The following is a 72,089-nucleotide window of genomic DNA, read 5'->3' as shown; positions in this document are numbered from 1 at the left end:
GTCAGTTGTGGTTGCAGTGCTGGTTATCTAATTTTATAACAAAGCCATTAATAAACATTACATATGCACTCCTATCGCATAGGTCGGCAAGCTCACTCATGAGCCGACTCACTCAGACTCATCCGAACTCAGATCGGGCCATGAGTGTGAGTCTGAGTGAGTCCGGGGGAGAAACATTTTGATGAGTTTGAGTCCGAGTGAGTCCAGCTGAGAAAAAGTTTACTGATTCTGAGTCCGAGTGAATACGGTTGAGAAAAATTTTCGTGAGTCTGAGTCCGAGTGAGCCCTAAGTGCAAGATATATTTTTTGAGTGAGTCTGAGTGAGCTCCACATCTTTTGCCGACCTATATGGTCCTATCTAATGAAGTTCGGCATTACTATCAGCCTTATGTCGGCTCACGGTTATACTCACGTGTACTCACACATACTTCATCGAACTAGCGTCCATACGCCAGCTCAATATTTATTGATCAGATGTATGATTTACGATGGGAGGGGGGAGGGAGGTGCCTTGTTTTCTGCGCACAAACCCTTGCACGGGGAATCCTTCATAAAAATATCTCATGTGAGTTATCTCGTTCAATTAAAATGTCTTTACTGGACGACCACTGGTAACTCGTAAATTGAAGGTACGAGATCAAGAGCTGCCAAGTAGAGCACTGATATTGGTGTTATTTTGGAGATATTGGTGTTAAAGAGCGTTTGCACCATAGTTAATAAAGCTAATTATACGCTAACGGACTCATGAATCAACTCAGCCTCACTAAGATTCCGCCTTGAGTCTGAGTTAGTAATATTTTGGTGAGTCTGAGTCCAAGTGAGCCCGAAGTGCAAAGTATACTGTTTTTTTACTGCGATAGCAATTATATGGGCACTCTCGGCTGATTTTTGCCGTCGCCGTCATGCCTCGGATATATATATATATATATATATATATATATATATGAAGAAAAGGCGCAAAGAAAAGTAAAGCAGAAGAAAAAAATTCCGAAGCACCCGACCGGGGATTCGAACCATCGACCCCTCGCTCCCCAGCCCGCTGTATTAGACAACTAAACCACGCCCCACGCATTCGCCGTCGAAATAAAACGGCGAGCTATTTACATACACCATTTACCACTCGTGGTAAGCAAATCTCGGAGGAGCTTGAACGTGTTTTCTGTCATGCAAAGCTCCTAATTTTCTTTCAATTTGAAAACTGCCCTTGAGACGCGCACGACAAAATGGCCCTTTTCTGTACCCACTCGTGATGTGGAAGAAAAAGAAAACACAGAACACCGGGCGCACCTTGAGTTACTGTATATGCTACCTTTAGGTAGCAGAGTTGCGCATCTGTCTTCCAAACGCCGCTAGCAACCATGCATTGGGGAGAAGCTGACGCTCGGGCCAATTTTTGTATTTTTCGACGCCGCCGCTGCAGTGATCTGAATTAACACTAGACATCGATAATCAATATTGATCACCGGTCTTCGACTCACCATACATGTTAATTGGCGACACGGTAGGCATGTCGCCTGCACAAACGAAGTGCGGCTTCACCGCGTAGCTGTGGTTGCTAGCCAGACCTATGCGCAACTCTGCTACCTAAACGTAGCCTATACAGTAACTCTAGGCGCACCTTGCATCAGACGCCCCCGAGTGGGAGGAAACGCAGGGGGTCACTCCACGCGCAGCAGTTTAAAAGAAAAAGAAATATCTAAGAGCATCTGATTCTCCATTGTCGACACTTGCAGCGCATTGATCAAGCACAAAGACCACTTGGACCGTGGCAAAGACGTAACAGCTGCGACAGTTGTTAGTTCACGCGTGCCTTGTGCATGCTGTGCGTTCTTTTCGGGCGTCCTTCTTTGTGCTTCAGCGGCGCGCTGCAAGTATCGAGCTCCTTCTCGTTCTTCGTGTGACATTCCAGTTTCTTGCTATCGCATTCATTGCTTCGCTCTTGCGGTGAAACTGTGACTTTTTTTTCAGACAATACAGATTTTTATAAAATTTCCATGACAGTCAGGCTCCTGTCGTTTTCGCGCATGAACTCTATGTCATTCATATTGTTTATTCAATCAATCATCAATCAGTTACAGAGTACAGTGTACTGTACATTGATCGCACATGTACGATAAGGAGCAGGGTTGGCAAAAAGGCAATTTATTGCCTGACAAAGTGCTGTAACCCATCTCCGTCAATAAAGCGCACAAGGACCAGTGATGTATACATGCATGTTAAAAGATCAGAAACGAACAAGCAGCCCCAGTTACACAATTTTTGATAACAGTACATAAAACATCGCTAGAAGAACGTTCATACTTCGAGACCTGTTTGCAGGACTCAGTTTATAACAATAGCGTATCATAATATATATATATATTTTTTTGATAGAGCCAATGCAAGGAATATCTGCAAATACCCAGACTTTTTGAATACAAAACCATGCTATTACTATTCACTAAATGAAAATGTGACAGATTCACGTCAATTTTAACAACTTGAGAGATGCCATCTAGAAAAAAAATCGCTTTTGAAGCATTAGTAGATACGTGTGTATTTTCTTTTTAAACGCAATTACTGAGCGGCTCTTTTGCACGATGGTGGTAACTGTGGGATGTGCATTCAGTAGTTGAGGGATCATATGCGTTAGCTGTTGTGTACCGTAGTTTGTCCGTACTCTTTCACTACAGTACGTTATGCGTCTAAAGCTGTATGTATGATGCCTTCGAGAATATGCATCTTGAAATGCCACCTCGTTAGATTTTAATTTATCATATATAATTGCCGCTATTTTTTTTTTATAAGATGTTCTCAAACGTTAATATCTTGTGCTTGTGAAAGAGCTGAGTAGAATGCGTTCTAGGTCGAACACCTTCGATTATCCGCACTATTCTGTTCTGTAGTTTTTAAATGCTTTCTTTGTTTGTTTTAGTAGTCGCTCCCCATATTAATAAACAGTAATGAATACGCGAGTATACTAAAGAATAATACAGGGTGTGTCCAGATAAGATCGAACACGAGGTCCCGGTCACGCTTCCCGATTTTGATGTAATTTGCTGTAGGTCTAGGCATTACACCCAGAACAATGGTTTTGTTCAAAAAAATTTGTTCGCCTGAAAAAAAAAATATGCAAATTTTGGCTGCAAGAAACACTTTTTCGCCGATTTCGCAATTCCTGTATTTTGAGCGCACCTAGGGAAAAAACGGTGCGCTTCTCGGTCGCAATATTTATTCCCCTCAAAGAACAAGTTAAATACAATCTTATGAGTCTATTATTTTCTTGCTTGTCGAAGCACTTTTGAAGAAAAAAATCACAAACTTGGCAAATCACACAAAATACCTGTATTTGAGGAATTTATTGCTACAAACGAGTTAAAGCGAGGATAACAAATATCAATACATATTAACTTTGATACTTTCGCTCTCTTTTACAATAATTTTCTTGGTTTTATCACGCTCCATTTTACTCGATAATTGGGCTGAAACATAAGTAATTTACCGAAAACGCCGAAATTTGAAAATAGTTTTCTCAAAAGGGCCATTTTTAAATTTTTTTAACAATCGCTCTGATTGAAGTCAAGGACGTCTTATATCATTCTGCCTAAAAAAACGTTGCATTATTTTGGTTGCTAACAAGTTATACTGCGTCAAATGTGACCAAGCGAGCCTAGCGGTCGCGTCGTTCTTTATGTGCTGAAACTCGGACATAAGGTGTTCAAAATACTTATACGTGACATAATAACAAATAAGTAGCTCCACAACAACAAATGCGCAGCCAGGTGTCGTGGTTCAGCAAGCTTTGTCTTGCGATCAGCCGCTTGACAAACCCGCAGGAGCGGCCGCTTGATGCTGTGAGCGCTCATATTACATGAGTGCCGCTTCGACTGCGGATGAGCACCGCTTGCGCATGAAACTACGCTCAGAGGACGAACGAGAGAAGGAATGCATCGCTATGAAAGTTAAAGGCTGCTAATTGCTAACAAATGTCATAATATGCAACGAAAACTCTGCCGGCAATTTCGTAGTGCGCGCCTTTAATACAACATGCATATATTTGTTTCCCTCCTGTTATGCCCGCAGCCGCAAAATATCGTGAATAACGCTCGGCTTGCGTTGAATATTATATCTGCGGATGCGCAAGAATACAGTATTACAAAAGCGGTGCTTTAATGAAGCAAAGGACTTGCACTCACTTCTTTTCACCAGCCGGCTGACACAAGCGTTCTGCCACGAGATATAGAGAACAACTGCAATTTGAGTTGTTCGACCATCGGAAGCAAGTATCAGACATTTGTTTAGATGTCAATGGTTTGCTTTTGTGTCATATATCGCTGATTGAGTGAAACTAATTATCTTGAGGCCATCAGAAGTGATAGAGCGACACATGGAGGCTCACTACTTGAGGCGCTCACTGCGAAATTGCCGGCAGAGTTTTCGTTGCATATTATGATATTTGTTAGCAATTAACAGCCTTTAACTTTCATAGCGATGCATTTCTTCTCTTGTTCGTCCTCTGAGCGTAGTTTCGTGCGCAAGCGGTGCTCATCCGCAGTCGAAGCGGCACTCATGTAATATGAGCGCTCGCAGCATCGAGCGGCCGCTGCTGCGGGTTTGCCAAGCGGCTGATCGCAAGACAAAGCTTGCTGAACCACGACACCTGGCTGCGCATTTGTTGGTGTGGAGATAGTTATTTGTTATTATGTCACGTATAAGTATTTTGAACACCTCATGTCCGAGTTTCAGCACATAAAGAACGACGCGGCCGCTAGGCTCGCTTGGTCACATTTGACGCAGTATAACTTGTTAGCAACCAAAATAATGCAACATTTTTTAAAGCAGAATGATAGGTGACGTCCTTGACTTCAATCAGAGGGATTTTTAAAAAAATTAAAAATGGCCTTTTTGAGAAAACTATTTTCAAATTTCGGCGTTTTCGGTAAATTACTTATGTTTCAGCCCAATTATCGAGTAAAATGGAGCGTGATAAAACCAAGAAAATTATTGTAAAAGAGAGCGAAAGTATCAAAGTTAATATGTATTGATATTTGTTATCCTCGCTTTAACTTGTTTGCAGCAATATATTCCTCAAATACAGGTATTTTGTGCGATTTGCCAAGTTTGTGATTTTTTTCTTCAAAAGTGCTTCGACAAGCAAGGAAAATAATAGACTCATAAGATTGTATTTAACTTGTTCTTTGAGGGGAATAAATATTGCGACCGAGAAGCGCACCGTTTCTTCCCTAGGTGCGCTCAAAATACAGAAATCGCGAAATTGGCGAAAAAGTGTTTCTTGCGGCCAAAATTTGTATATTTTTTTTCAGGCGAACAAAATTTTTTTTCGCAAAACTAACTTCGAAATCATTGTTCTGGGTGTAATGCCTAGACCTACAGCAAATTTCATCAAAATCGGGTAGGGTGACCGGGACCTCGTGTTCGATCTCATCTGGACACACCCTACAGTTGCTTTGCTACCCAAATTGGCAAAAACATCTGATTTTCCCGATTACTCGAATTGAGCGCGAAAGATCGGTGCGAGCTTTGTTTATGTGATATGTCCAATCGAGTGTTTCATGGAATATAATACCAAGAAACTTTTCGCATGTGACCCATTCAATCAAATCTCTTCGATGATTTTACTTGAATGTCATGGGGTATCCTTTTATTTTTTGGCCGAAAAATAACATGTTTTGTTTTTGTTTTTTTGGTGTTTAGTTCAAGCTTATTTGCAATTAACCATTTTATAAGTGCTTAAGCTTTTTGTTTGCTTGCTTTTCTAAACTATCCATATCTTTTCCAGAAAAAAAAAAAACGTTTGTATCATCAGCGTATAAAACCATGTCTGGAGTTAGTCGTATATTAATAATATCGTTTATATATAGTAGGAACAGCAGCTGACCTAATATAGATTCCTGAGGGACGCCGTATTTAATTTTATCCATTTTTGATATTGCATGCTGCTTGTCGCAATACTGAAATCGATTTGTTAGAAAACTGCCTATTAACTTGAGGGAAACACCTCTTATGCCATATTGATTTAATTTCACCAGGAGAATTTCATATTTGATCGAATCGAAAGCCTTTTTGAAAACAAGGAATGTTTCAAGCGTGTAAGATCTCTGCTCAAAATTATCTATTATTTTATCTTTGATAGACAGTAAAGCCTGTTCTGTACTTTTGTTCTCCTGAAAACCGTATTGCTCTTTTGTTATTTTATTTTCTTGGCTACAAAAATTTTAGACTCGAACGTGTAAGACTCGTTCCATAACTTTTGAAAATATGGACAAGACAAGTATAGGTCTATAATTATTTAAACCATTTTCATTGCCACCTTTGTGAATGATTGAGACCGTAGCTATCTTTAGCTTATCAGGAAATATTCCGGTGCTTAAAATCACGTTACATATGCGTGAGAGCGGCAGACTGATATACTGTGAGACTGCTTTTAATGGCTCTGCTTTTATACCATCAACACCTGCCGCAGAATTGTTAGGTAAATTCATAATGAAAGAATGTATTTCGGACTCACCAGTGAGAGCCAAAAAAATCGATCTTGTAATATTTTTTGGTAATGTATGGTTCACAGCCTGTGTCGGTACTAGCGGATATTTCACAAGCCCCAGACTTCAAAAAATGGTTGTTGTGGTTGTTGAACATATCAGCAAGTAATGTACCAGAGCAAGACTTTCCTTCTATGGTAAGCTCGGTGATGGTCTTTTTATTTGATGAAAATAAAAGATCGTTCATGGTATTCCAAACTGCCTTCTGGTCATTCATAAATAATAGCTGCAAACCCATGTTCATAGTATTGTATGCGTGCCCGCTTTATATCAGAGCCTAATTTATTTCTGAATTGCTTAAACTGCCGCAAGTAGTCGATTTGCTTTGTTTTAATAAATGTGCTAAATAGGTTATCCCTTTCTTTTATTCTCTTTAGAAGTGACTCATCTATCCATGGCTTTCTAGCTTTCTTGTTCGTCTTGAGCAGTACAAGAGGGAAGGCCTGGTCATAGAGCTGTGTTATTTTCAACATAAGTGTGTAGTGAGCATGTGCAGGTTCAGTTATTTGTAACATTTCACTCCAATCTGCCGCAATAACTAACCCTTGAAAAGTTTGAATTTTCTCAGTAGCAACCTTTCTGTAATAACTAGGGTTGATTTTCTTCCGCTCTGTTTTATCTGACTTAATGGATGCGAAAATTGGAGAATGGTGACTAACACCAGGTATAACAACTCCAGCACATGTTTCATTTTTATAGTTTGTGAAGCACAAGTCAAGAAGGGTTTCAGACATTTCTGTCAGCCGAGTAGGCACATGAATTTGGTTCTCATAGCCGAACCACAGCATATAGTGTCAAGGAGGTTTTGTTTATTGACAGAGGTGGACAGCATATTGCCACGCCCACGCCTTGTTTCATTTTGATGTATTCGGGTTTCACCAGCAATGACAGTTAGCAACGTTCGGCGCTGACCGCGTGGCAGTGTTCGAGAAGCTTCGCGATGGTAGTAGATCACCTTGTTAAGATTGCGTGCAAGCCGCGAACAGCCTAGATTATTCCAGAGCTTGGCGACCACCAGTGATAAGACTGGAAAGTTCGATGCGTGTTGTAAAAAGACGGCGCGTCACAGCCATGATCAGTTTTTTATCGACGGCCGACGCCCAGGTCGCCGCTATCAGTGTACAGCGCGTATTGCTGTATTTTGAGTTTTCTTTTCCCGGCCACAAGTTCGGTCAAATAAACAGTTTCATCTTGAACACGCCGGCTGTTGTCTTCGTCGACGTCACGTCCACGTGACATCTGGTGGAAGTGCTGCTTCGTCCATGTTCCGGACGCCCCCGCAAGACCGTGATCCAAATCCACGTCGTCAACAAGACCCGAAAGACATCCCGGATCGTCAAGCTTTTGGATCCTTATCGGACAAGCCAAAGGCCACGGCAACGAAGACAACAGAAACGATGACTGCCGCAGTGTCCCCTACAGCGATCGTAATGCAGGCACCCAGGGAGCCGCCGACTTTCCGTGGTTCGCCACGTGAAGACCGCGAGACTTGGCTCGAGACCTTCGAAAGGGTCTCAACATTTAATAACTGGAACTCCGAGGACAAGCTGCGCCACGTATACTTTTACCTGGAAGAAGCAGCAAGAACATGGCTCGAGAATCGGGAATCGACACTTCGAACCTGGGACCTCTTTCGCAGCACTTTCTTGGAGCAGCGCCTCCTCTGCTTGGAGACGTTCGCGAGCGTCGTCCGAAAGAAAAGGGCCGCGACCTTGCTGGAGACACGGGCACAACTGCCGAACGAGAACATGAACATCTTCGCGGAAGAAATGACTCGACCGTTCCGCCACGCTGACCCCGGCATGCCCGAGGAGAAGAAAGTCCCTTTCCTCATGCGAGGAGTCAAGCAAGAACTCTTCGCTGGGCTGATGCGGAACCCACCCAAAACCGTCCAGGAATTCCTGTCGGAGGCAACAACCATCGAGAAGACGCTCGAGATGCGCACCCGGCAGTACAATCACCGCGCATTTCAAGACAGCGCAGCTGTTCATGCGCTCGGCTCCGACGACTTGCGCGAAACGATCCGAGCCATCGGGCGAGAGGAGCTGCGAAAGCTCGCACCTTTTGCACAGCCGGAAGTGACGTCGATTGCTGACGTTGTACGCGAGGAAATCCAACAGCCACTGGGTGTTCCTCAACCAGCACCGCCGCAGGTGCAAGCAATGAGCTATGCTGCTGCAGCCAGACGTTATGCTGAGCTGTCGAACCATTCAGTGAGGTAGGAGCGAGGCGTCGTAGTACGCTGAAGATTATTTCTTTACGTGGCCTTGGTTGCGCAATCAATGCCAAATGTAGGGTGACTTTGCAAATGAGCTCTGCGGAATCCCGCAAGGTGCCGGAAGCGTTATGAAAGGAATAATTGACAACCACCCGTTTGTAGCACGAAGCCACAAGGAATTCCATACGGATTACCAACACTGGAAAGGCGTTGGCCCACGGTTCGATCTCTGGACCAGGACGAATTTTTCAACTCTTTATGAGAAATTAGCATGGATTTCATTGTGACTTCGTGCTAGGGTGACCTTAGGATCGGTTTACAACCCAATAAATATATGCTCCGCCCACAGTCATCGGCGTCTCACGCAAAGAGAGTTTGCGTAGATGCTCCAACCAATTATGATTGCTCATTTTGGTTACGCCAAACAATGCCGCGTCTTGAAGATAGCCAGATTTTTACACACAGAAAACGTACCCGCATTCTCCTCTACCTCTTTTTACTCACTGTTCACTGCCATATAAAAAAATGTTTAAAAACCGCGCCAGTAGATCTTGATTTTTTTAAATTTATTTTGATTTTTCGCCTGCGCGGTAATTGACTACCGTAAAATCCCGAGCGAGCGGTCCCCCCCCCCCCCTACGGTGACAGATAATTGGACCAGATTTGGAGGGGGGGTTGTGCCTGCTCAGTCACGTATCAAAATTCAAGATGGCTACTCAAGTTACTTTACGTGGCTTCCAAAGGGAGCCTCATGTCATAATAGCGAGAATTTTCTTCCGGAGGAGGGTGGTCAACCATCATGTATGTTCGTGCGTGTTTGTATGTGTGCGTATATATGTATATGTATATATATATATATATATATATATATATATATATATATATATATATATATATATATATATATATATATATATATACAAAATTTACAAATGTTGCCCCCAAATTGTTTCCGAAATACCTCTCTGCGTCCCATTAGTATCCTGAATAGATTCTTGGGCACAGAGGCGTACCATCAGCAGCATTACTTACAAACGACACCAGCGCTGTAGCCGTTCCCATAGGCGTGCGCAGGGTTCCCCATCAGGGGGAAGGCGAAGGTTCATCGCAGCGTCCCCCCCCTACTTAGTCAATGTACGAGGCATGCAGGTTTTGCGCCCCCCCTCTTAGGTGACTAGGGGGGTCAATGTATGGGGCAGATTTTGCGCCCCCTTAGGAGAGTGGGGGGCGTCCTCCCCCCCCCCCCTGTGCGCACGCCTGTGGCCGTTTCCCTCTCCACGTGCAGGATAGCAAAATGGACGAAATGAAGTTAACCTCCGTGTCTTTCCTTAATTCCTTCATTCCATATCTCTCTATGTTCCTGTGCGGACGTGCAAGCAGGAGAAAGAAAAATGCCGAGCTTGCAATACCGACACCAGGCAAAGGATCTTTCAGGCTACGCGTGACAACCGCTGCCAGACAGGACGGGAAATGTGGCACGATATGGTTTCTGCGCAATCGATCCGGATCGTCTCCCGTTCGTTTCATGCAGCTCGTGTATACCTATACACATGCGCGACTTCCGCATTCCGTCACCGTTTCAGCGACGGCAGTTCACGTCTTTCTCGTCTAGCGAGAGAACGTCGTGAACACGACCGGGCACCGACTACAATGACGCTCACCGAACTCTCCACTGGTTCTCCTGGTCGCGACTATGTGGCAGCTCAGCATCCAAGAAACGGCTAAGGAAGGCTCCTCCATTGGCGGTTCCAAAACGAAGGCCGAGCCCATGTCCGGAGGCATCACTCTGCCCGACCTCTACCTGTGGAGGGACTCCGGGCTCGTAAAAGACCTGTCCATGGAAGACGCGCCTCACGCCCTGCTGGACATCAAATACGGCGACCTGCTCATCTCGGAACTCAACCAGACGTACACGCCCGCGCAGACCGCAATCTCCCCGACGGTCAAGCTGAGGGGCTTCTTGAGGTGCGTTAGCACTTAGGTGCAGTTTACTCGAGCTAAACTCTGCCAATGAGAGGACGCAAATCTCTACCCCATCCTCTTGGGCTGCCCTCAAACGCAGCAACTTAATAATCCCCAGGTTGTGCACGTCGCTAATCCTCAGCAGTGGGAGACCCCGCTGCTCAGCTCCGACCCGGAAAACACAAGTCTGGCTCACGGAGCGGGCAGAGGCAGCCGCCAGGGCCCAAGGCCACCTGGCCGCCTCACCAATGGTGGACTCTCGCACGCTGAACTTCAACTCATGTATATGGTGCTAGAGAGAGAGAAAGAGATAGAAACAAGTCCGCATTCACGGCAAAACGAGGTCGTTAGAGTTAGCTTGCCGGTGACTCGAAGGGTGGTGGCCAGTAGCTAGCCACGACCGTTTTGGCCCAGTTAATCACTTAGAAGTGATTAAGGCAGAACTGCCCTAATAAGCCTAGTCAGTTACCGACGAGGAAGCTGGCAGTATAGTCCTTGGAGGTGGGTTTCCCTCGCATTCCCAAAGAATGTGATTCTGGGTAGCCGTCATGCAGTTGCAACGTTGACAGTTTGGTTGAATTTCCTCTGGGTAAATTTTTGATAGCCAACGAGGGCTGGGAAGAGAATTCGTTGGAAGCCTGTTCCCCTGTCAACATAACCCTCCCCCCCCCCCCCCCCCGTAGAGAGTTATGGTGCTAAATAAATGTTCCTCCTCCTCCTTAGGTGTGGCCCTCCCTTCTCGCTGCTCATGATCGACGCGGACGCGCCCAGCAGGCAGCAGCCGTCGAAGCTCCACTGGATGGTGCTCAACGGGAACAACGACGACAGGTTTCATGACGGCGACGAGGCCCTGTCGTACAAGGGTCCGAACCCTCCCAAAGGGTCGGGAGCCCACCGCTACGTGTTCCTGGTCTACTGTCAGGACGGCCAGACGCTGAACAAGGACGACATGGTGCCCAAGGACAGGTCCATCAGCTACAACGTCTCCGCATTCGGAACGAAACTGAAAACGAAACTCGCGGTGGCGGGCGCATTCTTTCGCGCCGAGAACCCCTGAGGTGAAAAATCTGGTGTCGCGGGTCATCTTCCATCGCGGCAAGCCGCGCCGGCGCGCTCGCAGAGATATTTGATCAACCAGACTGAACAGCAGCTGACGTTGTGGTGATCAAGTACGGGTGGACACTGTACGTTTAAAACACTGTTGACTGCATTTGGAGTTGGAATAAGACAGCTCGTGTCCCCCATTTCCTTTCATTTGTTTCTTTCCCAAAAACTATGACAGTTAATTGTATGCGACTTTGCAGATCGGGGTCCGAATCCACATTTTTTTACGATACCACGGCGTATGCGCCCTTCGCCTAGCGGAAGTTCCGAAACGCCACTAGACCTCGGAGGCTTTTCTGGCAATACCCGTTGTCCCGACTCGTGGCCTCCGCGATTAGCTCGGGCAGCGCGCCGGGCTGCCGGAGCGAATCGCGGAGGCCACGCGTGGCCCTTACAAAATGGCAGAGTGCAGCACAGTAAAATGAAATATGCGGATTCACAAAGCTTCTCTTTCGCAAGTGCGTTGTTCCATTGTTGAACAAGATTCGCTAATGATATTGCCGCATGGTTGTGTGAGCACCAACGGGTAGAAGAGGACAAAGAAGTTCGCTCTGAGCCGCTTCTTGGCCTAACCAGCCCAACGTGCAGAACAACACAAGGTCCTCGTCATAAGTGTGACAAGATTGGTGGAGGAGCTGGGTACGACGACTCACGACTCACCCCATGCACAAGACCCCGCCCGGTAGCCGGAACACAAGCCCTGTGCCCGTGAACACTCCAGTTCACAGAGCAAGCCGCCGCCAACGAGGCTTACCACCGGAGGCACCGGAACAGCCTACTGACACAGTGACTATGACTTCACCTCAAGCCGCCATGGAGTTCCTACGTCTTCTACGCCGATCTACTGCACCGTTCAGAATCCGCTGATGCCTAGTCCCTTTCACGGAGAGCTGTTTGAAGATGTGGATGACTGGCTGAGTGAGTTTGAACGTGTCGCAGCAATCAATTACTGGGATGACGCCGCAAAGCTCCGCAACGTCTATTCCTGCTTAAAGGACGGCGCCCGAACATGGTTCTTGAACAGAGATGATGTCTTGACATCCTGGCGCGAGTTCCAGCATCGCCTCTTGGAGACCTACAGGAGCCCCGACCGCCGCGAACGTGCTGAACGTGCACTGCAAGCACGCATTCAGATGCCAAACGAGACCGTCACGATGTATGTGGAGGACATGACACGGCTTTTCAAGCGAGCGGATCCTGCAATGCCAGAAGAAAAAAAGCTGCGCTATCTTATGCGAGGTGTGAAGGAGCAGCTTTTTCCTGGTCTGGTGCGGAGTCCTCCAAAGAGCGTAGCCGAGTTTCTGACTGAAGCCGCAACGATGGAGAAAGTACTTCATCAGCGGTCTGCCCTATTCGACCGGCAAGTGAATACCGCATCGTCTTCCGGATTTTCGCGCCACCCTTGGGAGCAACAGCATTGAATGGATTCGCGAAATCGTTCGCTCTGTCGTCCGCGAAGAAATTCAGAAGCTGTACGGGCCGAGACAACCAGAGGTAGGCTCCATCGCCAGTGTTATCCGGGACGAGGTCCAGCAGGTGCTGCACAACCGGCGCTATCAACCGAGGCCTACCAATGTGGAACCGGCTCCTGTGTCCACTGATATTCGGAGCCGTACGTATGCCGAAGCCTTGCGCATGCCGGTCTCTTCCTTGTCGGTCGCTAGCCCCGCAGTCCCGATTCAGATGATGCCGCCGGTTGCGATTCAATCAGCACACGCTGGTTTGGACATCGACGGTCGCCGTGCACCAACGCGGAAGTCTGATCTCTGGCGTACGTCGGACAGAAGACCTCTCTGCTACCATTGCGGTGAGGCCGGTCACATCTACCGCGAATGCCCGTACCGACAGCTGGGACTGCGCGGTTTCGCCATTAATTCGCCTCGTCCCCAAGTTGGTCAGAGGCCAAGGGAAATTGAAGAATACCTCGCCCAGCAACGTGTACCATTCGCACGACGTCAATCACGGTCACCATCTCCACGGCGACCCGCAGCCATTGGGCCACGTTTCGGGGCGATGGCACGGGGACGCTCCCCAAGCCCTCGTCGGGAAAACTGAAGGCAGCGACCTTCGGGGGCGAGGTCGCTGGGACTCAAAGTGCGGAAGACCTCCCATCGACGCTTGCGCGAAACGCCGAGGACCCGTTTGAGTGCAGTGCCAGAGAAACGCCGGAATCTACATCTGAACACAGTGACCGAGTCTCGCTCGACATTCCTGTGCTGATAGACGGTCTTCAGGTCAGCGCATTGGTGGATACGGGTGCAGACTATTCTATTATTAGCGGAAAACTGGCCACTAGTCTTAAGAAAGTTATGACGCCTTGGAATGGAACGCGTATTCGCACAGCTGGAGGACATGTTGTTACACCATTGGGTCGCTGTACCGCAAGAGTGAAAATCCGTGCGTCAACATTTGTGGTGACCTGCCTCGTCCTCCGCGACTGTTCTCGTCAGCTCATCCTGGGCATGGACTTCCTTCGCGAGAACGGCGCGATTATAAATCTCCGCGAACGAATGGTAACCTTCTCGACGCAACGCGCAACAGAACGAGACGCCGATAGCTGTTGTAGACCTGCGCTGCGTGTTGCTGACGAAAGCGTGACGCTGCCACCACAAGCGACTGCTTTTATAGAGGTCACTTGTGAAGATCTCCGAGACGGTGACGCGGTCGCCGAGAGCAACCTATCACTCTTGCTGCTTCAAGGTGTGTGTGCAGCCCGAAGTCTTGTGCGTGTTCGTGACGGACGGTCACAGGTACTTTTGACGAATTTCAACTTCGAGCACCGGCATCTTTTCCGCGGCACCACCGTGGCCTATGGAGACCCTGTAGCTGACGTCACGGAGTGCTTCGCGTCCGAGGAAATGAATGATGGTGACAGGTTTCTGAACCACATCGACGTCAATTCGAAGCTTTCGGACGAGAGGAAGGCCGCACTTCACAACCTTTTGAAGGAATTTCAATCTTGCTTCGCCTCTTCGTCTCGAGTCGGTCAAACGCCCCTCACGAAGCACCGAATTATTACCCACGATGACGTTCGCCCAATCAGACAGCAACCTTACCGTGTTTCTGCTAAAGAACGCGAAGCCATACAGACACAGGTAAAGGAGATGCTCGACGATGGTGTTATTCAGCCGTCCAGCAGCCCGTGGTCCTCGCCAGTCGTTTTAGTTAAGAAGGACGGAACGCTCCGATTCTGCATTGATTACAGGAAACTCAATAGCATCACAAAGAAAGACGTTTACCCGCTTCCACGGGTCGACGACTCTCACGACAGGTTGCGACACGCCAAGTATTTTTCATCGATCGATTTAAAGAGCGGCTATTGGCAGATAGAGGTTGATGAGCGAGACCGAGAAAAGACAGCGTTTGTAACTCCAGATGGGCTTTATGAATTCAGAGTTCTTCCTTTCGGCCTCTGTTCTGCTCCAGCCACTTTCCAGCGGATGATGGATACCGTTCTCGCTGGCTTGAAGTGGCAAACCTGCCTTGTATACCTCGACGATGTGGTCATCTTCTCAGAGAGCTTCGAAGAACATCTCAAGCGCCTAAGAATGGTTCTGGAAGCCATTCGTTCTGCTGAACTCACGCTAAAACCTCAGAAGTGCCATTTCGGGTATGAAGAGCTGAAATTCCTGGGACATGTGAGTGCGGATGGAGTTCGGCCCGATCCAGAGAAAACTGCAGCCGTCGCCGCCTTCCCTGTTCCGTCAGACAAGAGAGCAGTGCGACGTTTCCTCGGCTTGTGCGCGTATTATCGTCGGTTCATTGCCAACTTCTCGAAGATAGCCGAACCGCTCACGCGACTCACCCGAGATGATGTACCCTTTGCCTGGACTACAGAACAAGAGGCAGCTTTCGCAGAGTTACGGCAGCGAATGCAAACAGCACCTGTTCTAGCCCATTTTGACGAGGACGCTGCTACTGAAGTACACACAGATGCCAGCAACGTCGGACTTGGCGCCGTCCTTGTACAACGACACGGCGGTGCTGAGTATGTCATCGCTTACGCCAGTCGTACACTCTCCCGAGCCGAGGCCAACTACTCTACTTCAGAAAAGGTCCGCATCGTGATTGGCTGAAATGTTCTCTTACGAAAAATTTTGCGCAGGAAGTTACTATGCACATGGGCCCGGATTGCTGAAAGAAGCGTTGAAACGAATTGGCTTCGCGCAGTGAGGCATTCTTTTTGTGTCGGTCGTGTCGTTCTTCAAAATTTTTCACAATGACGCCACTGCGCAATGAATCGGGCCGCGGCTGCTAGAGACAGTGACTACAAATTGCAGGCAAGTGAGGAAAGCTGGACGCATTCGTAGAGTCGCAAGTGCGCCATTACCAGTACCTATGGAACTCAAAAACTACTAGCGTCATAAAAAAAAGGGGGGGGGGAGCAGCTTCGCACTGGTGGTGCCAAGCCTGAACAGCAGAGCTGTATGGCCTTGCTTTTCCTTTTCTTTGTTTTTTTTCTATCTCTTTTTTGTGCCCGTTCCTATCTTTCTGGCTCTTATTTCTTCCCTTCCTCTCCATCTCTTCCGTTTATCTGCTCTGTGCTTTTTTTTCTTCAGAAGGCACACACTTTGAAGAAACGCCTACATTGCACATCCATCGTGTCAACCTCAATGGACGTGCTGGCCACATGCCTAATTATTTGCCAAAATACTAGACGATACAGAAGAACGTACACTTATCCTCATTTCTCGAATGTACGTCGCCAAGAGCGAACTGTCTTTATAGTCAACCCTCAGATGAAGAAGAGGACGAAGAAAGCGCGTCCCAGCAGAGTTATTGAGTTGCATGCACTAGGCGCAGCTGTGCCAGGTGCTAGGCGACGCGATATGTCATATAAAGTAGAGGACGTTCATGATGATGATAGTTTTATGCGAACGCTCTACGGAGTTACCTCCGGCTTAAAGGGACCCTGAAACGGTTTTTTGAAGTTTTGTCAGCGGTTAGGCAAGATCATCCCTAAATCATTCACACCAGAAATTAAGCGACGCACCGCGTACCAAGGCCACTACGGACAATTATATCTATACCCTCCTCCTCACCCTGCCTTGCACCCTCAACTCACAGACACGCTGGCATCGTCGGCGATCGCAGTGCTTTCATGAGCGCACACGACTGTTTGAGCTTCGCCCATTCATGGCCACCGATATTGCGCGCCGACAGGTTGCGCGCAATCTCGAAGGCCCATTGTGCCCGGCAGCACGCCGTCTGGCAACAAAGACGAAGCTCGCGGAGTGGTTGATAACTGCTCCGACAGGTGCCGCCACACTACCGCCGATCTTATTTTATTCTCCTGTATGGCGACAACCAGCAAAAGCATGCGAACAAACTAATAGAATTCGAGAATGATCACCAATAAGCGTAAACTCGAGCAATGTGGTTGTGTCTTCAGGGGTGAAGTTAAAGCTGCAGATCGTGGCGTACGTTGAACGGATAGCGAGAGCGCGACGCTCATGGCAGTGACGAGTTGAAGGGATTCGGTCGCCAGATGCCTCACAAACATTGCACGATGTCGCAGCTACATGTCACCAATTGCTAGATATGTGGTACACAAAACGGCTAGGGCAATTCATTTTGTCCAAGAAAAGAAACCTCGAGATAAACGTTGTCGCTCAGCTCACGTCAACACGGAGCACATTGTAACACAGGCAGACAACGCTCGTTGCCCACAGGAGGTTCAGTGACGTGGACTGGACATATCCAATCAGATCAGCCGCCTGCGTGACGTCGCGTTTCCAATACGACGCGCTTCTAATACTACGCGCACTGGAAGTGAGTGGTATTACAGCTGAGCCGCTGTGATCGGTGGCGATTCGCAGCCTTGTAATAAATTACACAGTTTACGTACATAACTTAAATCGTTCTGTAAATGATCATTAGGACTTGCTCTACCTGCCCAATGTGTTCGTACAAGATCGTCAAAACCGTTTCAGGGTCCCTTTAAACAGCTCCGATGTTAAAAAAAATGAGCTGGAAATTAAGCTGTTTGAATTGGCTCATTTCCGGTGTAATGGTGTACCGAACTTAATCTAAGAGTGTTTGAAATGTAGAGACACGACCACAAGTGGACAGCAGGGTGATTCCACGTAAGATCGAACAAACGATGGCTGGTCGACCTCAAATTTATTTCAAAATTTTATATATTATTGCCTGATGAGTGGAAAGAAGAGATCTGCAATTTGTTTTGCCGCGAAAAATTTTTTCGAACCACAGGAAACCAATAATGACGAAGAGGTGGAGTGGAGCGCTCATCCGCTCTGCTGTTTTGGCCAACTTTCGTTATGAATTGCACAAAATATATTAAAATTAGGTAGCTGAAATTTATTTACCTTAATATATGCATGTTTTTGCTTCTGCTCAGGTATTTTTAGTTTTTATGCGTAGTGTAGATGTTTTTATAAAAAACCTCAAAAATGGCCCAATCGGCAAAATTTTCTTTACTTTGAAGGTCTTTATCTCAAAAAGGCCTTGTAGCAGAGCGACAAAACTTCCGCATTACGTTCTTCGCATGCGTATCTACCAAACTGCCAAATCTTGTATTTATATAACTTTTCAGTAAAGAGATATGATCGGGCTAACTTCAAGAAAACACCGAACAATGAAAACTTCTGACGACAATTAAAAAAAAAACCCATTTTTTAAATTTCTTAAACTTTGTCCACTTATTCTCCTCCACATCAGCTTTCACAATCATTAAAAACATGTTGCATAATGTCGTTGCACTAATAGTTACGGCCCCTCCAATGAGACCCTTAGGCAAGGATTGGCAATTCCGACTTCTTGCCCAGCAAGTGTATAAAATGCAGGCAGGATTGAATTTATTTATATTAAAAGGCCAGCAGGTACCTAAAAAGGTGTCGCCGGCACTGAAGACGTTAATTTTGAAAATATTTGGTCACTGCAGCGGCCACGAGCGCGGGGCTACCGAGCAGGAGCGCGCGCACCCGAGATGCTCGTTGTAAGAGACGGCGCAGTGAGAGCTCGTTTTCGCGTCCTGAGACCGATTGAGTTCGATACAGCAACACCTCTCGGGTGACATGAACGCACGTGCACCGGTAGTCGCAGTGATCTGGTTAATTGCGTCGATTTCTTTTTCAGGGGGCATAAGAATGTCATCGTTAAACTGTGCGTTCCGTGAAGATCTTTCATTGCAGTGGTAGCAAAAGCACGCGTAGCACAAGTAGTCCGTCTCACTGACAGTCACTGATCTTTCGGGCGTTAAACGTTCCTTCAAAGCATTTATGTCTAGGTCGGTAACTCTGCGAAATTTTGGCTTCTTTGCAATAATTAAAGGAGTACTGACACGATTTTGAGACATCGCAAAAGAGACATTTTTTGCTTCGTTGGTATGCAGTGTCCACGCTGTCCACACACTGGAGTCGGAGAACACGTATAAAATATTTTAATTTAACTTTGAAGTTTTCGTCGCTGAGCATTTGCAAGCCAGCCACACTGCAAGGACATTATCCCGACAAGTCAAGACAGTTCCTCCGAGTTCACGAGTTCTGAGTCCTGCATGCAGCCTAAATCGTAGAAATCACTGTCAGGGTCACTGGACGACGATTCACTCATCGTTGTCTATTGCACCACGAGCAGATGACGGATTTCCCGCGAGTACGTCGCGAATTTCTGTATCTCCGTGACGTCACACTGTTATGAAACGACACTGAGAAGCCACCCCCTCGATATCGAAACCGAAAGTGTCTTTTTAAGGTGGCGCTAATTAAAATATATAGGATGCATTCCCAGGCACCACAATAGTCGTTTTACGTTTCTCGACACCAGTATTTGTATTTAGAGCAACAATCCGAAATTTTTTGAAATTCGTGTCAGTACTCCTTTAAGCTTCTTGTGCTTCGAAAGGTAGTCTCCACAATAGACTCATTGAGAGCTATACTTTCTCGTCATGAGACGCACAGGAGGAGTAGAGTAAGAGCAAAGCACAAGAACTATCCGCGCCGAATGAAGTGTGAACAGCGCACCGAACGCGCGGCCAGTTCACGCCGTCTGCTGCCGACATCTAATATAGACAAGCGCATCCGGTTACCGATAGTTTTTCTTTTCTTTCCTTTGACAATCCATATTTTGCTTTGCCACTGGAGCGCCACGTTCATGCTTTCCACTGATCGCAACTGGCGCAGCGCAGTTTCTCTGGCAGCATCGTGCGTGAAGCGAGCGCTCATAGCTCCCTTATAGTTTTCATCTTGCTTACACCTCCGCCGTTTTATCAGCGCCTAGCTGAGATGCGAACAGAGGGCGGATAGAATAGCGAAGCTCCAGTGCACATGCGTTCAAGTCACCCGAGAGGTGTTGCTGTTTCGAACTCAATCGGTCTGAGGACGCGAGAACGAGCTCTCACTGCGCCGTCTCTTACAACGAGCATCTCGGGTGCGCGCGCGCCTACTCGGTAGCTCCGCGCTCGTGGCCGCTGCAGTGACCAAATAATTTCAAAATTAACGTCTTCAGTGCCGGCGGCACCTTTTTAGGCACCTGCTAACATTTTAATAAAAAGAAATTCAATCCTGCCTGCATTTGATACACTTGCTGTGCAAGAAGTCGGAATTGCCCATCCTTGCCTAACGGTCTCATTGGAGGGGCCGTAACTATTAGTGCAACGACATTATGCAACATGTTTTTAATGATTTTGAAAGCTGATGTGGAGGAGAATAAGTGGACAAAGTTTAAGAAATTTAAAAAATGGGGTTTTTTTTTAATTGTCGTCAGAAGTTTTCATTGTTCGGTGTTTTCTTGAATTTAGCCCGATCATATCTCTTTACTGGAAAGCTATATAAATACAAGATTTGGCAGCTTGGTAGATACGCATGCGAAGAACGTAATGCGGAATTTTCGTACCTCTGCTACAAGGCTTTTTTGGGATAAAGACCTTCAAAGTAAAGAAAATTTTGCCGATTGGGCCATTTTTGAGGTTTTTTATAAAAACATCTACACTACACATAAAAACTAAAAATACCTGAGCAGAAGCAAAAACATGCATATATTTAGGCAGATAAATTTCAGCTACCTAATTTAATATATTTTGTGCAATTCATAACGAAAGTTGGCCAAAACAGCAGAGCGGATGAGCGCTCCACTCCACCTCTTCGTCATTATTGATTTCCTGTGGTTCGAAAAAATTTTTGGCGGCAAAACAAATTGCGCATCTCTTCTTTCCACTCATCAGGCAATAATATATAATATTTTGAAATAAATTTGAGAGGTCGACCAGCCATCGTTTGTTCGATCTTACGTGGAATCACCCAGCAGGAGGGGATGACGAAGAGCCTTTTCCTTCAACAATGCATTCTCGAAAAGGTCTGAACTGCCATTTCGAGTGCTATCAAGCATATATTTTCCGAGAGGTCAAGTTCTACAGCGAACGTGTTGTCAAAAGCACATTTAAATAATTAATGACTGGCACATGCTTCAAGCAAGGAAAAGTGAAAAAAAAATCAGTAATATACTGCAGTGGCTTCGTAACTGACTGTACGAAATGCAAGATAACTGCTCCGAAAAAATAATAACTTCCTCTAAATGACTTAGACACCACCTTGACTGCCGGCGTCGTCTGCTACGACCACCGATATGGAAGCCACGAACAGGAGTTAAACGCGCTGCTTTTTTAAAAGGTAAACAACCATTCCGTTTCGAATCTATATTTCCTGCAAGAGATGCGTGCAATGTGACCCCCGTGTAACTTCATTCATTGTAGGCTCGCGTCTAAAGACGGATCGTGGTTTACACGAGAAAGAAATGGCATGAGCAAATTTACATTCCTCTTTAGTACGCATAGCCTTATAATTATAAAGCACGATGAAAGCGACTTCTCCGCTTTGTGGGAAGCGACCCAATATGCTTAGAGCTGGATGCTTTCTCAAAGTATACTGGAGGCAAACGAACAAGAGATATATGCTCGCGCGCGCGTCATTCAGAGTTGATGGATGAAAGAACTTTATTGTTTGTCCGGCAGATTAACGGCCCGGGCTCAGGTCTCCCATGTCGGGACGTGAAGGCCTTGCCTCTCCGCCGCTTCACGGGCCTGCTGGACTGCCCAGAGTTGGTCGGCGAGCTTGGAGCTGCGCAGAGCGGCTTCCCACCTCGCCGAGAGAGCATCGGGATTAATACGTTTGGCTTTAGCCTCGCATTCCCAGAGCATATGCTTAAGCGTAGCTGTGTCTGTCTGGCAGACCTTACAGATGCTGGTGTTATAGATCTCGGGGTATATTCGGTGATATAACAGTGGATTAGGGTAAGTGTTCGTTTGCAGCTGTCTCCAGGTAACCGCTTGAGCTCTGCATAGATTGCCACGAGGCGGAGGGTAGCATCGCCGGGCCAAGTAGGAGGTCTTGGTCAGTTCGTTGTATCCCGTAAGTCGATCCCGGTCCGCGAACTCTTCGACAAGGCCAGCTCCTCCCGCACGGGTTGTTGCGTCGCGTGCGGCGGAGTGCACTGCCTCGTTAAGGTTGGGGAAGTGCGGGCAGACTTCGCCCATATGGGCGGGAAACCAGATCAAGGTAGCCTGAGAAACATGGCCGGCATTCGCGAGTATACGAAGGGCTTCGATCGAAATCCTACCCTTAGCGAAATTCCGTACAGCTGTGCGCGAGTCACTGAGTACAGTCTGAGTGTCAGCGTCAGTTATGGCCAGAGCAATGGCCATTTCTTCAGCTACCTCCGGGTGTCGGGTCTTGACACTAGCTGCGTGCGTTGTTGTTTTCTCTGTGTTGATCACGACGATCGCGAACCCTCGTCCGTCCGGATAGCACGCGGCGTCAGTGAAACGCGCGTTCTTATCGGTACAGTATGCTTTCAATAGAAGTGTAGCTCTGGCTTTTCTGCGACCTGGGTTGTAAATCGGGTTCATGTTTCTTGGCACCGGGGTGACTTGTATCTTCTCTCTTATCCCCTTAGGTATGTCCGCCTTGTCACCGTGCTGTCGGCGATATGTGATGCCCAACTCTTGTAATATATGCCTTCCCGTGCTGGTGATGGTGAGCCTTTCGAGGTGTGAAATTCTTTGCGCTTCCGCTATCTCGTCCAAAGTGTTATGGATCCCCAGTTGGAGTAACCTCTCAGTGCTGGTGGATTACGGTAGGCCGAGGGCGACTTTGTATGCCCTGCGGATGATAGTGTTAATCTTATTCTTTTCGCCTTTATACCAATTGTGCATAGACGCTACATATGCGATGTGACAAATGACAAAGGAGTGGATCAGCCTGATGAGGCTGTCCTCCTTCAGCCCACCTCTTCTATTTGTGATCCTGTTGAGAAGTCTGACGGCGTTGGTGGTCTTGTGAGTGAGTCTTTTTATAGTTTCACCATTCACCCCGTTGGATTCGATAATCATTCCAAGGACTCGGATGCGATTGACAATAGGGATGGTGCCCCCGTCTTTGGTCTGTAATTGGATCTCTTCGTTTTCTCTTGTTTTAACGAAACTCTTGGGGGGCCTGCCCTTGAGGGTAGGCCGGTACAGCAAGAGTTCTGACTTTTTGGGAGAACATCGAAGACCGGTGCCAGCCAGGTACTCCTCGACTACCTCAATGGCATCCTGCAGGGCCGTCTCAATCTGTCCGTCGCTACCCTTAAAGGACCAGATCGTGATGTCATCCGCATATATTGTGTGATTGACATTGCTCACTGTTGCTCCTTATTGCGCGAATTTTCTACGGTTGTCATACGGTGCGTTTTCGATGGCCATCGAGCCACATCGGGATGAAAATTTTTGACGATTTACTCCGTGCTGCAGTAAGCACAAAGTGGCCAATCTCGATCGAAAAATACGGTCCAGATAGGGCTCGATTACGATAGTAAATGCAACGTGTTCCAGCCGGCCGTGTTACTTTGCGCATTTGAATGCGCTAGCGCGTGCTGCAAGAGGTGGTGTACTGTGATCTAGGTGACAGTCTTATGCTTATGAATGCGAAAAATACGGGGACGAAGCAAATATACACACAGGACAAGTGCTTGTCCTGTGTGTATTGCTGCTTCGTCCCGTGTTTCTTTTTTTCCCGCGCTTCATAAGCCTGAACCGATTCCAACAGGGACAGATAGCCGTGTTGGCACTTTCATGTTCCAGTGATGATACCAGTGTCCAGCATTTACAAGTTCATTGATACGCAGCATGACACTTCGCGGCTGCTGTTAGAAAGGGAATCAATACTTGGCGCCCGTGTACTTAGATTTAGGTGCATGTTTAAGAACCCCATGGAGGTGGTCGAAATTTCCGGAGCCCTCCACTACGGCATCCTTAATAATCATATCGTGATTTCGGGACGTGAAGTTTTAACAGTTATAGAAAGTGAATGAGTGCTTGAAGCTGGCGACGTTGTCGCCTGTAGTGCAACATGAAGTCGCACTGGATGGGCTCACTGTACAGACACTATCGATATGCAAGGGACACCATGAGCTGGAAATAACAATGAAGGAATGTCAGGTGACAGCAGTGTCACGCTCTTGCAGTGCATGGTAACGGTGAAAGTAAAAGCTGACGCCGATAACTTTCACTGCAGTTCCCAGATTGTGTGATCTGTAGGTGTCGGCACACATGAAGTGAGAGCAAAACAACGCTGTTCAAAGGGGAAAACGCGAGAAATCGCGGTTAAAAGCAACCCGTTAAACCGTCCGCTTCCTTTGGCCGGAGCAACGTGAATCACGTGATTTAACCCTGCACGTCTCCAGTGGTGGGCCTCGCGCCCAATAGATGCTCAAGCAGAAAGGCATCTCTTGCAATTCAACATGTCACATCCACACCAGTACATTAGAAGCAGTCATAGATTAATAAATTTAGTGTTCCCTCTCATTGCTCATAATCACTGGACGTTATCATGCCAGTACGAGACCACAGCAGTTTCGGCATACCAAATGTGCAACACATTTTGGTTCCTTTTAAGATAACCAACAGCCTTCACCTGTTACTCAATCTAATGAACAATTTCGCGTATCTGCTGGTGAGAAAACAGAACTTAGCCGTACGAAATTGTGCAGTCTATGTAGCCGCAACAACTGCGCAGGAAGCGTGGTTCCAATATTGGCGTTAAGAGACCCGTACGTTCAAAAATCGAGTTCACATTATTAATAAATACCTCATTTGCACAACCCTAATACTGTATTTGCACGATTCCAGTGTGCACTTCGTTTCCACTAAATGTAGCCCTCAAATTTGTGTGTGTGTGTTACGATCAGGCTCAAAAGCCACATCATGCTACAAGCTATGTTTTTCAATTTTCCTGATGTAGTTAGTTACCTGCGCGTTATAATCGGAGAATCGTGCAAAGACGGTAGTAGTGAACCACTTTCTATACTTCACACTCCACTTCTGTTGAAAGCAATCAGGTGGCACTTCTTCCACACTCGCAGCAGCTGGTCGAGCTTTGAAGCTCGAGAGGCGGCCAGTAAAATTGCATACCATGGCCGCTTGCTACGCATGCCTCGAGAGCACTGGGCGCGGAGCCTCTACCGCATCGAACGCAAGTTTGGCCTCTTTTGCACCCCTCTCAGCGCAAAGCTCGCCCACAGACTGGGCAAAACAAGCACGGGAACGAGTGCGGGAAAAAGAGGAGGCACAGTATAGCAGAGAAGTCGACGCTGGCTGTCTACCGGTGTTACAAGAAGAGTATTGGTATGGTGCACCTGTTTAACAACTCCCTTGGGAGTAAACTACTCTCTGAGGCCAGAGCTGGTGCACTCCGTATACTTGTGCGGCTCAGGATCATAAACAATGATGCGAGAGATGTGCGGCGTCGGCTGTGTGGAAAGGACGAAACCATTGAGCATGTTGTTCTGCGGTGCAAAGGCATAGGCCCAGCGGTCTGGTGCTTCTATAGAAACTGCTCTGGGCTTCGAGCAGGCTAGTGGAGACGACGGTCGGTGTGGTGTATAGAGCCGCAGTCGCAGCGACGAAGGAACGATTCGAATGCTGGCGAGCGGCGAGACACCTCCGACTGTTGTTAAGTAATCGCTGTTATCTCTTTTTACTTATCCTTTGTATTCTTTTAGCCGTTCCTACCTTTTATTTTACTGTAATTGGTAGGCAGTAGAGTGTCTTGTTGGCTAGGGCGTGGTTTCCACGCCCACCCGATTGAAAGGGTTGGCCGCATCATAATCAGCAGAGACAACCATGGAGATTCAGCAAGAAAACGAAATTGCAAAAGCAACCAAGATTAGCACACAGAAAATATCGATAACGACAGCCAGTACATTAGAATACACATACAGGGCCAGTTCCCACGCGTGCGTTTATTTCCCGTTACTGGAAAGCAACGTCTCTTGTGTAACAAGGTGTGAGAGCGGGCTAGTTGGTATTCCATAATACTAAAGCTTTAGCGCAAAACGAGCACGGCGGACAAAGAAACGACGAAGACAGGCGCTATTAGCGCCTGTCTTCGTCGTTTCTTTGTCCGCCGTGCTCGTTTTGCGCTAAAGCTTTAGTCTCTTGTGTAACCACTCCCGCAACCATGTGACGTGGCATCACATTACAGGTATGTGTGCAGACGTGGTTGGTTTGGAAAACGCGTAATGTAATAGTCGAACAATTAACAATGTGGTCACATCAGACGTATGATATATATTCCAAGTCAGTGGCAATATGTCTACTTATGATCATGTTCATTATATAACATTTCATGTCAGCGTTCTAAAGTGTGCCCAAGCAGCCTCAAAGTTTTGCTAATTGTGCAGGAACAAGTGAGTCAAGAGCGATATAAACGACACAACTATGAAAATTTTCAAATATTTTATTTCGAAAATGGCCTAATAGAAAAAAGACAGCTCGAAAAAGCCTTACAGCATTAAAAAAACACCTTGTTGAAGTATAGCAGTTGTACCGCCATCACCAATATGGACATTTCCGTTGCATAATTCGCGGCGTACTGTGGAAGGATCTCAACTGTTGCTGCTGCCCTCGGTAAACACACACACGTGCAGCAAAAGAGCTGCCCCGTATAAAGATGCGAAAAAGACCTGTGATGACGAGCACAATAAACATAGGACGAGAGAATAAAACAAGCCCCTTAACCACGTTATTATATATATATATATATATATATATATATATATATATATATATATATATATATATATATATATATATATATATATATATATATATATATATATATAGTATGTATAGACCGTTTCTTTAAAAAAAATGCCAGCACCGCCGCTTGCTCTTGAGAAAAAAAAAAGAAAGCCAGTTAAAAAGAACTGCCAAGAAGTGTTCGTTTTTCCTCTCCCCATTTCACTTTTTTTTTGCTTATCTTGAAGGCTAAAAAATGGCACTTTTTGACTATGAGATGATTTGTGTTTTGTCGACCCCTCGCACTCCCCCGCCCCCTTCCCCTAAAAAAAGGTGAATGAGTGAAAACGAGAAGTGTTGCCGATAGTTTGAGATACGGGGGCCAAGAACACCAAGCAGCTTAACCAACGCTCGGTACTCCACGTCTCGCCAATTCTGCGCAGTGTAGCGAAAGCTGTACAATCGCTTCCAGCCAACTGAAGAAAGGGATCCTCTAGTGTAAGGACGCAGTCGGTGTCTATGCCTTCACCGACTGAGGAAAGGAACCTTAATGGAAGGACAACTGACAAAAAGCCTATTCCTATCCCGTTCACGGTAACCCGCAATCTGGCTCTTGTTATGCAGATAGGTTTTATGCATATTAATTTTCAGACCTACTCTTCTACTTTCCGTATCCAGTTCAGTAATCATGAGCTGTAATTCGTCTCCCGCGTTACTCATCAATGCAATGTCATCAGCGAATCGCAGGTTACTGAGATACTCTCCATTAACTCTTATCCCTAATTCTTCCCAATCTAGGGCCCTGAAAACCATTTGCAGGTTGGCTACCATTTGCAATAGGCTGGCTACCCTTTTGTCTCGGCTGTACTGCGTGAAATTGGAGAGTACGGTAGCCCGCCTTCTGTGCCCGTGGTGAGAAAGAAATGCAACCACGCGAAATACCTTCGTCGTGGCTGCGAATACAAATCGAGGAATGCACAGGGGAGCTGTTAAAACAGCCCAGGCCAAAAAAGCGTGCCACGAGCGGCCCCCCTACTCGCGCCAGTAGATCTAGTTTTTTTTATTTACCTTGAGCTTTCGCCTGCGTGGAAATTGACTACAGTAAAATACCGAGCAAGCGCCCCACTACGGTGACAGATAATTCGACAAGATCTAGAGGGGAGGGGGGGGGGGGTGCCTGCTCGGTCACGGATCAACATTCAAGATGGCGGCGGAAGAGTCGCACGTGCTTCCAATGAAATGCTTTATTAAGTACGAATGCATTCACTGTCGTTATTCGCCCTCGTCGGGCGAATAAAAACAGTGAAACAGTGAAAATGCTGGGAGGAGAGAGGGGCTTATTGGCGCATATTTTAAATCACCCGAAATGGGAGGGTGGGGGGGTGCGCTTGCTCGGGTAGGGGGGTGCGCTTGCTCGGGTAGGGGCGCTTGCTCGGGATTTTACGGTATAACACATTGTGCTAGAGTGCGAACGCGCGCCGGCACAAAGCAGAACAAACAAATGGAAACTTTGTCCAGCGTGGGATGCAATAGCTCTGATGGGCGAGAGAACCAGTACAGAGAGAGATATAGAAATAGAGAAATAGGGAGAAAGAAATGGGAGAAAGACAGAAAAGAAAGATGGAGATAAACAGACAGAAAAGAAAGATAGAGATAAACAGACAGAAAAAGAGATAGAAAATGCAGAGATCAAGACAGAAAGAGAAAGAAAGAGAAAAAGAGAGAGTGTGAATCAAAGAAATAGAGAGAAAGAAGTAGAGAGAATGAAAAAAAATATAGATAGAAAGAGGAAGCTAGAAATAGCGAGAGAGAGAGAGAGAAAGAAAGGGAAGAAAGCGAAAGAAAAATAAAGAGAACGAGGAAAAAAAGATAGAAGTAAACAGAGACAAAAAGATATAAAAAAAACAGAGAGAAGCAAGAAAAAGCAAGAAAGAGAGGAAGAAAGAAATAGGAAAATAAAGAGAAACAAGAAAGGAATATCAGCACCTTAAATTCCCATGGAAGTCTCATGTGGAGTCAAGTTCGACAATCAGAAGTTACGATCACCAGATTTCGATGCCGTGTTTCCCCATTAAACTTGTACTTACACAGAGCTGGTCTGACGATATCGTCCCTCTGTCATTTCTGCGAATAGATAATATGGAGCATTATTTTTCGTCGTGTCGCAGATATTCACTTATCACAAAAAAATCTTGTCATCACTCCGCTTTCAAAGTTAGGGCTTAAACTTAACGGCATGAATTGTACTAAGCTTCGGTGCCCCAGGCTTAGGTTATTGCCACAGGAATGCCTTTGATGCGCGGTGTGTAATTTCATTCAAGCTATGAAACGTATACACCATTTCAATTCTGAATCCAACAGATATTGGTTAAGTAATTAAAAATAAGCGTTAAAATCTAAGAACTATATTCGAAGTTTTTCTGATCAGGTTACCACGGGCGTCTGGTCCACCAGCGCAATCGCACTGTCATTAAGGTATTTATTTCATACGATATCTACTATTCCATTTTTCCTTTTATTTTTTTTATCATTCTTCTTTTTTCAAATTATCTTCCAAATCTTAAACAACGAATTCTTGCCCAATCGCCCAGAGTGGGTATGTGCCATGGCATGGAAAGAAAAACAAACAAACAAACAAACGCCGCCCAGCTCCGCACTTTCTTCAGGCTTGGCACCTCTAGCGCGAAGCTGCTAAATTTTTTTTTGTTATTTTACTTCCAGTGGAAATTCAGCCAGCCGATTCTTCCATGACCAATTCTGCACTGTGGGAACGTGCTCTGTGATTTAAGAAATCAACATCACAATCGTCAAAAGTTGCACGGGATTCGGGCTGGGGCACGGCTGCCACGAGAAGAAGAAAGACCGGCCTGGGATCATGCCGCACCGTGAAGTGGCCAAGGGTGTCCGCCAAGCACCGGCCGTGCTTCGTAAGTCCACCGTCACGTCCAGCAAACAAGCGGACGAGGAACCCGTGAGCACGGTGCAAGCTGTGGGGCACCTCTCGCTGCTGCTCCTGTGCCTGGCAGCGCTGGGCGTGTCCTGCTATGCCTTCTACCTGTACTACCTGCTGCCCCTGCTGGGACCACCTTCGCAGGAGGCACGCTACTACCAGGTACCTTTACTACACGTATCGAGTTGGTCGGTAGGCTGAATTTGTGTAGGTATATCTCAGAATACAGGCTGCTAGGGCTTTTAAAACACGAAATGCTTTTAGCTCCTGTAGTCAGCGACCTTCGAGTGCCGTTGAGTCAAAATCCAGAGCCGTTATCTGGGAACTGAAACGACAGCCCGACATCGTTGCGGGAACGAAAGGAGATAATTCGGGCAACCAGTCAGAATTTAGGAAATTTAATTATACGGTCTTTGGCTGCCAACTCTTTGTGCCGGACCGCATTATATGCGCCAGTTACTGCCCAAACGAGTTACAACTTCTAATTTCACAATATCAAGCTGTTTACAACAGCACCGAAGCTGTTCTAGTACTCTGAGGTCTTGTCATTTCTAATAGAGACGCTCCAAGAACATACAGGGAACCATACGTTTGGTCGTCACTAGGGTGGCTAGAAACTCTAGGCACCCTAGTTGTCACCTTTTCGCACTGAAACAGGGTTGCCAGTGCTCTTTTCAACGACAGGCGGCGCGGATTCTGCGCCGCCTCCTAGAGATGGCGCCACGCTGCGTAAGCACGCCGATAGCGTGTGGCGCCGCAGCGTCCGCCCATGGTGTTCCGTCGAGACGAGGCTTAAAGCGAGGTTCAGTTCAAAACAGGTTCATCATAAGCTTTCAGGCCTGCGCCGCGTCGTGGCCGCATACGCTTCTGCAATCATTACAAACCAATGTATTTTGCCGGTAGCCATTTCATGCTTACATGTATACTCTCGATATCGGAAAGTCCGGCGTGTTTACATCGTAAGCTGTTATGAGCTGACACAGGGTAAATGCGCAAAAGACGAGGACAGAGAACGCACACGAGCGCTGAGTTACAACAATATTTTATTTGGAATCAAGCAACCATATATACGGCAATATGGTTTTATGTAGGGGTGTGCGAATATCAAATTTTTCGAATACGAATCGAATACGAATATCCACCTTCGAATATCGAATCGAATATCGAATATCAAAGGAAAAATGCCTCCACAGTAACACTATTTTATTTAGGCCTAGCCACATGTACTGCTTTATTTGAAGAAATAAAAGGCATTATTATTATTATTATTATTATTTGAAAAAAAAATATCACAGCATATCCACGGGGTGAATGATGATGAGTGGGGCGAAGCTACGGAGGGAATCATCTGTAAACCGTGAAACTCTTCCGTGAAATGCGCCCAGTACATAATATAAAGAGTGTGAAATATCGTGTATATATTAAACATCAAACTTTTATTGTACTGTTGGTTTACGTGGTCCCTTCATTATCACTTGTGATCGGTGAAATGCAAGGAAGAAGTCCGCTCCCGAGCGAAAGAGCGCCAAGAGCGACCGCATTCCCCGCTCGCCCTGTGTGAATTAAAGGGACCCTGAAACGGTTTTGACGATTATGTACGAACACATTGAGCCGGTAGAACAAGTCCTAAGGATCATTTACAGACCGATTTAAGCTCTGTGCGAAAACTGTGTAATTTATTACAAGGCTTTAAGGCTGCGAATCGCCACCGATCACAGCGGCTCAGCCAAACGCGTTTTCAAACCGCCCACTTCCAGTGCGCGTCGTATTGGAAGCGCGACGTCACGCAGGCGGCTGATCTGATTGGATATGTCCAGTACACGTCACTGAACCTCCTGTGCATGGAGGATGATGCTCCTGTGGGCAGCGAGCGTCGTCTGCCTGTGTTACAACGTACTCCGTGTTGACGTGAGCTGAGCGAGAGTGTTTATCTTGAGGTTTCTTTTCTTGGACATAATTAATTGCCCCAGCCTTGTTGTGCAATTGGTGACTTGTAAAGCTGCGACATCGTGCAATGTTTGTGAGGCATCTGGCGAGCGGAATCCCTTCAGCTCGTCGCTGCAATGAGCGTCGCGCTCTCGCTATCCGTTCAACGCCACGATCCACGCTTTTGTGGCTGTAACTTCACCCCTGAAGACACAACCACATTGCCCGAGTTTACGTTTATCGATGACCGTTCTCGAATTATTTTTGTTTGTCCGCATGCTGTTGCAGATTGTCGCCGTACAGGAGAATAAAATAAGATCTGCTGGTAGTGTGGCGGCACCTGTCGGAGCAGATATCAACCACTCCGCGAGCTTCGTCTTTGTTGGGCCTCCGAGATTACGCGCAACCCGTCGCGAAGCTCAAACCGTCGAGTGCGCTCATGAGAGCGCTGCGATCGCCGGCGATGTCAGGGTGTCTGTGAGTTGAGGGTGCAAGGCAGTGGTGAGGAGGAGGGTATAGATATAAATTCCGTAGCGGCCTTGGTACACAGTGCGGCGCTTAATTTCTGGTGCGAATGATTTGGGGATGCTCCTGCCTAAACGCTGACAAAACTTCAAAAAACCGTTTCAGGGTCCCTTTAAAGGCAAGGCTAGAGGGAAGACAGGACGCGCGTTCCACGACGCGAGGTCGGTAGCATGCCCAACGAAAGCCAACGGAACGCGATCGTGCAAGTGCTCCGGCTTCGCATCGCCTTATGGTTCCATTTAGCGTCCCAAAACCAAATATATTGCTCAAGGTGTGCCTTGCGTTTTTCGTAGAAATAATTTCTTTATCATGTACATTAAGACGAAAAGTTGAAAGCTCACTAGAGTGTATCGCCCGCAAAGTATGTCTTTTAGTGTGATTTAACTCTCGTACGGCAGGGTCCTCGCGCCGTTGCCGGTCCACCTCGCCCGTTGACGATCGGGCGAGGTGGCTACATACAACTACTACTACTACACTTTAAGAAAAACATCTGGCGTTCTTTCGTTCTGCTTTTACAAAACATCTGGCGTCTTTCGTTGGTTTATTTCATCAATCAACGGCGTTTTGAACAAAATTTTTATTGTTTAATCACGCACAGGAGAAATCTCACCAGGCACTACCTTGGAGGTAAACAATGGCTGCTAATGGGAATGAGAGACAGAAGAAGTCGGCTTTTAGCTAACACTTACACTTCTACTTCTACTAACGTTTCCTACTGGAACATGCCAATGGCTGCTAATGGGGAATGAGAGACAGAAGAATTCGGCTTTTAGTTAACGCGCACGCTGCGAATTTTTTATTGTTCAACAACGCACAGGAGAAATCTCCCACCGGCACCACCTTGGAGGTCAAAGCGTAAGACTTGTTACGGACTACTACGACGATGACGACTACGAGGGACGAACGGGTGCCGCCTTAAGGAGCTTCGCCCCTAAAACATTAACAGCCTGACTGGCAATATAACATACACTGCTATCTCCAGAACACAATGTCCAGGCTAGCACAATGCACATCACAACACAAGCAAATATCACGGCACAATGAAAGTAATGACTACATGTCACCATGAAAAAATATGAGTTGCTCCACATGATCAGGCAGCAGGCGCTCCCTTCTAACAGAGACAACCCCCCCTCCCCCTGCCACTGAAAAGGCACGCTCGCTTGGAACAGAAGTGGCTGGTATAGGGAGGTACATGGGGTAAAGCTTTGCCAGACTGGGGTATCTGAAGGTGCCTACAGTCCGCCACCAGTCACATGGGTCACTGTCTTTCTTCAGAAGTGGTCCCGCATAGTGAACGAGTGGTAGTGCGGCACGTTACGGCCGCATAATATTGAAAATGTACGGTTACATGATCGCCAACAGCGCTGCACATCGGAGATGCAGCAGCAATAAATTGGGGCGCTCGTCGCAGGCAGATATCGTGCCTCCATGTACTTACGATGTGTATCGCTCCTCTCGGCAACGTTTTTAGCTATACGAACGCAGCAGAAATGTGGAAGACGAGTTGTTTTATGCATGATAATCGAATCGCATATTCGAATTTTTAGAATATTCGAGGTTATCGAATATCCGAAACTTTTCGAATACACGATTTTCGAATCGAATACGCATATTTCGAATGTAATATTCGACGAATATTCGAAACTTTCGAATATTCGCACACCCCTAGTTTTATGCCATATATGTGGTTGCTTGTTTTCAAATAAAATATTGTTGTAAGCGCTCGTATGTGTCAAGCCTCTTCTCTGTCCTCGTCTTCTGCGCTTTTACCCTGTGTATAATGTCAAACCAACAAGCCCAGACTGCTACCTTAGTGTTATGAGCTCACAACAGCCGAATTTGATTACGTAGTTGTTCGCCGCCGCAGCCGCTGGCGTCCGTCGCAGTTATCGCGCACGATAAAAGAAAGAAAGAAAGAAAGAAAGAAAGAAAGAAAGAAAGAAAGAAAGAAAGAAAGAAAGAAAGAAAGAAAGAAAGAAAGAAAGAAAGAAAGAAAAAGCAGGATTTAAGCGGGATTTGAACCAAGACACCCTGCGTGGCAGTTGTGTATTCTTCCAGAGAGCATATACCACAGCTCTTCCAGAGAGCACACCACGCTGGAACATGTTGACAGTAGCCATATTCCAGATGACATTTCCCATACAATGTTTTTACTATAGAGCATGTGAAAAGTTAATTCGAACAACAAAGTCGGGGATCAGCATGAACGATAAAAAAATACATCTTAAGAAACTTCAAGCGCGAAAGACAAGGACTGAGGGAACGACACCAGCGCTTCCCTCACTCTTGTCCCTGTCTTCGTTCGCGCTCAAAGCTTCTTAATACCGTGGTGCCCCTGTCCTTCAGCTGTGCAAAATAGTCGTACCAGCCGGTTTTCTTCAGAGGTGCATGTACAGAGCTGATCGGCATTCTGGAAAATAAAAGTTTGTTTTTTCTGATTAAAAGATTATCTTCGGCTGAGTACTCATGACAAAATCTCTTATAAGAATGTTCAAGTTGTACATTTAAAAACCAGCGACGCAAAGATGTATCTATATGACAGAAGACGTGAAGAAAATGACGTAACATTTGTGGTAGACTTTGACTCTTTGGAAAATTATTCTTTTTTTTGGGGGGGGGGGTGCGGGGGCGGCTTACCGCTCTCCCATAGTAGATAAATTACATAGAGCTGTGAATAAACGAGACATTTTTTTTCGAAACACGACATTTCTCCACATATGTAAGAGGCATGGCGCTTTGTTTAACCGTGCTGCCTGTTGTATAGTCGCTTTGCAGTGTACATTGTATTACTGCAGTTTGCCTAACATTACGCCTAGCGCTTGCATGTCATACTGGAGCAAGTTATAAATATTGAGTATATGAGGACCTCTACGCTTGCTTGTTTTGGCTGAAAAAATGCCTATTTTTTTGCGGATGGAGCACATGCGAATTCTTTTTGCATGGGACAGCGATAGCTGCTGCTGGAGCTTACATTTATACTTGGCTGTAACCAAGTACAGTAATTAAATTTGGAAATGTTTTTTGTTTTGTTTTTTATAACCACGGGCGGGTACGCGAGGGAAACTTCAGTTGAGAGTCAGCGCCTGTGTTCGTGTGTTTTCTGCGTTCTTGTTCAGTGGAACGACTTCATACTCTAATGAGTCCGTACGAACTCGCCCGATTGTCGACCCTAGTTATAAATCGTAGCAAAATAACTGTCGTGTTCTCGGCAGCACAGTGCTACTATTGCCATCAAAACGACACATTACTTGCATTACCAACTTTCTTTGGCACATTCAGTGTAGAATAGAAATGAATGAATTGAAGCAGTTTTGAAACTGTCACCGGTATTCGTGAGCAGTGGCAAACTGGTGGCGGCACGATACAGCGTTGTTCGACCTATTTTTAAACACTAAGGTCCTTTTTAAGCCGTAAAGCACAAGTTTATCTATGTTACACATTGCGGAACCATTTCATAGCGGATATTTTGGAGGCGCTCCCAGCCAGCCGCACCCTTGCTTGCTGCACTTAGCATAATTTTGTTTAGGAGTCGCAATTCCTTGAGCATATTTCGTTGCGTGTTTGCTCACTATCGTGCAGCAACTAGCTAGCCTTCATGATATGCTTATACAAACCATTAGGACTAGAACGGCCAGTATGAGTGTCACGGTGTACGGATCTTCGAGTTTATATAGAATGTAAATAAACGACGCCGGCAGATTCAATGCCGGAATAACGAACTCTGTCACGAACCATAAACGAACAACTTGCTTTCGTCAGGATGCCCCGTGGATGCCGTCCGGTGGGCCCGTCCAGGGAGCTCGTCGTGTCTGCAACTTCTCCGTGGACCTGGGTGCGCCGGCGCACATCGTGGACGACCGCTTTGTCTCGTTCAACCTGGACGCCGCCCTCTTCCGCCGGTCATGGGACTGGCTAGAGCTTGACCTCGAGTGAGTCATCTCTCTCTCTCTCTCTCTCTCTAAGCTTAGGACAATTTAATAGACCCTTCGTAAAGCTAGCTTTCCTGCGACGCAGTTAGCCTAAATAATGGTGGCTAGTCACTTCTGCAAATAGCGTGTTCAAGCGCAGTTTGCTTGCGTTATGGCGTGGAAAAGGCAGACTAGGCTCTCTTGACATAAACACTCATAGTAGACAAGCCCCACCAGCACGTGCAACTAGGACCTCCTTTCCACTTCAAAAACAACAGATGCCACCATTAGTTGGGAGAATGTGCAGCACAGGGAAACGCACTTGCGTAATATGAAAAGTGTCTATTTGTTCTTGGGCTAATTGGTTAATATATGGCGAAGCCATTGCGGCGCAAATAAAGCGAACACAAGAAACAGAGTCTGCAGTGTCCGCAATGTAGTTTATACAGTCGTAGCGCCGGTTAGCGCAAGTGACAGATTAAGAAAGCGAAATTGACAGCCACCCGTTTGTACAAAGCACGAAGCCACAATGACATCCATGCCGATTCGTCAGAAAGAATGTGTCTTGGGCTTTGTGCTACAAACGGGTGATTGTCAATTTTCCTTTCTTAACCCTTCTGCCACCTTGCGGGAGTCCGCCGGACCGATTTGCAAGTGACAGACTGCACCTGAGCTGTGAAATCTCGACACGTGGCGTTATTGTTCCGGTCACAGAAATACCGGGCACAGTTCACGTTTCGAAAGTGGGGAAGAGGGCGGTTAAAGACTCCTCCTAAGGCCCGCATTTCAAATTGTAAACAACTTTAGAATAAATGATTTTCATAATCCAGTAGTGCGCTGCATATCTGTCTAACTAACGGAGGCACATGTTGAGGATCAAGCGGAGGTGAGGTCATAGTTGCAAGCACGTGCTGGGGCTTGTATAATATGCGTGTTTTGAATCAAGAGAGCCGAGTCCCTATTTTCCGCGTCGTAGAGCAAGGAAACTGTGCTTGAACACGCTGCAGAAGTGGCTGACTGCCCTTAGTTGGGCTAAATGCATCGCAGGAAAGCTGTCTTTAAAAATTATGAAAATGGTCTATAGGGTACCCAGAGCTGTGTGTGCGCAATCACCTTAGGTTGTTGTCCCTGGGCACGCGTCATATGCTAAGTGCCGTCGAGGTTAGCGTTCCGGCACCTATTTTTTGAAAATAGTGTGCGTACCCAAATCACTCCCAAATCTTATTTGCGTTCATCTCGTGAAGATATGAGCGCCATTCTCTTGCGCTTGGGTTTACGGAGGACAAACCCCGTTATAGAACATCTTCAGTGCGCTTACACGAACCAAACAAACCCTACGCCCTGGGCCCCAATGCTAAACCTCTCTACTGTTTTACATATGTTATATAGAGGGCTGGGCAAAGATACTTTGAAAGTGTATCGCGATACGGTACAAGATACTCGGGCAAGAAATATTTAAGATACAGTTACAAGGTACTGACGGAAATATTGTATCCGATACGATACTTCCCAATTGTATCTTAAGATACTTCGATACATTTGCAAATTAGCTATTATAAATCGATATAAGGAAGCAGCGAAGGCCTACGTGCAAAAGTGTTTCCTTGAAAATTTCTTGACTGAGACCAACCTTGTTTAAGTTAATGGACTATCTGTTTGTATCACAAAAGCTCTGTTTTTCTTGCTCAAAGCGTACTAGTTTCATTCCGAAACGACGTATTGGAAGTGGCTTGGCTGCTTAACATGACAGCTCATTATACGCTGCGCTGTCAGTCGCTTTTGCTTGACACTTTAGTAATTGATCGGTGTCGTTGCTTTACTTGGCGACCAGCTAGCGGGTTGCCATCTAATTCAAAGAACGTCATTAAGAAGCCTCGGCACGATGGCGAAAGTACCTTTGTGCAGTCTCACCTTTTCCATAAGCGTAATAACGTTTTCGTAATACCGCGTCACCTGACAGGTGTAGAGCAGCAACAACGCAGGTAGCGATATTTTTGATGACACATCGTGCGAAGACGATAACTACAGAGTCATTGCTCACAATTTATTGCGGACTTGCGGACATAAAATCGCAAAAATTTTTGATATTCTACTTATCTGCTTATGTAAAGCGTTCGTTAGCAACATATTCACCAACGTGCAATATCTTACCATTTCTTCTCCGAAAGAACTTGTCCCGCCCAGAAACGTCAAGAGACGTATTGTAGTGGCACAGAGCGTGGCAGAATACCGCTGCGGTCCACACTATTGCCACTTCAAGCTCTGCTTACTTGCTGATTTGTAACAGTAAAGTAATACTTTACGCTGACCTGAAAAATAGGAAAACGAATACATCTAACTCAAATAGCAAGGCGGTTCCATATTAAACAATCATTGTGAATACAGGGTGTTTCACATAAGTAGAACCAAACATTTAAAAACAAGTGGTTAACCGCGGCTGAATGAAACCAACAGTATTTAGTTTACGGTCATGTGGCGCTCGTTATGGTACTTTTTATATTGCGCTTAAGTGGTTAATTAACTAAGGTGAATTATGCAACATTTAGAGCCAAGCGCGCTTCCTCGCGTATTAGAACGCATTCAAAAGCGGCCGATCCATTTTTTGGGGGCAACTTACCTCCTGCCTGGTGAATATTTCCGGCTTTTAAAGAAAACCTGTGAAACATGAAACAAGATCACTGGACTGTGCTTACGCGCTATCTTACTGCAGCGCTCTCAGACGTGCTTCTAGCGAGACAACCGGCGCGCAGACCGTCAGCCTATCGATTATCAGGGTCGATGGCGTTTGATTGCCGTGTGCTGGCCGTCAAGAATGTTGACACACAGTGAAGCCAATGCCTAGAGCAGGGGTCGCTGTAATTTGTTTTTCTTATAATGTCCTGTAATTTGATTTTCTCATAATGTCCATTATTATAATGCAAACTTAATTTCGCTATTTTACTCAACTGGAAGCGGAATTTTCGTTACTATAGGCACGCTCAGATTATTTTAATTATTTTACCTTTGTCTTGAACATCGTCTTGAGATAACTGTAAACTCACACGGAATGTAGATATCTAAATAATAGCAATGGCGCAGACAGTTTTAAAATAAGAATAAAGGAAAGAACATATTTTAGAAGCAGGCTACAAAAGACATCACAGTAATCAGACGGGCAAAAACTATACACAGGCGTAGCTGATATATGGGATGCAAACGGAGGACAGCAAAGAGAGCATATCTGCTAACAATCAAATTATCATTAAAAATGTTCAATAATTTAGCAGGCAGAACAAAGGTACCGTACGGCAAAATATCTTCTGTTACGTAAAGGTTTGTTCCGTCTAGCACCGGCACCGGTGGTGAGACAGTTGTTCTAATATCATTCGCATATAAGTCAATCTCATCGTATGTAATTAAAACTTACAGACACGAGATCATTCAAATCGCTGATGTATGAAAGCCGGGAGACGCAAAGTAACCCCATTCTTGCATTCTTGAGACCTTGCAACGAAGCACCATGCAAGGCAAACTTCGATAACGACAGTACAGCGGCATCACAATTTAAGCGAGAGACGCCGCCCGCATTGGAGTAAGCAGCGCAGTACAATGCCTACGAGCAAGTGACATGCCACCGACACAAGTAAAAAGAAAAACACGTCGAGAAGCCAAAGGTCGGCAGCGCGTAGACGTTCACGCGCTTGTTTTTCTCGAGATGGCTCGAGCACCATAACGTGACTGCTCCACCAATATATAGGGACGCGTAGACCTAATCACCTGTCCTCGCTTGTACACTCTGGCCGAAAGATAACAGAATGTCACTGTCGTTAGTCTTATTCAGGTGGCTTAGTGGCAGCAGTATCGGCTTGAGAAGCGGAGTTCAGCCAACTTTTCTTGTTTCGCACAGTGGTGTTTCAATAGCTGTATCTTGTATCTTAGATACATGATACATAATTGAATGTATCGGAAATACAGATACCGATACTCGTTTTGCGAGACGTATCGCGATACAGATACAAGATACCCAAGGAGTATCTAAGATAGTATCTAAGATATATGCATCTTCGATAGTGCCTAGCACTGGTTATATATAGCTGAAGTGCACGACCACTATGACACAGGTCACTGAAAAGTAGTGCGTAGAATAGGAGGGTGCGTTCGAACAAGAACCGACAAAGGACTTCCCGAGTAGGTTTCGATTACAGCGTAAATTTTATATGAATGAGAAAAAAAAATCCTCCATACTAACCGAACCGTTTTGTTTTACCGCCAGACGCGTTTCTTTCAGCACGAATGAAAAAAAAAAAAAAAAAAACTAGACAAGGTGCAAAATACGGCTTATACTATATTCCACTATATATCGGTTACACTATATTCCGATTTTGAGAAGTTCTAAAAATATATAATGATATTTTTGGCCTTTCAAGAGTTCTGCAGTTACATTCAATTTATATTGTTAATGAAGATAAAATAAAGTCTCTTGTCTGAGAAAGTCAATTTCAGGAACACAGAAAGATCAACTTCTCTTTTGAACAAGGTGCTGAATTGAAATTCATGGAAATTTATAGTTGTGTCTCGATACTAACTTTTTCTCCAATTATACTTGGCTACATGCAAAACGCAAGCAGTGTAGTGTACCTGGGATCTATTACAAATATTTATGTTTATATATATCTGATGACAAATGAGATAAATTGCATGTTTCAACAGTTTTTGCACGTGGATTAAAAACAAAGCAATGTCATAGTCCATAAGTTTTTCGAACTAGATACGGTCATCGGCTATCAGTTATACGGAAAAGCATGATGCGTATTTTTTTTTAGTAAAATGAAATGAATATTGACGTACATGCTGCACTCTTCAGCCTATGGTGGTCTGTCTATAGTGTCGCGCTGCAAATTAGTTTACAGCGACTTCCGTTTGTGCTACAAAGTAATCACAACTGAGAAAAAAGCAAGCATAGGTACGTGTTTTAAGAAATACAAAGGCTCATTAGATGCAACTTTTCTCCGCTCAACGCAGTGTAGCTGCTTCAACTCATCAACATCACAAGAATAATTACAAGATCAATTAACTCTCCTCATAATGTTGTGTGCTATGCTTGCCTTATACGGTGCACACAGCACGGAAGGCGTCCAGATACGGCCGCCTTGTCTCGGACATCGCTTACTGAGGCGAAAGCCTAAGATACCTCATCAAACGCGAAAATTTACCTTCGGCATCCCGCGGCGGCGTTAGCGTCAACATGAGTGATACACAAATCATCACGTGATGATGACACAGATCGCTATAATTTATCATGGCGTCATCGTGACGTAACTATGGCGTCGCTTAACGTGACGTCACACGATGACGTCGTAACATGACATCGGCGCTTAGTTAAAGGTGGGCCCGATCACGGAGGCAATGCTAAACCCCTTTAGGTGCAGAAAGCTTTCGGAGGGGCGCGGGCGAGGATCAATACATCGACTGCGAAGAAAAAATTGGCCGCGTATCTGCGTGCTTCGCTGCAAATGTCGTGTAAAGACGATAGAAGAGGCGCTGTGTGAGATATGGACGCCATCTGGCAATACGTCGGGAAACATGAGTGCTGTGTTGCGTGCTGGTAGTCCCGGCGCAGCAGCAGGCGAAGACCGGCGGTGACCAACGCGACCGGCGGGGACGCCAGCCAGCCCGAAAACGCGGTTTGGCGCGAAGCGCTGAAGCAGAGAAACGTCCGCACTCAACGAGTACTCTCCACACACTCTTTTATTTACACGTCGCCTGGGTAAAACAGGAACGCCAGAGCGGCGCCCACAACCGGCAGCCTGAAGGCCGCCCACAACGCTGCTTTTTCATTTTTTAAATATTTTTTTCACCCTCTTGGCCTTCTCAAAACTAAAGTTTTTCAACACCAACCCATGGCATTCGTACAGTGCAATACAGAACCGAAACCGAAACACAACAATGAGCTCGTGCGAAGGGCACGGAGGAAGGCAAATTTCAGCGCAGTCGCATTTTCAGCTTTGTTGAAACAGCACTCACTAGACGACGACGAAGTAAAAGAAGGCACAGGACAGGCAGCGCCTGTCCTGTGCCTTCTTTTACTTCGTCGTCGTCTAGTGAGCGCTGTTTCAACAAAAGATGAACGCATACCAACTCGCTCAAGCTTCCATTCTTATGCATTTTCAGCGCAGCTTAAGAAACTAGGGTCCTTAAAATTAGGTATGTATGCATTTTCTATTAAAGGAACACGCCACCTAATACTTACCTAGTGATGTTGCACCTCAGATATGCATGATATTTACTTTTTGATGGACAACGTTCACAAGTATGAACAGCCGTAGCAGTTCAAGACGGCTGGCCCTTGGGCAAGTGGTTCAACTTTGGCCGAGTGACTGAATCGAGGGACGTGCCGACAAACAGAAAGACAGACAGACAGAAAGACAGACCAAAATTTCTGCGTTTAAGTTCCCCAAGAAAGACTATCGTCTTTAAAAAATAGCGTAGCTTGCACTGGAGGCAATGGTGAAGAGACAGCGGAGCTGATGGGCACCTAGGTATAGAGTTACTGTATATGCTACCTAAAGGTAGCATATAAAGTAACTCTACCTAGGTAGTCCTGGCTGTTGCTATTATGCCAAGTTTTGCAAATTTTCTCTTTCTTTCTTCTTCTATTTCTTTCTTCTTTCACCCTTCTCGCTGTTTTTGCATGTATTCATTTGCCTCTGTTTGTTTACGTTTCGTTCTTTCTTTCTTTCTTTCTTTCTTTCTTTCTTTCTTTCTTTCTTTCTTTCTTTCTTTCTTTCTTTCTTTCTTTCTTTCTTTCTTTCTTTCTTTCTTTCTATCACTCTCTACGTCTTTCTCTCCCTTCCTTTGATTATCACTCTTTCACTCTATTTCTCTCTTTCTAAGATATGATTTATTCTCTCCCCCTCCTCACCCTCACATCTGTCCTCCTCGCCCTCATTTCCCTTTCATACCCCCTTGCTATGCTATATCTATACAAGGCTACGATATGCTCTACTAGCGCGCCTGGATAGCCTTCGGATTGTGGGTACGCGGGTTCGAATCTCGCCTCGTGGAGAATTTTTTAGGGGCGAAGCTCCTCTTAGTCTAACCTTGTCCGGCGTCAGGCGTAACCGGCAGTATCTCCCGAACAGTATAATAGATGGCGCTGTCTCATAGAAGTACATACAAACTGCAGTTGAGTGATGATATTCTAGATGGCGCTGTAAACAATCTGTGTCGTCATCACTATTTCTCGTCTCATTTCCTAGATGGCGTTGGTCCAATAGAAGTGTGTGCAATAGTGCGCTTGTGTGAATCGCCACTAGATGGCGGTGGAAGTGCCGCTACTCTCCGATTGGCTGCTGCGCGGGCTGTGCCTGGGTGCGCGGGGAACGAGTGCCTCTCTCAGTCTCCTGGATCATCGCCGTACGTGTCGGATCGTTGGTGGGGCATGGACGAAGCAGAGCGGCGGGCGCGGAGAGCCACGGCGGCTCGTGCTCGTCGCCAGGATCCCGCGGTGCGAGCCCGAGAAGCGGCGGCGAAGCGAGCGCGGCGCCTGGCGGATCCCGCGACGGTGCGCGCCAATGACGCCGCGGCACAACGTGCACTCCGAGCAGCGGACCTCGAAAGGCGAGCCCGAGAGGCGGCGGCGAAGCGAGCGCGGCGCCTGGCGGATCCCGCTACGGTGCGCGCCAATGACGCCGCGGCACAACGTGCACTCCGAGCAGCGGACCCCGAAAGGCGAGCCCGAGAAGTGGCGGCGAAGCGAGCGCGGCGCCTGGCAGACCTTGATGGTGCTCGTGCGCGGGAAGCGGCGACCAAGCGGCGCCAGCGGTCTCACATTCAAGGAGCCGACGCGCGGTTCGAGCGGGAATTTCTTGCTCATTGGTTTGGCCACAGTTGCGGCCTATGTGATCGACTTTGGTTCGATAATAACCTCACCGCGGTGTTTCACACTCTTTATATGATGTACTGGGCGAATTTCACGGAAGAGTTTCACGGTTTACCGATGATTCCCTCCGGAGCTTCGCCTGAGTCATCATCATTCACCCCGTGGATATGCTGTGATTTTTTCCCCTGGAATTTCTCTCTTTCTTTCTTTCTCTCTCTCTCTCTGTAGTCGTCGTCTCACCCACCAGAGTTATTGCATCCCGCGCCGGAACAATCGACGCACGTGTTTTGACAGCGAAGCAGAAGATGAATACGACGGCGATGAAGGAGAGGACGAGGAGAGCGCGTGCCGGTTTCGCGGAGCAGGTGCGGCGCATCTGTGGCATTAGCGGTTGCTAGGAAACACGACGCGCTCCGAGGGGCTTTTTGTACGCACATTGTGCACACCATAGTTTTTACGGCCGGTTTAAACAGCTTCGCCTTCGAGTTATCTTAGGCGTATGCATAAGGGATCCTCTGAGTTTTATTTTTCCGTTACTGCACAGCACAAAAGGAAGCCGCGTACACATATGAACAAAATATGACCGAAGCATATCAGCGTCGCCTTTAAACCCGAACGAAAGTGTAAAATACTACTTACAGACGGGTTCACTGTTAAAGGGAACACTTGCGTTCAGCGCATGTCAGGATATCGCTCTCTTCCAACACCACAGTGACTTAGGTTTGCATAAGACTACTGGTGGTTGACAGTTCTGACTCCCCTGAGAGACTAGTGCCGTGCAATAACAACGTTTCCGCATTCACTTGGAGTTAGGGGGCCAGCAAAGTGAAAGGCGCTCATTCGAGTGTTCCCTTTAACAGTGGACCGTACTGTACATGCAGCGCCTGAAGGGAGGCACGTGCTATTTTCACACGTCGCAGGAACCCTCGTCTGCTGGCGCTGTGTCGTTCCCTGGCGCCGAGCCTCCTCCGTGTTGGAGGCACGACGAGCAACCTGCTGCTGTTCAGTGAGAAAAATCGCACCGCGCCGGACCCGGTGCGAGACTGGCAGAACAACGTGCTCTATCCGGAGTACAAGGGGCCGCTCGTCATGCACGGTACTAGACGCGAACACGCATGCGCATAAATGTGCACGGCGGCAGCGGGGGAGCATTCCGGAAGGCAAAAGTCTGTCCCATTAAACGAATGAGAGGTGCGAAAAAAAAAGAGAAATAGCAATATTTCCTGCTCAAGTAAAAGCCTGATGCTCGCTTAAAGTCGCAAGGTCCGTACGTTACAAGGGGTAAATCAGGAGGAGGGAGGGGGTACACTGATGCGCTTCAGGACCCGCCTTCCCAGCTTCCACCGTCCCGTACGTCGTGTAGAAAAGGATCCTACAGATGTTTTCACCTCCCTTGACTTTCTTGATTTTCAACTGAAGCCTCCTTTGTTGACTACCCTTGCTTTTATGGAATGTAACAAATGAGATCTTGAGGTTTCACACTTTCTGCATGCTTCTTGTAGCATTTCCAATTCGCCATGCGGGTAGCAGGAACATATTAAATGCGAAGCGTTTCTAGGCGAACTTAAAGGGGCCCTGCAACACCTTTCCATGTAATCATCGAACAGCTTCTTTAAAGGGGTTTGTTGACTCACAAATCAACTTCCCGCAAGAATTTTTGGAATTCGTGAGGTACGAGCGGCATTACAGGGATTTGTCGCACGCTTTATGCATTTTCTCTTCCCTTTCGTACCAGCGAGCACGCTGAAAGCTACGATAGAGGTGAGGGGGGGGGGGGGTTGTCAAGCGAGCAAGAAGCTATACGTCCGTTCATCAGAGCGCGTCATGACCTTGAGCACTTCCTTGTCTCTTTTTTTTTTTCCCCGAACGCGCGGCTTACTGTCAGTGTGATGCGAGCGAGCGCGCGGTTACGTCGCGGCATTCCGCGGCAGCCGCGGTAACCATGCAGCTCACGACGCTCAAATCGGCCAATGGCCGTGGACTTTGTTTATGGCGCGGTCATTTCTGTTTACGCCATCATTTGTTGAGAGATGAACGAGCCATTTCTAACTGACTTTAAGAAATAATTGCAAATTCCAGGCCGCGTGCTACGCTGTAATGTTTGGCTCACATGTTCCTGGGACACTCGACTACAAACCGGCAGCGTTTTGTGCCCATTCCGGAAAAGTGTTGCAGGGCCGTTTTAAGGGACTTCGAAAGTATCTAGCCACCTACGATTTTGGGCTCGCACTCGCAACGCAAAATACCAAATGACAATGCTCCATATACACGTGGGCTTGCAGAGCAGAGAGAGCAGCTCGCTCTCGGTAGTGAGAACGGGTGGAAGGGAGACGAGCGAGGAACAAAATTCAGGAGCCCTTCCCCTGTGGGAGAAATGGGGGCAAGTGAAGCTGGGCGTGTGCGCGCCTGACCTATATTCTTATCTTTCTATCGCATTGCGCAATGCCCCCTTCTGTTTTCTTCCTTCATGCCGGAAATAGGACCTTCAACCACGTGCTTAGCGGCGCAACACTTCAGTTGCTATAGGCAACTACGACGATCATGCGTTCATATCCAGGCAACAATGTAATGTTGCAACGTGAACTGACAAGAGACCTTCATAACAGATCGGATTGCCATATCAGGTACGGCTAATCGCCGACCACCCCACGATGAAGAGCGCATCAATTATTGGAAAACGGCGCCCCGCGCACCATCGAGCGCCGCATTTCTACACACTCGCCGGCACCAGTTCTTTGCACAACCCCACCGCCGCCGCTCACCACCAAAATTTGTAACTCCTCAAAAACTTCGCTTGGAAATGTCATATTACCACGCATTCAACGCAAAGCATGCGTGGCGATGGTCCGTAGGTTGTATTCCGGTGCTCGCCGTTCGCTGTTGTCTCCGCGGTTGCAATTTCTTAGAAACCACGACACAGCGAGCAAGGTTGCCGCCACGACTGTGACACTGCGTTAGCGGTGGCTGCCGAATTCCGCGATCATTCGCATCGTTAGAACACCGCACAATCCCTCAGTAAGGCCTGCACTTTCCTGCTGCAAATCGAGCCTTTCACAACAGTGACTCATCGAGTTTCTCAATGACGGCGCCACCACAGTGGCTTGTCCTAAATGAACAGTGCTCCATCGATTCTTCCCCGCTATTTACACAAAAACCCTGTTTGCACAATTATGTCTGTCCGCCACGAAACGTTTGGCTGAAAGTAAAAAAAAAAGTGGCATGGCCAACTTCACGCCGCCTGCTTCGCAGAACATCCATTCCCACATTGCGTGAGGTCTTCTAATTTCGCAATATCTGATTCGCCGCACTCGTACATTTTCTGTCACCAGGCGACGACTGGATACGCCTGAACACGTTCGTGAAGGCCGTCGGCTGGGAGCTTCTGTTCAGTCTCAACGGGCTGAACAGGCGCAGCGGGGCCTGGGACTCGTCCAACGCCGTGCGTCTGCTGCGGTTCAGCGACATGCTCAAGCTCAAGGTGCACTGGCAGCTCGGAAGCGGTAAGTTCTGCAAACACCTGCTCGTGATATCTCGTGCTCTAGCTGTCGTCATGCTACTTTCGCGGTGACCACCGCGGTGAACTGTAGACTACCGAAGACTCGCTTCTATGGTACAGCGCTATAGAGGAATCATTGAGCTGCTACACGCTCACGCGGGCTCTAGGCAGGTTCTTCTATGACCACGTGGCCTCTCTTCCGGACAGGCATTTTTTTATAAATACCGATTTGACTTTTCAGGAGACCGGCCTCGTCAGGTGGCTGCTCATGCGCATGACATAACTGTGTCGGTGTGCGGGGCGGGTGAAAACTCTCTCGAGGCAAACGGTGCTAGCTCACGTAGCAAACGCTGGTTGGTCTGGTGGGCGCGCGTCAGAATGTCATGTTGCCTTTAGTTTTTTATACGTAGGTGAAAATAGGACGACGGGGGACCCTCTTGCTTCTCGAACTCTCGCGTATTAAGCTATCATTACGACAGCATCATGATTACTGAAACCACGTTAGGTTGAGAATAACTAGACTTCACCGGAGGTAGACAAAAAATGGAAGCGTCAGGCCGGTGACAAAGTTTTGGTAAGGACCAAAGGCAGGCCATTGAGAGAAGCTCGTAATATCTTCGTTTTCTTTTTTTCATCCATTGTGAATCACGCTCTGCTTTGACCCCTCCCCCCCCCCTCTCTTTCCTAATGGGAACTATGCGTACGCCTGCGGACGTATACATTAACACAGGAAGAACGCGAGATCTGAGCGGCCTCTAGTTGGGTTTTTGCGGTATTGCGAAGCTGCGGGCACTGTCACCCCTGAAATTTTTATCTTCAACATATTTGGTCCTACCGTGCGGATGCTGGCACGTGAACAGATGCTAACGATACGCACGCTTAATCACGTAGAACTGGAGGCCACAGGTCTGGTGCATGCGGACGAGCTGGCGCGCGACTACGGCGCTCTGAGACACCTGCTCCTCTTTTGGCCGGCGAAGGGCAACCTTGTGGGTCCGGACATCGGGGACACCTCGCCAGACGCCCTCGCGTTCCTTGACAGGTGGGTCGCATGACGGCCATGTATACCTGACGGGGGAATTGATTTCAAGCACATCGAATTCGTCGACAATCTTTTTGAAAGCCTGGTGGAGGTGTGCGGAGAGAAGAAAAATTCTGCAACAGTGGCGCATCAATCAATGCCAAAGGCTGTCGATAGATCGAGCGGCGAATTTTATGACGAAACCATGACACTTCGATCTATACGAAAAGGTAAGGGACAGTATGGTCAGAGGAGAGAAAAGAAGTGAATGGTTGTTTTATTTCTGTTCACGCTGGGTATGACCTGCATCATCGCTAAATAGTTAGAGGTGCAAGATGCAAGGAAAACAAACAAACAAAATCACAAGGCTATGTAAAACTCATTAGTTCGAAGCTTCACTCTTCTAGCTGTATACTACCCAGCTCTCCAGTTCTCATTTATTCACGAGGATTGGTAGGTAGACCGATGGGTATCAGGAGGCTCAATGGGAGAACCACGTAGGCTACACACGCTGTATATGTGCAGCGGGCATTTGTTTGCAATAACTGTCATGCCAATAACTGTAATTGGCAGTAATGTCAGAGCAAAATATCGCCTATCAGGGCGCTCAAGAGCGCTATGATGCACGAAGCCCCAGCAAAACGTCAGTGTCTGCACAACACCTTCCGCATAGAGAACTAACCACTGTAGTATCTAAATGTCCGTCATGGAATGTTAAGTGCTATGTGCGTCATCATTTTCGTTTTATTAACGAATAGATGAGTGAACAGACGCTGAAACTGCCGCATAGCGGTCTTGTAGTTAGCCACTGACTTGTTAGGGTTGCATCTCAGGCGAGTTGAGTGGGATCCCGTTGGAAGTGTTTGCTGCGCACACATATCTAGGAAAAGCAACAGGCAGAGACTTCACTTAGTTCCTGCATGTCCCGTGCACTTTCACGGCTGGTACATTGGCATAGCGCTCACGAACTCTCACTCCGAGCTGCGTTTTAACCTCCCAGAACACATATGCGTTGATTCGAAACCCTGTAGGCCTTCATGCTCGTGCGACTTCAAAACAAACCGGCTCACTGGTATAGTGAACAACGGGTCACTCACTGCTTTCTAATGGTTCGCATCTAATCGATATACCGTCTCGAAAGCATTTAAATTGTTTGTAGCTATCATTGCGGCGAATTTAATGCTTCTTCGTGCTTCCATACCGAATGTACTGCGTAGTAGTTATAGTACTTATATCAATACGTAATTGAGAAACTGCACCACGAACAGTGCACGAAAAAACGATAGACGAAATGGTTACAGACAAGGAAACTACGATGCGGACTGGAGAGCAGAAGGTAGGTGACATGATAACCGAATTGAATAGGAAGAATTGAAACTGGCCTGGCCGTGTAATGCGCAGTGTACTATAACACGTTGTTTATGTGGATAATAGAATGAATACCGACAGAAGAAAAACAGATTGGAAAACTCTAGAACATTAGCTGGTAAGGAATTAAAAAAAATGCCAGGCCTGCGATGAAACCGCAGCACAGTCACAGCTAAAGCTGGAAGAGCGGCGTTTCTAGAGCCTGTTGTAAGCTCACTTGGGGCTACTAATACAAGCACACTAGCAAGGTACCCATTACGCCATAAATCACAATTTTTCTGAAGATGGGAAGCACCTACTAAGCCAATATTCGTCATTCTGCGGAGAAGCGAGGGACCAGCTACACGTCTGTAAGGCATTATGTGCACTTTGTTGAAGCGACGACTGATGACGATGAAGAATTATGGCTCATCCCTTTGTAATGAGTTGGAAGCTTTAAACGGCCCACCGGTTATGTAATTTGCATTGGGTGACGCCCGGTCGCTATTTCCCTCTCCCGCCATGCTGTATTACATACGTTGACGTGGGAGAGAGAGGAATGAGGGGGGGGGGCGAAGAACTTTATTCAGACTTCGAGGAAATGGATCATGCGCTTATGGGCTTCCTTGGCAACCAATACAAGTGCACTTGCGAGGAACCCACTACGCTATAAATCATTGTAATTTTTGAGAAGTAGGGAAGCAGGCACTATGCCATTTTTCGTCATCCTACGGAGAGCCGTGGTACCACCTAAACGCATGTAAGGCATTATGCGCACTTTGTTAATGCTGTGCCTGATGACGATGAATTATGGCGGAGCCCTTTGTAATGGGTTGGAAGCATTCAACAACCTACTCGTTGCGCAATTCGCATTCTGTGACGCCTGGTTACAGAATTCGCGTTGTGCGACGCTTGGTGCTTATTTTACTCTTCTACCACGTTATATTGCATATGTTAATGTGGTCCCTTCCCGACATGAAGCCTGTATAGGGCCTTTTTGCAAAGCAGTTTCCAGCAACGGCATGGCTCAGAGGTTGAATACTGGGCTCCCACGCAGAGGGCTCAAGTTCCAACCTGGTTCCATCCTGGAATTTTTTTTCTTATTTCGAGCGATAGCGGTTACGGACATCGGCGGCGGCGGCGGACAACTACGGTGCCAAAAACGGCCGCTGAAATGATCTCATAACAGCTTTCGCTGTAAAAAACTAAATGTAAGAACAAAAGAATCGGCTAACGCAAGACAGGAGCGGTTAGAGACAGTTTTAATCTTCGTAGTCTAGTACTAAAGTACTTGTGACGAGGGTGACAATGATGAAGTATTAAGAAAAAAGCACAAATATAGCAGTTATTTCAGGAAAAGCACACGGAGTCTCCTCGAATAGATGTAGTATCCGATCAGATCACGTTTTGCATTTCGTGATGATGCTTAAGACTCTTTTGACCCGGAGCTCCCGGAGACAAAGACAGTCCGCGAAACTGCAACAAGGTGTTTGACGTTCAGGAGGGACCAAGGGGGAACAAAAAAATTGCAATAGAGTGGAATTTCATGGAGTGGTGGAGACAGCGTTAATTGATGTCTGGCCTCAGCTTTGTGGAGTCTTGTCGGCCTGAGACCTCTACAGACGAAGCGCACTTGATCTGTTGTTATTATAAAGAGACACAAAATAGAAAAAAGGCGATTTTTCTCACATTAATAAATTACTCATTCACAATTCCAACATCACCACGCTTGCCGTGAGAACACGCTCGGTAAGCGAGAAAACGCGCAAAAAGAAAATGCGGGTGGCGACGCCGCCTTGAAATTTCCTGACCAAACTCCGTGGCGTCATAGATTTTGACGGCATTTACTAGCTCCTACATAGTTTCTAACCAGTAAAAATGAAGCAGATTGACCTCTGAGGGGCCATAAACGTAACAGACCAAGTTTCAGGAAATTTCGTTGAACCAGTGTTGCCAAAATACGAAAAACACGCTCGAAATCCGTGGCGTCACGTAAAGCGATTTTGGCGCGAAATTTAAAAATGAAACTTTGACCTTGATTTTCTCCTTTAGTGATGAACTTATAATGGTGAAATAAATTAACGATATTAGAGTTCTCAGGGTACATTTTATCAATCTAAACGGATCCATTGTTTTTCACTTTAGTGTCCATTTAATGCTAGGCTAAATGAGGGCCAGTCAGAAGCAGCCTTGACCGTCTTCGTTTTTTTCTTGCGTTATGCTTCCTGCATTGCTAAGGTAACAGGTCGTTATTTAGCGTTCTTAGCGTCATCCTAGTTCTATTAGCTCTAGTCTTGCAGCGACTGTAAACAAGCGCGAACTGAGAGTTTGCCCAAACATCATAAAAAAAAACTAATGGAGTTCTTTTTTTATCTATTTCCCAACAGTTTCGTCGAGGACGCGTACAAGAGTATCGACGCTGTGACCTTCCACTAGTAAGTATATTGTTCATTACTATATCTATTTCATTTTCTCTATGGGACTGCATTTACAAGCTGCACAACGGCTGTGCTGCAAGCGGGCCACTATTCCTTTGGTTGATTGGTCCCTAAGGCCATGCCTGGCGCAGCCCTCTGGATGGATGTAGGTAGCCTTGCGTCAATTTAAAGGCCAGGCGGAGCTCGGGCTACTGTTTGTTTTTTTGTCTCCTAAGTCGGCCATTTTCAAAGCCCCATTCAAGCCTGAAATATTGGCGCTGCGAAGATAGTTCTCCAGTATGTAGCGCTTTTGTCCACCCATTCTCTTGAGCGAGCATTTTGTCCCCTTTGTACGGTTCTCCTTCCCATATGTCCACTTTAAGCGCAGCGATAATTTCTAGGTGACATTACTTAAACGCCCGCCACAAAGCTCTCATAATGTCGCGCTGAGCCAGGCTGGAACTGGGATTCTGTGATTTTTTTTCGGGGGTGGAGGTTGGGGGGGGGGGGAAGGAGGAGGCCTGGTCAGGGCGAGCTCATTGTCCTTTAGATATCGTGCTCGAGCACACTTTCGAAATGAGCAAAGAGCCCGGGCCATGCTCGGTCCCAGAAATGAGCCCGTACGCACAGACCTACGCTGCACATCGTTGGGACAATCTTTGACGAAGGAACGCCGCTGTCAAGCGGTTCCTTTTAAATGCGAATGCATTTCTTAGTCGAGCTATGTCAGGCGCCGTGCGGCGTCCGCGATCTCTCTGCTCCCGCCCCCCTCTCCCATAGCAACAGCTGCGAGCGCGCGCGCTCCTCCCCGCCCCTAGCAACCGGAGCAGAAGGTGCGGGCGGATCAGCGGAGAGTGAGTGGAGAGGAGGAGCGCGTGAGGGCGCTCCTCATTAACTATTATGACGACCTGTCGAGACACCTGAGCGCAAGCCCACAGGATGTGTTTCATATCCGCCTGTTGCCTGCATAACAGGCATTTACCAGCATATTGGTCGAGTTAATAACTGCTGTAGGTCACCGGATTCGGATAAGTGTTGGTTTGGAGGAGGCGATAGACCCCCATCTGCGGCTTATTGAGTCTCGGGTGGGCAGGGGAATACCGCGCCCTCGCCTATCCATAATACTTAGTGATTTCGTTGTAACTAACCCTGCTCTCTCGTCTCTGGCTGAGGCTGCTCGCTGGCTGGGTGAATGAGTTCTCCAGCCATTGAGTAAGCAGCCACGTATCAAGGGAGAGAGGCATGCGCAGGTATCCAGACGACTTGTATGTGTCCGTTGTTTTTGGGATTAATTAAAATTTGAAACGCCTCCGGCGGTGTTCGCCCTCTTAAAGAATTTCACACCGCTGTCTTTGAGTCACTAATTATGTGCTTGGCCGACGTTGAAACTATTGCCAATGCGATCGCTGATTCCTCTGCAGTTTTCTGCGCTATGCGTTCGTAATGAGCCGCTGTCTTTTATGTTATTCTATCCATTTATAACTGCTACAGCCATTCATTGTTCGTGTATTTGAATATTTCGCTACTTCAACGTAGACCACGTCCTTGATGTTTGCATATCTAGTTCTGAGGGTCTTTGCGCTCTCCGCACGCCTTTCTGCGTCGTTCTCCGGTTGCATGTTTCTGGGAATCGGTAGAACGCTTATCCTTTCGCGTATTTCTCGCGGTATGCCGGCTTTTGTACCCTGTTGCGTTGCATAGCCTACATAGAGGCAGTGAAGTATCCTCGTGCCCGTAGGAGTCGGTGCTAGTGTTTCATATTGGGCTGCTTCGTGTGTTTCTATTAATTCATCTAGGGTGTCGTGTGCACCTAATGGAAGTAGTGTTTCAGGTGTCATGACACACGCTGCCGCCCTATAGAAGCTTGTGCCAATCCGGATCTATTTTAGATGGCTATAACGCTTCGCATGTTTCAGCTTCGGCTTGCTCATGATGAAAGTGGTTTGCGTTGCCTTCACCCGGAGAATATATTCTTTCGCTTCTTCAATAGTTATTTTTGCCGCACGCAGTACCGCGTCTTTTATACTCGCAGAGTTATGCATCGAGTCAAATCCCTCTCAGGATCAAATGACTTGTAGTCCTTGTATACCTTGTAGTCCTCTGGCACTTGAGGCTGTCGCGACGCCGGCGTTCGGTGCTTGCGCCAGCTGTCGCGCGTAGTCATCAGCTGATGCGTCTCGTCAGTCTCCCTGGAGCTGTTGCCGATACTCGAGCGTTCCTTAGTCCTAGATTTTTGGCGGGTGTGTGCCGCCATCCACCCTGGATCCTCATATTTTTCCTGGGAGATTGTCTCTCCGACTCCAACGACGTCCATATCCTCTGCCGATGATGGCCCTTGGCGGAGAGGGGCCCAGTCTCCGCTCAGGCCAGGATGTGAGAGACCCGCTCACGCGGAGGGTGGTGCCGTCAATTGCCAAGCGAGGGCTAGCGGGGCCGCCTGCGTGGCGGCTCACGAAATTTGGTGCTGTGCCCCAGTGAGGGGCTCTCCTGCTAAAAATTGGGGAGGGGCGAAGCATGCAGTGTGCGCCAGTGTTTCCCACAGGAAGATCGCTGCTAATGGGCAATGTGAGGCACGAGAAAAATTAGACACAGAGGCTCGAAGTCTGCTTTTAGTTAACGTGTGTGCAGCGAATTTTTTGTTGAACTACGCACAAGAGAAATCTCCCACCGGCACTACATTGCAGGTCAAGATTCAGTGCCTATATATACGGGGTGGCCGGTGAACGGTTGTGCAGCGTGAGCAGTCGGTTTTTTCAATCAAGAAACTCGCTAGCAGAAGCTCCTGCGTCTCTCGCAGACGAGGGCGCGTTCTCGATCCTTGCAAACTAGTTCAGTGTTCATCGCAGAAACAGCTTTTCCATAGTCAACACGTGCCGTTCGCTCTCTCTGGCCACACGGCGAGCGCTGAGGCGGTGGCGCCCTCCCTTGCGCTCAAGCAAATGGACCGTCACGAGAGCAGACGACGATGCACGCCGACACGCCGAGACCCTAAGGTGCTTCGCCCCTAAAACTTGTAGTCCACGGAAGACGATGATGTTCCGACGTGCCTCATCGTCGAAGGACGGTTTATAGCCTTGAGTGCCCGCTCGCAATCGTGGAAAATTTACACAGCCCATGGAGAGCGCGGCTTCTCAACTCGGCCCCCAAACGCCCAATGCGGCACAGGGAGCAGCTGCTCGCTCACTGCTTCGCATTGCGTGGAATTTTTTTTTTGGCGGAGCTGCTGGTGGAATGATAGCTGGGAGGAGTTTTATCGGACACGTTCTTTCAATACATATAGCAAAACTAGGTTAAAAGACACACGTTTAAAAGGAAGTGCTTTGCTAGAACTCCGACTGTGGTCGTTTTTAATATCTTGCGGATAAATAGTTCTTAGAAAAATACAGTTGTAGGTCGAGCAGCAACGATGGCTGTATAGAATGAGAGAAGGGTCGATGCACTATCGCACTATGCCTTTCGTTCTGTGTTCCTTTTTGCTTAAAAAAGCGCTCCTGTGGTGGAGCGCACTTGATACAGTAAATAGTTTCCCTTATTAAAGTGTAATACCCCGGCCACACGGGCACTTAAAAGTGTTTTAAGCAAGACGACCTCTTGCGAACAAAAAAAAAATCACTGCATCTCGCACTAATTTGAATCATGAGGAGTGGCGAAGTACAAGGTATCGATAGTACCGGTATGTCACTGTACGTCACCCGCGCGTTGCCACTGCGAATGTAAATTGAGTGGCATAAAGTGTATATATATATATACAAATGTATTCCTGTGGTTCCACTTTAACGCTCTTCTATTTTAATCCTCTTGCTATATTTCGTGTATCATGCTGAGTTCTGGATTCCGTTTTCCCTTCAATATTATTGCTTTGTGGTCTGTGAAATGAAGAGCCAATGGTTCTTCGAGTGGATCTAACCTAAAGTTCGCAAAGACAAGGCCTATGCATGTTCCTCGGGTGGTTGTTGATTGTTTAATGCATCGTAGAGCGTATAGAGACATCATATACTGCATAATCCAGTCGCTGTCCGAAATGTCTACGTTGAAGTCGCCCACCATGCGGAGAAACCTGGGATAGATGAAAGAAGAAAGTAGCAGCACTGCATTGTCTGCAGCGTGGCAGGTGACCATGACTTCCTGCTATTTGCAAGCAAGTCAAACCGTTGCGGCTAACTCCAGGGGAGCGTGCGGTGCCTGGACTTGCGAAGGGCGCGGGAACAGCAGACAACTCTAAAAAGGTAGCAAATTGGGCGAGTTTAAAAAGTACTCATGACGGCCAGCGCGAACAGAATACGGACGACAGCGCCTGTGTCGTCGTTTCTTTTTCTCGTACCTGTTTTGTTTGCGCTGGCCGTCATGAAGGGCAGATCGTCAACAGGAACGCCAACGCTTGTGCACACACAGTTCACGCTAACGGAAAGCCAGAACACTAGCAGGGAGCCAGAATGAGTTGAATGAGCGAAGCATGATTGCGCCTAGACTTGGGTTAATAAATCCTGCAGCAAAACGCACTGCTGCTTCAATGAAGGGGTTATAAATTACCGCGCTTTGGCAACGCTTGTGACATCGATACCACACGAGCGCGCCAAATGTTGTAGTGCCAGCAGTGTTTAGAATAACTGTGGTACCGCCGTGGCGCGATACGCGCCTTATAATTGCTATCACCATCAAACGTACGTTTCAGGACACTGCCTTTCATTTTTTTTTTACAACTGGTGGCATTTGAGTGTCGCCGAGCTCTTTCTTCTGCAGTGAATATTGCCACGCCCGCTTCTTGTTTTATTTTGATGTATTCGGGTTTGACCCGCAAGGACAGTTATACCCATGTTACACAGGCAAAGCAAGCGTGGTTACGACCAACCACGGTTGACCGCGTTGAACCGCGGTTAGCGCCAACCACGGTTCGCCGATGTTACAAAGCGCGAAAGCATCCTCGGTTAAGGTGGCTAACGCCATCTGGCGTAGAACAAACTAACTGACGCACTAATCAACAGAGCGACGTTCTTTTTACAAATATGCCACTTATTTCTTGCATAATGTTCTTCAAACGTATAATTATGCGAATATATTTCTTGTTCAGATTGTCTATCTTCATCCGAACTTGCTTTGACGGGAATTGGTCTGCGTCAGGCGGAAGTTCGGCGTTTAACTCGGCTGTAATTGCCGCGTACACCTTTGCATTGCGTGACGTGCTCCGCAGATCACGCAAATGATTTTCCCACAACATTATCAGGCTTTCCGTGGTCCGTGTCGTCCAGTTCGTTCGATTTTCACGCGCGCTCGCCGGCATGCACTCATCGGTGGTGGGCGCCGCCATTTTCTCGGTTATCTGCCTAACCGAGGTTGCCAAGCTCGGTTTCTTAAAACCGCGGTTAGCGGCATAACCGCGGTTTCGTGTGCCGTGTAACATCAGCGAACCGCGGTTAACGTAACCGCGGTTAGCGTAACCGCGGTTTAGGCTGCCTGTGTAACAAGGGTATTAAACGCTCCACGCAGACCGCGCCGCAGTGTTTGAGAAGCTTCGCGATTGTAGTAGATCACTTTGTTAAGAAGGCGCGCACGACGCGAATAGTCTAGATTATTCCAGAGCTTGCTCAACCACCAGTGATAAGGCTGGAAAGTTCGATTCGTGATGTATAAAAGACGGCGCGTCCCAGCCATGATCAGTTTTTATCGACCGCTGACGCTGTGTTCGCCGCTATCAGCGTGCAGTGTATATTGCTGTAGTTTGACTTTCCTTTTCCCAGCCACAAGTTCGGCCAAATAAAGAGCTTTATCTTGGACACGCCGACTGCCGCCTTCGTCGACGTCACGACCCCGTGACAATATAACCACTTACCTTTTTCTAATTGTACATGCACTAACTTTGTTTCGCAGCTATCACCACCGAAACCCCGAGGGAACTCTGGCCGACATCCTGAACGGGACAACGCTGCGCGGTCTCTCGGACAGCATCCAGCAGCTGTGGTCGGTGCTGAAGCGAAACGGACTGCACAAGTCGCTGTGGATCACTGAGGCAGCGTCTGCCGCCGGCGACGGACTGCTAGCCATCTCGGACACATACGCGTCGTCGCTCGTGTGAGCCTGCCTGTCTTTCTATATGTACAGCACCCTTGGTCACAAACCAAGTATGCACTTTCCACTGCACGATTAAAGAAATACTCGTACAGGTGCACAGGTAAATATGCGATGCACAAAACAGAGTCTAGAACGTATTTCTGGCTCCCATATTGCTTACGCCAGATCCAACCACCAATATTATAGCCGTCTAGATTTCTTTTTGCGATACTAAATTACGCAACACTTGCTACGTAGTGCATGTAATCCCGCAAAGTAACGCCGGTAGCAAAATGTTCCTATGTCGTCTCTCGGGAACTACGTTTCTTCTCAAGTCCGGAAACACTAAGCCACGAGTAGCGTGGTTTCATCGTAAGACGATTTAGTGAATTTTTAAGTGTTAGTGAACATACACGTTAGCCGAATGCTTCCAGCGTTCGTCGCAGCACATGGCATTGCGGCCAATAAATTATCATTTAGATAGATATGAAGGGCGTTTTTCTGCAGTATGTTATGAATTACCACTGATAAAAAAAAACACACATTGTACTGAGTAACAAAAAAAGGGGGGGGGGGACCCTTGAGCTTCGCCTTTAAGAGTTGAACGCGATAGCGAAATCTGACCCAAGCCAAAAAAGGGAAAATATGAGAGTAACTGCGAGTTTTAGTCCTAAAGACCAACTGTTACTCCCCAAAAAGACCAACTGGAACAAGATGGCTGACATGTCTGAAGTTGGAGGAGTAACCGTTTAGTGTTAGGTTGGAAGGGAGCAACAGAAGGACGAACGGCAACGGTTGCTCTCGGCGTGCAACCGTTACTCTCCTGCAGGACGTACCCTGTGTCGGTCGATGCATGGGCCACATTTTCTTGCGGGCTGGCGTAAGGAAACTATTTTTTGTAAACTGAACAGAGAGATACGCACGCTAAAAGGAATATTTAGCTTGTACGTATACTTTTTAATGTTACCGTGTTACCGGAACACATGTTTTAGAAAAGTTTTAGCTCCCCGTACGTAAACGTTTACGTACATACGTAAACGGATACCTTTACGTTCGAATAAACCATGAAATGGCGATGATAACGGCATTTAAATTATATTTAATTTATATAAGGTTGTATCACCGCCGCGGCAAAATCACGAGGGGTTTTTAGCGTGTCCCGGTATACGCAAAGAGCTGTAGAATACCGGGTTATCTGACGATGGTGTCGCCATCTTGTGACGCTTCGTGCAACCATAGTTGTCGACACGTTTGTTTTCGCCTAGTGTTTTTGAGGAAAAAATGATTGAAAAGGTAACTCATTCATAATTATGCTGCGATAAGGCATATACACCAGAAGTAGAACGTACGATGTTTATGCAATAACAATTTTTTGCTTGCCTAGTTCATCTTGTTCCCGCTAGATGGCGTCACCTATCCAGCCTGTCGGGATACTTATGTCAAGACTTCTCACGTTTTTACGGCTTCGGTATTCTATTTCTAGGTCACTCTAGTGACTTTAGCCTCAGTAATCCGGCTGAAACAAGGTGATCGCAATTAGCGCTCGCACTTCGGCTTATTTTTTACTCGGCGGCTGGAGCCTCGGCAAAGCGGGTATCGCGAGTAGCCGCGAACTAAAGCCCCTCCATCGCGTCTGCTGCGGAAAACGCATGGAGGGGCTTTACCGCGAACGAAGGTGGATTTGCAAGATAGGGCCGTAAACGTAAAGCCAATCCGGCGAGTAGTTCACGTTCTGTAAAGGCCCGCGCATGCGCAGATTCCTTACGGCATCTTGTAACACGGTAACGTAAAGCTAAAGCCCCTAATACAAGCTAAAAGCTCCTCATAAAAGGCATAGTTGCACTAGAACGCCAGTAGCTGAAGCTGCTGTCGTCGCAAGTTAAAGGGCACGTTTGCGTATAACATTTGGCATAAATATATAGCCTGAGAATGTGGCAATCAAATGCGAAGCTTCGCGAGACTCCGTGTATACTTCACGACAAGCAAGCGGTTGAGAGAAGTACACAGTTGATAGACTAAACATTTGCGGTTTTATGCTGAACGGCAGTACAGCATAAAACCGCAGCACAAAGCAGCAAAAGCCCCGACTGCAGGGTTGCAGCAGCGATAACGCAACGCATACTTATATTGCGATGCGCGGAGAGACTGACAGCGAGCTAATGCCGCAGCCCCCCCCCCCTCATCTTCCTCATCTCTACCTTGTCACTGGCTGATTTTGGCGGGAGGGCAGCTATCGCAGAAGAAGAAAACACACTTCCGGGCAACAAAAACAAAGAATAAATTACTGGCATTTTAACTAGCGCAAAAGGGAGCATGCTGGCAAAGCCTGTGTTTTCGCGAGAGACTCATTACCTTGACGTTTTCAGATGTTTACATTGTTACATTCCATTCTCTTTCGAACATCACCACTGGTTCTGCACGCCTATGCTAATTTCACTAACGTGTCAGAACGCGCAGCGACCCATCGGTACCTACATAACTCGCTTTCCTTTCAGACGGCGCCGTAGCGTGTAATGGCGTAGTGGTTAGCGTAGTGGTTAGCGTACGCGCATTGCGATTAAATGGTCGCGAGTTCGAATCCTGTATGTTTGTTGTAAATTTTCTGAAATTTATTTCTGAATGAGATGTCTGTATATCGTTTGTACATCTAAGTTATCTGTATAAACCTCAATATGCTCTATAAGTCAATCAAAAACAATTTTTTTTGGCCCAACAAACTAAGGAGTAACGGGAAGGAGCATCCGTTGCTCCCTCGAGGAGCATCCGCTAGGAGCAACTGGCTGGAGTAACAGTTGGTCCTCAAGGAGTAACTGTAGGGGAATAACTGTTCATTCCCCGAAGGAGCAACTGAAAGGAGATCAACGGTTCGTCCCCTTGCCGTTGCTCCTTTTAGGAGAGTAATGAGAGAGGCAATGCACTTGCTCCCTCAAAGGAGGAACCCCTATACCCCCGTTGCTATCTTTTGGCTTAGAGCATAGTGCGTGCTTCAACCACTAAGTGCATACTTAATAATGCGTGTGCACACAGACACACACGCGCGCGCGCGCGCTGTGTATCTATTGTAATGGTACAGGTTTTCGATCTAAAGCACTTCCCTGTGCTAGAGTCGAGACATATTTCTCACAATGCCTCACAGATGGCAGCACATTATCTAACGTTTGCTGTTTGCTTGATCAACGCCTCCTCTAGAAAGCAGGCGCTGGCTTGATATGTTTTCCGTTAAATGGACATAGTTGTCCATTTTTGGAGCTGTTTGAAAGTTCGTGTGTGTTTTTAGCAGCGACGGTTGCACTATCCCGGCTTTCTTCGAAGCATGGTGTCGCGCAAAAAAAAACGTAGTTTGATGGCCTTACCAATGCGCCTACAAATCGCCGAATGGGCTCATTTTCGTCGTGACACCTGCTGAACAAAATGCGTTAAGGAGACCCCTTCCAATACATGGCATTTATGTAGTGTTTTTTCCCCGAAGCAGTTGCAAGTAACATCGTGGCTTTGTGGTAGGACGCCTGCTTGCCGCGCAAACGGCCCGGGTTCGATCCTCAGTGGGACCGAAGAATTTCATTGTTTATTTTATTTGCATCTTTTTCGATTTTTCGGTCACGGACGATTTTTCGCTCACAAGCGAGGTAGCGACGCCGACACCGACGGCGGCACTTCTGCAAAACGAGCTCTCTAACGCTATCGCGTTAAAATATGCAAGGAGGTGATTGGCACCCTGCCGAGTGCGCAAGGACTCAGCGCTGAGTGAAGATTAGGAGGGCTTTTGCGTCTATAAAAAATGGCGGCAACTCACGACGGCATGGTGAAGACGCGCTGAAAGACGAGCGATTGGGAAGCTGTCAAGATACCTTGTGAAATTCTTATTCTATTTAGCACAACGTTCACGGTGCTCTAGAGTAGCGACTGTTTACGGCATATTTGATGAACAACGCTGTTACATATGAAAACCAAATAAAACTACTGGAGCACCTTAGCAATTCTCACGATGTGCCACAGCGAAAGGATTAATTGACACTGGGTGCGATGTCTGAAAGCAGCACCCAGTGACCCAGGGTCCAGTCTGTTTCCTTGCCGTATCGGTCGCCCTTCATGCGCTGACGAGATAAGCCTCAAGTCAGTAATTCATAGCAACTAGCCCAAATCTCATCTCTAATATTGTCTGAAGCGCGTGGCTTCCCCGACAACGTTAAATGCAGAGGGAGTGGTTGCGAAGCGTGTAGGGCATGCATGGATGGATGAATAGGTGCTGTGAGCGTTCCCTTTATAACGGGGCCGTGACCTGCGCTCCACCACACTCATTTATTTTAAAAGCTCGGCCTCATGCCTTTGTCACACGAATTAAAATTTCTTCCCACAGGAAAAAGCTTATTAAGTCATCGTATCTGGGAGAGTTTTACGCTAGAATAAGCTTGGTTTTCATGCTGTTTATTTTTGTTTCTTAGAGTCCATACTTTAGCGCCACCAATCCTCCAACCGTCTGTCATGCACATGTTTACCTATGCAGAGTTCTTTCTAAAATCCAAGGCTTCATGAAGGCTACACCCGGTTGTATATCTCCACATTCACCTAAAAATTCTGCCGTTTCCTTTGCTTTCCCACAGTAAATACGTTGATCTTCTTTATTACTGAATCCGACTCTATGACTAGTTGTTACAAGGCAAGCCGACCTCGCTTCAAACAATAAAGCGCTTCCCTTTGAATTATCATTAAATGCCTCCCTTCTTATTTTGTATTTAGCCTCGCGGCTGTAACTTAAAGCCGTTTTATTTCACCATGACTATTCAATTAGTCCTCCACCTTTCTAACTTTTCATTTAACGCTATTTGTTGCCATATTGACTTTACTGCCAGTCATACGCTTGCTAGTGAGCTTTCTTGTTCTTTTTCTCTGCCCACCTACTGTCTTTCACAATCACATCCCATAGCGTCCTTTTCAGCTTCATTTGTTGTCTTCCCGTGAACGCGCAATGCAAGGCGTCCCACAGTCCGCAAGGGTACTGCGCCTCTTGCGGACGCTAGCCGCAGCAAAGGGTGGCAGCGTTGGTTTGGGCTCCTGGCGCATGTCAACTGACAGTTCGGTTTGTGCTAACCTAACCAATAAAGAATAATGTTCTTAGAGGGCCTTTAAGGAGCCCGGAAGATCCCGGAAGTGAGAATTTTTGGGCTATTTTGTCAACTTCCTTCAAACTAAAGCATTTAGAATTCACAACCGCTTAATATTGGCATTCGCCATTTTTCGTAGCTTTTAAATACTCCTGCTTATTTCAGTTGTAAGTTTGTATATATGTGAAAGAACCTTGATAAGGTCACACTACAATTCGTCATGCTGTCATAACGGAAAACGTTTTGAAATAATAATCACAAAGTGTCCTTTAACAACCTTCATGTCACAATTTGCCTGAAAATAGTCTTGCACTTTGACATTCAAATTTGAGTACCCATACAAGTTCTCCATATAATAAAAAAAGTTTTTGGAGCAATCTAATTGTTTTAGTTCTGTAGGTGCGTTAGGCAGATTCCCACAATTCAGTGAGATACAGAAGTCAAGAAACTAGTCACTTACGAAGTTAATGTTATTTTTGGGAGCGCAAGCAGCGTTAACGGAGGTCGCGTTTATGTGTTTACACCAGCCTGAAATACGGCGTGTTCTTTTTTGCGGCATCGTATTGCCTGACGTCCTTTTTATCGACCATTTCTAGTTGTCAATGAAGCTTCCTTGGTTATTTAGCTGGCTTTTCAATACTTGAGCGTGGCGACAGCTTTCTTTATTTCTTTCGTCCTTTTGAACTGCAGCATATATCCACACTGTCGACTCAGTGTGGTTGTGAACCGGTTTACGCGGAATCACGACATGTTTTTTTTTTCAATTTTATTTTGTTGTATTTGGCTTTGGCTTGAAACGAGGTATCGGTGTCTTATCATTGTAGTATGTGAACACGACGACCAGTTCTTAGTGTTCGGAAACTGCGAAAAGCTCGAAATACGATGCTTACAGACATGCAGATAGGTGTGCGCTACCGATAAACGTCAGCGGTGTCATTTGCGTCCAACATTTTTAAGACTATTTTTGCATTTAGTCAACGTCGAATGTCCCGATTTAACACACAGCTAGTTCACGACTCTGGCCAAAAAACAAACAAACAAACCAGAACAAAAAATAAAGAAGCGGGCGAACAAACAAACAAAGAAACAAACCAGAACAAACAAACAAATAGACAAAGAAACAAACCAGAACAAAGAAACAAACCAGAACAAACAAACAAACGGACGAACAAACAAACAAACGCTTATGCCATCGTTTGCAGTTGGCTTGACACACTGGGCGCGGCCGCCAGGCAGGGCGTTTCGGTGGTGTTCCGCCAGGACCTGGTGCAGGGCAACAACCGGTTGCTTGCCGACGACGAGTTCCGACCGCTGCCTGACTACTGGATCAGCCTGGTGCACAAGCGGCTGGTCGGCACCCGTGTGCTCCAGCTGCGCACGCAGCCCAGGGACGACGCAGTGCGGCTGTACGCCCACTGCCTCAGGGATGGAGCCATCAAGGTGCGCACTATACAACCGCATTTGACGTTCAGAGTAGAGCTGCCTGCGGGCCACGTAGTACAAAGGAAAAAAAGTGCTGTTCACAAGAGTGTCTGCACACTTCGCTGCCTCGATTGTGGATGTAGCTAGGGAAAACCAGTTTTTAGATGCAAAGCATCTTATGGCGGAGTTCGAACCGGTGGTGTGCGGCGTGACCACCCTTATTGCGCATGCGCAAACCCTCTCTACACACCTACTCTCCACTTCCCCTCTCCACTCCCTTTTCTCCTGTCCCCTCCCCCTCTCCACTTCCCCCCTCCCCCTCCCCCTCTGAAAAGCGGGCTCGACATGCCGAAACGCTGCTTCGCATCGCCTCATGGTCCCCTTTAGCGGGAGATGGCGTGATTTTTTTATTAAACATCACTGGTCAGCTGCTCTTGCTGATAATATTGTGTTGTAAATAAATGAATAAAATAAAATAAATAAATAAATAAATATGTGTGCATTTGCAATTTTGCGTTAAGCTGGTGCATGCTACTTTAATATATTATATAGTTACGGGGAATATTTATTCCCCGTAACAATATGTATTTCTGGTACCGGCACCAAATAGCAATTTTAAGATGCGGAAGCATCTTATGCTCGGGGCAGTGTCCGTTTTTCGGCGTCCGCACCAATACTGCGCATGCGCCAACTCTCCCCCTCTCCTCGCATGAGCGCGAGGAGGTGGCGTGAGCGCTGCCTCCACTTCGTTTCTCCTCTCCCGTTTCTCTCTTTCCGCCACAGTTGTGCGCTCGTACATAATGCGGCGCGCGCTCGGTCGCGTTGCACTCTCCTTCGCGACGGCGCTATGGACGCTCGCGAAGCTGAACATAAACGGCAACGCCGGCAAGCGAGTCTGGAAGCTGCGAGGCCCCGAAAGCACGCGTTCGCTGTGCTTCGATAATTCTCTCTCTATGCAACGGTGTGCAAAACGCCATGAACAACGTCGGCGCTAGTTGCAGCGGCAGCGGCACCGCCGTGGAGCAGAGGAAGGCTCGGGAAACCGAACGTGAACGTCAGCGTCAGCAAGCGGTAATTCAAACGCCTCGACAACCACAATCTCATAAGTCACATAAGAGAAACGGAATCTCGATGCGCAACCCCCGCGATGCTTTCGCATCCCACCATGGTTGCCCGTAGGGGAAGAGGATGTGTAATTTTATTATTGGCTGTACTACAGAGTTCGTGTTTAGGCCCTGTTTACCTCCACTGCAGGGTCACCGTGGCGGGGTGATCGTGTTCGGCCTGAATCTATCCAACGAGACGGCCGTGCTGTCGGCCAAGGATCCCGAGCTGCAGGCGAGTCATGTGATGGCTTACGCAGTGGGGCCCGACCCCGCCGGAAACCTGGTGGCGGAGGATGTGCTGCTCAACGGACGCCGCCTGACGCTTAGCGAGACCCTCCGCTTCCCGGACATCTTGCCGGCCGTCCTCCATCCTCGGCAGCCCATGGCCATCGGCGCTTACTCGATGGCCTTCTTCGTGTTCGCCGACTACAAAGCGCCCGCCTGCACTGGAACTTTCTGACCTTCTTCGCCTCGTCCTGAAAGAGGCTCATGCGATGTGGTAAGGTTCCTTCTCGCAGTTTCTGCAACGGCAGATTCTTTTACCTTTCGATTTGTTTATACACGTTATCTGCAAACCCCACCGGTTACAGGAAATGCTTCCTATAGCCGCCTACTCTGGGTACCAACACTGGGTGTTTTTTCAACTGAACTATAGGTATATGCCTGAAAAATTGCAGCAGTGATGTCATTGACTGTTTGTTTCTGCGCGAAACAAGAAAACTACGTGGTGTCGGAGTGATTACCTCCATCCCGCCGCCTTTTATTTTTGTGTAACACTCTGCCATCCTTCTGCGGCAAGACGAACATTTTTGTGTACATTGCTAAAATGTTTTCATTTGGGTTCATTATGAAACAAGGCGCTGAGCGAATTGGCAATGCACTGTAGCGATCAGCTGCTCAAAAGCAGCAGGAACGCCCGTATTGTGTTCCTTTCTCGTCCCTGGTGTATTTGCGAAGTTGATCGTCACAATGGAAGAAGGTAAGGCCTCAAAGGGGTAGCGTACCTTGCCCGAAAAGAACTACCAGCGCTTCTTTTAAAGACCACTGCCTGAGGGAGACTATAGCCCGAGATCTGCGTCTCTGATTGTGCTATTCTCGGTCATTTTCACTAATGTCTTCGTCACGTTTTCTCTTTTTTTCAGGGATCACCAGAGCGGCCTCCGAAAGATGTCGCGTTACGTGGTATTAATTGCCGAGCAAAGCCGAGCAATAAAAAGAAAATGCGCGTGCGGTCTGCCTCAGGGAGGACTGAGATGTGTTGTTTGTATTCGTATGCATTATAAATATCCGATTCATAATTGCCGCTGCCTTGAACTTGAAGAGTGTATTATGCTTATCGCCTTCGCTGTGTCCCGTCAATAAAGTTCTCGTATTCACTTAAAGGTTTGCTTGTGGTTTACGCGAAACACAGCAGTTGCGGTTCCATGCATGTGCCCTTGTTACGCTAGGGCGCTGCCACATTAATAAAAAAGAAAAAAATGCCGGGGGACGCTCAGTACTTTCTAAGAATATGAAGGCGAAAGCCTAGTTGTTAGATACATAGCGATGCGGAATGAAGCGCTGAGTCCACGCGGAGACGTAGGGCACCGTGCAATGAAATTTGCGAAATGCGACGGCAGCGAAAGAACCCAAAGCCTAGAGGGGAGAGGCAACCAAATTTGGCCCGGTCCCGACTAGAAGCAAACGTGACTCGCACGTCTAACCCTCGTCTAGATCGTGTACGCTTGGCAGGGCCATCGCCACAAGATCAGTTTGGAACACGCGTTTGTCACAGTTATACTGCACTGCTGCTCGCGCGATTGGAGCTATTCCTAAGAATTTTTTTATTCTTTACACTTATGGCACATAACACCCCCGCGGCGTAAGAAATTACACGACTCATAACGTTTCGCCGGGTTATCGTAGTGATGTCTAAGCGGTGTTGTACGCGATGGTTTGGTGCGGCGTCATGTGCCAGGTAGCTCCTCACTTCGAAGACAACATTCAGCGCGCCGAGAAAGCGCGTCGACACCTCCCTGTGCATACAAAACAGCAGCGCTTTAACTGCAGGGTACAGCGCTGTGCAGACTTGTCTTCCGCTCTGTCCTGTTCGTGTGCTCCGAATTCACACGCATCGTTGTGATGAGCAGGCGCAAGGGGTACAATACCGTTTTATAAAAGGACAATTTTTTAAAGGTTATGTTATTTCTTCAATGTCAATATCATAACAAACCTTATAGCAGAGTTGCCGTTGGCGGTTACTTTGCTTCAGATTGGCTCCATTAGGAACTTATATGGCAGCGAAAGTTTCAAGTTGGCTCTGTGACTACTATCTGGCTACATTGAACTTTGAACCTGGCGCATTAGGAGAAATTTTTCATATTAGTTGCATATAAAATACGTTGTTTCCAAGCTATTTGTCATGTAACACAATTCGCGCGCATGTACTTCCACCAGCAGAAACTGGCGCCCATCCAAGCATCCCAAACGAACGCGTAGGGACCCTGCGAAGACGGAGTGTCGAAGCTGCATAGGTGTTGGCAAACGCGTGACTAGCATGACATCCACGCTGCCCGCCACCTATGCTGACCCTGCGCGCCGGTGCTGAGGCGCAGCGTGCGTTCTTGTGTGAAATTTACAAACACAGAAATCAACAACAAAGTGAAGCGGGACTGCTAATCCACAATCAGATTTCACTGCTTAAAGCTAATCGATTTCGGCCTGCGACTGCAAAGAAGGACAGCCTGAAAGTTTATTGCTCCTGACGATGAAAAATATAGCGCTGAATGAACGGGGACACAAGAGGAGGACCCACAATTGCAGTATGCACCAACAAGCTCAAATTTCGACAGTGCTTTAATGTTCCTGCTGACTTGCTCTGTCTCTGGCAAGAACTCCATCCATTCTACATAAACAACATGCGGGTGCACTGAGCTTTCTATAATTTATTCACTTATTTGTATCTCGTGGTTTGAACACCTAGCGATAGGGAAAATATCGCGCTCCTACTTGTTCGTTCTTGCTTACTCCAAATGGTAATATTCATGGTTTATAATAGGATCTCTATTCACAATACCGCTTCTGTTTTACTAGGGTAATCATTTGGCGACAAAATAAATTGCATGGCTACTTTTAGCTTCAGTTCTGGCCCCTGATCAAGTGTACCTAACTGAAACCCTGCCATAAAGACCATCACAGCAGGAGGATATAGTAATGCCAGTTTGGAGTACTACTTCAAGCTCTGGTCGTGCACTGCAGCCGCTAGTGCGGAATTATGAGCAACGGTGACCAACACACACTCAAAATAGTGAGGAGTACGTTGAATTAGCGTAAAATACGTTTACTCAAAGCTAAACGACGTTTCAGACCCTATGGTTCAAGACAGCATGATCGAGGCAAATTGTTATCGTAGGAGATTATCAGAATTACTCATTTTCTGCGAAAATGGCCGTGATTACCTCCCCCTCCCCTTCTCTTGTAGGATTAGTCACATTACTGCTTACAGCGAATGCAATGAAGTGTGACACAGTGTTATTTACCGCGATGCTTCTTACAATGGTCTATCTGAGAATGCCTCTCCCTAATCTGAGAATGCCTCTCCCTAGGACTGCATGTTTGGTTTGAGAAAAAGTTGGAGAGGAGCTCTTATTCCTATAAGACGCAAATAATCTCTGACGCAGCCTTTCGCAATTTACTGGTCACTGGTCACACCAATCTTCGAATGCGGCAGTACCTCATGCAAGCACCTGATTTGTCTTCCATTTGTTCAATATTTGATAGGTTGTCCTTTGTAATGCATTGTCACTATTATATCGCGCTTACTCGAATAGCGTGATTCTGTAAGCTGTAACACATGACCTATTCGAACACGAGCTTGACAGTTAGACCTTTATCTTCATCGTTTTCGTTAAACTGCTAAAGACAGCTATAGCATTGTGTCGTCGATGATGAAGTATTCTGGGCACATTGTTATTTTGCTTGCCTTTGTACGCAGAAGAGCAGTCGTACTCTTTCACTCATGTAAATAAAAGCAGATTGCCGAAACACTGCTGTTAAGAGACTCCTGTAAAAATTGAAAATACAAAACGCGGATGAGGTATATGCAAATGGAGCAAAAGGTAAAGCTGTTGAAAAGTACTAACGCACGAAAACAAACTACCTTGAACAGGGCGAAATACTCGGACACAAATAATGATTTCAGAAATAAAGAAGCCTTCAGGCTCTCTTTTCCTTCAGCGCGATAACGTTAGCCTGTTTCGCAGAAATTCCGATGTCGGCGTCGGCGGCGTTGCTTCTGAGCGAAAAATGGGCGTTGTCCTTGATCGAAAAAAAAAGGTGATGGACACAAAGAATAAAAAACCCCCCCTACAACCCCCCCTACAAACAACCGTGCGCGCGACCCATGGCGAAATGAGCGGCCGCGGCTCTAGGAATCGGCTTCACTGCGCCTTAGCATACCACAGCGCACCAGTGCAGTCGCGTGGTTTTACTGCAGATTTCGCGGGCTTTCTTTAAACGCCGGGAAAAATTCACCGCAAGGTATCTGTGGCGACAAAAAGTGTATCGGTCGTCTTGGGATGCTTTATTTGCTTAGTTGTATCTGTACGGTGCTCCTATAGTCGGTGACAGCCTAAGAATAAATATAAGCTCCGCCCACGAGGCCGCATTGCACATATTTTGCATGCCTCCGCGCTACAAAGGAATTAGTTCTAAACAATAGCAATAATTTTCACGCATGTAAACATTATCTTGCAATACTGCATTGATATTGAAATAAAGAAAGCAAAGCTAGATAACACAAATTGTGATGGCACGGAGTTCAGCTTCAGCTTAATTAACTATACATGTGTTCTTTAAACCGCACTTCCGGCCGCGGTCACGTAATGTACATCTCAAAGGTCATGTCTCTGCGCTGTGCCTATTTAGGTATTAAAAGCACGAATGCCATATTTTGCGCTGTGCCTATTTAGATATTAAAAGCATGAATGCCATATTTAACGCAAGATTTAAATAAGGGAATCGTTTTTACCATTTCATAAAACAAAACAGCGACATTAATCACATTTAATAACATCATTTGTAATTCTTTTACGAAACTTTCGCCGCCTGTTTCCTTGACTGGCTGCTGTAACTATGGCAACTGTGACTCAAAGCCAAGCATGGCGAAGTGGTCTGAGATTGCCTTCGTGAATTTCGACTATTGGTGTTGCTGTAAATACCGCATTTGCGTCTCTAGTCGCCGTGCTTGTTATCGTGTTTGAGGTAAACATGAAGGCTTCATTGGATGCATTGTTTCAACTAAATAAAAGCACGTAACGCACATGGTGTTTAACTATAAAAGTCATTGCATGTGTTGCCTTTACGTTCACGCCAAGGAGATGTACCCGGTTAAAGCGGCGTTGACTAAAGGCTTTACGTGGGATTGTTTCTAGCTTCGACAACTTGCACCGGCGCTGCCACGACCCATCCAGCCCTTGAACATTCAACTTGTCTATTTAATACTTATTGATTACATAGCTGCATCATCGCCCCAGTAGGCATTACAGCAGGGAGGCCCACTTTTGCTGGAAGAGGCGCCCCTACCTACTATGTGTGAGCGCGCCTGTGCGAATATATATATATATATATATATATATATATATATATATATATATATATATATATATATATATATATATATATATATATATATATATATATATATATATATATATATATATATATATATATATATATATATATAGTGATATATAGTGACATATATATATATATATGCACAAAGCTGCGTCATTTTTCTTCAACTCTTTACGATTTCATGGCTGCGTAACAATATACGCCGACATTATTAAATAGTAGCTATGGCTTAGGCAAGCGCACCAGTTAATCTAAAGCCGCATGATAAGGAACAATATAATTACAGAGAGTTGATTAAGTTAGTGTGAAAACGACCATATTGAGAACCGTTCATACCATTCCGGCGACATTTTGAAGTAGCGCGATCTTCCGACAGCGGCCACAGATGAAATTTCTCTCTCTGATTTCTTTATTTACTGTGTGAGGGCGCAACATCGGCAACATAGTTCAGATTCCGTCGCCTTCGTCGCGTCGACTTCGTTGAGTGGTTTGGCGCTAACATCGCTAACAT

General features: G+C 46.8%; 2 protein-coding genes across 2 annotated transcripts; both read left to right on the top strand.

The window, feature by feature from the left end:
• Window positions 1–10,450: 10,450 nt before the first annotated feature.
• Window positions 10,451–11,776, top strand: LOC119391493 (protein D2). Its single transcript, XM_037659170.2, has 2 exons — window positions 10,451–10,722; window positions 11,443–11,776. The coding sequence occupies exons 1-2, from the start codon at window positions 10,451–10,453 to the stop codon at window positions 11,774–11,776; spliced, it is 606 nt and encodes a 201-aa protein (XP_037515098.1).
• A 17,919-nt stretch (window positions 11,777–29,695) lies between these two features.
• Window positions 29,696–66,459, top strand: LOC119391492 (heparanase). Its single transcript, XM_049415304.1, has 9 exons — window positions 29,696–29,948; window positions 36,000–36,169; window positions 44,930–45,105; window positions 47,339–47,509; window positions 48,397–48,547; window positions 52,243–52,308; window positions 58,156–58,356; window positions 64,640–64,877; window positions 66,114–66,459. The coding sequence occupies exons 1-9, from the start codon at window positions 29,712–29,714 to the stop codon at window positions 66,423–66,425; spliced, it is 1,722 nt and encodes a 573-aa protein (XP_049271261.1). The 5' UTR covers window positions 29,696–29,711; the 3' UTR covers window positions 66,426–66,459.
• The last annotated feature ends 5,630 nt before the right edge of the window (window positions 66,460–72,089 follow it).

The sequence above is a fragment of the Rhipicephalus sanguineus genome, chromosome 4 (genome assembly GCF_013339695.2).
Source record: "Rhipicephalus sanguineus isolate Rsan-2018 chromosome 4, BIME_Rsan_1.4, whole genome shotgun sequence".
Classification (NCBI taxonomy): domain Eukaryota; kingdom Metazoa; phylum Arthropoda; class Arachnida; order Ixodida; family Ixodidae; genus Rhipicephalus; species Rhipicephalus sanguineus.
Note: the sequence above shows the minus strand (reverse complement) of the source record. Positions and strands in the feature narration are given on the sequence as shown.

Excerpts from the sequence above, each read along its gene's own strand:
- LOC119391493 (XM_037659170.2), top strand. The coding sequence starts at position 10,451 with ATGTGGCAGCTCAGCATCCAAGAAACGGCTAAGGAAGGCTCCTCCATT. Across the intron at positions 10,723-11,442 it reads AAGCTGAGGGGCTTCTTGAG|GTGTGGCCCTCCCTTCTCGC; the intron begins GTGCGTTAGCAC and ends CCTCCTCCTTAG.
- LOC119391492 (XM_049415304.1), top strand. The coding sequence starts at position 29,712 with ATGCCGCACCGTGAAGTGGCCAAGGGTGTCCGCCAAGCACCGGCCGTG. Across the intron at positions 45,106-47,338 it reads GGGGCCGCTCGTCATGCACG|GCGACGACTGGATACGCCTG; the intron begins GTACTAGACGCG and ends TTCTGTCACCAG. Across the intron at positions 58,357-64,639 it reads ACATACGCGTCGTCGCTCGT|TTGGCTTGACACACTGGGCG; the intron begins GTGAGCCTGCCT and ends CATCGTTTGCAG.